Consider the following 72,089-nt stretch of genomic DNA (forward strand, 5'->3'; position numbering starts at 1 on the left):
TTGGATTACTTCGAATGGCCAATTCTTTTAAGGCCTTTTTTAGCTCAGTTTTGAGTTTGTATTTCTTTGCTGGCATCTCCTCGGTATCAATGCTAGCATCTTTCTTCTTTGCCTTGTTCTTTGAGCCTTCACTTTTCTCCAAAGAAAAATCTTGGTCTAGTAGTTCCTCATAGGTTCTAGTTAGATTGACTACTCTGGCTTGCGCATATCAACCTGGGTGCAACCTGTGGTCAACCAGGCTCACATAGACTTGTCATCTAGAACCCTACTCAATTTGTTGATGAGAGCTTGCATTCTAAGCACAAAGTATTGAACAAATTCTCCTTTATTTTTCTTCAAATCACTTAACTTTGTCCAAACATCTTCTTCATTGATATCCTGCTGAAACCTTTGTAGGAATGCTTTGGACATTACATACCAATCGAGGAAATATCCAATTGGAAACTGATTGAACCATCTCTTAGCATTTTTTATTAAGGTACATGGAAAATAATCTTTGTCTATTGCTGCACCATTGATGTGACATCAATGGTTGAACAACATATGATTGGTATGTCATGGTTCATTGCACCATTGATGTGACATACCAAACTTTGCAAATGACTGTAGGACCTTCATCATTGGTGCCTTCGAAATTTCACCTTGATGTTGGAGCCAGACTTAGACTTCTTTGCTCCAAAACCCGAGTAAGCAGGCCTTCCACTCAAAAGGACAGAGTCACTAGCCCTCCATTTGTCACATAACTACCTTCATGCATGTGACATCATTGTAGACTCTCCCTCAGTTGGTTGGTACTATCTTCAGGCCTTAGAGGTACAGTGCGATGTACGCCTTTTTGCCAAGTAAAATTTCTATCTACTATGAGAAAAACTTGGGAAAATTGCCTTAGTTGTTCCAAATTCACCTCGGTTCATTGGGGACATCTCTCTCTATCAGAAGCATGCTTGTCGGTTTGTTCTTTATCCTTTAGTCGTAGTAGCTGGTCTTGTATCTTCATATTTTCTTGATGCAATCCCTCTGGAATGACGGTTGAGTATTGTCGAAGGTACTCTCTTCATTTTCCAAGTTGGTCTTCTCATTCATTCTATTGTTCTATTGAGGAAATGGCCATCCACTTGAAATCCCAGCTCTCTGTAGATGTCAAACTCCACTTGCCCCATGATGGGACCTTCATCCACCAATCTTTTGGATCACCTCAGCCCAACACCATCGTTCCATCCTTCTGGCTCCATGTAGTAGTCAACTTCCACCCCTGGGGTAGCATAGCAAAGTCTCTCTCCTCATGCTCACATCACTCCTGTTGGCTTGTGCCTGCTGAGATATGGTGCCATGAGCATATAATTAGAGGCTAAGGTATGGTATAGGAAAGAATTAAAGTAGCCACCCTAGGATGTGGACCACAAGATGTGGAGATGTGGATCAATAATATCCACAAGGAGAGATGTGGATTAGAGGATCCCACAAGTGTTGACTATTCAAAGGGAAATCTCTATATAAGAGGCCTATCATGTACACACATTGGAATAGATTGAGTGTTCCATACTTTTTGTCTCTCTCCCCATGGTTTTTCATATTTCTTTATGCTCATTGAGTGATAGATTAGGCTAGTACGATCCGCACTTTGACAACGCCATCCTCCTTTGGGTGTTGAATTTTGGTTCTAAGACCACTCCATTTCTCATGGTTAGATGTAACCAATTCCTTTGGCTCAGGTACTCTTCATGCATGGCTACGTAGCTTCTCCATTTTTTCAAGTGTGTTAGCCAATTAAGGCAAAAAGTATCCAAGTAGTAATCTGAATACTCTCTGTATCCCATACGCTGGTCTTTGAGCACACTACCAAATGATGCCACTCATTTGGAGTCACTTGGAGGAATTTCCTGTTGTATCCCACGATTACCAGTAGCTGTCTTACTTCATCATTGGTTAACATTAACCCTTGGGGCGCCAACTCTATATGTAATATGTTACTACCCTCGTCCAAAATCCAGGGTATGGGGGGACAAGGTCCATATATAATATGCATGGATTTCCTTTAAAATTTTCAAATATGCAAGGGAAAAATATCTAAATTTCATGTCCCGCCTCCCACAAAATATAAGGTATATACCTTGAAAAATATGCAAGATTTTAAAATTTGTATATATTTTTCATAATATGTGAGGCCCAACCGGGGGGGGGGGTCTTTTGGATGAGGGGGGGTAAAACAAAAAATACACTAAAATATGAAAACCCATCTCCTTTCAAATTAATGTAACTTTTTCATGTGTCACCTAAATTTGAAGGTGTAAAGACATATTGTAAGCTCTTTTAGTGTAGAACACAACCATATTAATTTGAATAATTTCTACTCATGGCATATTGTTAAATTCATCTCATACTCAAGATTTTGATAGGCTTTCTTACTAAAGGGAGTTGGCGCCCTAGGCATGAACCTTTCTAGCCTCAACACTGACCTTACTAACTCCAATCTCTAAATCTCCTAATCGACAGCTTATCAACTCGTAATTCAATCGACACTTCCCTAGTAGGATCGTCAAAAAGGCTATCTCAAAAAAGGTGCTTGGTGTCAACCCAACCGGTGCTGTGCTCAATGAAGATGCCTTCTCTTGCACTCCTTAAGATGGCATGCTCGGGTGCATAACATATGACAACAATTACACTCAAAGGTCAGGGTTAACTATTGTAGGAGAACCATATGATGACAGGAGAATACCGGGTCTTACATGCACACTCAAGAACACTTAAAGGAATACATAGCGCAACACAACAATAGAGTTGAGTACATAGGCAAACAACAACTTGTATTAAATCACTCAAACTATCTTGAGTACAACCAAGCCACCTTGGCTTGCAATGAACACCCCCTATCCTAGCAAGCTTAGGTCAAAGGAATGGAACTTGGCACATTGCTCTCTTGTTCTCTTCTCTTCCTGTTACAACCATATCAATCTACCTTTAAAAATCACCTTCTAAATGAATATGTGTCTAGTGCGCCAACCCGCATCTATTGATTGGTGTAATGTCGCAATCTCTTGCACCTTCACTCAAAAACTAGTGCTCAGTTGAGATTCCACCACTTCCTTCCAAGGTCGGCACTTAGTGACCACAATCGTGCTCCATGTTAGACTAACCTGTGGGCTAACACATCGTTAAAGTGAAGGATTCATGTAGACCTCAAGGATTCATTGTTAAAGTGAAGGTTCTACAGATTAGCACTTCCATGAGGAGATGATGTATGAGCTAAGATAGAAGCAATGTTGTCTAAAAATGCAATTGAGCATACCAAGTATAGAGTCAAAACATGCTTTTAATTGAGAGTGGCATGAAGGATTAGATGATCAAAGAAAAAGTCCTAAGTCAGACCACACATCAAAATAACAAGGCTAGACAAAGAATGGCAAGGCTTAGAGTTAAGGCACACACCTAACCACAAGTGCAGCCATGCATGATAGGAACCACTGTGTAGTCCAGAGTGGAGGATTGCCCCAAATCAAGAACATAGATGTGGAAAACCAAGAAGCCTTAGACATGGGAGTCTTTGATCAAGAAGCCCATGAGTCTAGTGGGCATAGCCCCAAGGATCTCAATCCATAAAGATTAATCTTCAAGACTTCAAAGAGCATAAGGCAAAGAACCCTATAGTGACATGCAATATTTTCTTTGAGTGTGCACCATCAATGGGTGTACAACCAAAGGATAGTACATGAAGTAATTCCTGTGCACATTAATGAGAACATCACATAGGTGGTTTAATTAATTGTTCAAGTTTGGCATCACATGACAAAAGATATCTTGAGGAATATCCACCAAGAAGTCAACAAAGAGGATGTTAGAACCAAGCTCAATGACTTGATGTAGAAAAAGGGAAAAGAAGTTCAAGATTTTGTATTGTGGTTAAAAGACCTAATCAATCAATTGAGTAGATTTTGAGAAGAAAAAATAGTGCATACTTGGCTATTGAAGTGGGACACTAATGGATCTCTATTCATTGGATATAGTGAACCCAATAGAAACCTATGAGGAACTTCTCAACAGAAACCTATCAGGAACTTCTCAATAGGGCCATTGCTCTAAAGAACAATGTCACGATCAAGCCAAAGAAAAAGAAGAAGATCAAGGGAGAAGCCATCTTCTTGTCTCCAACACCAAAGAAAGAAGCATTTGATAGCACAACTCAAGAAAGTTTTGCAAGAGCTAATCTGATGAAGGCTTGAAGTCAACAACAAGAAGTGGTGCAACAAATGTTCGTGTGGTGACCACATAGAAGAAGCAGAGTGCCACACCAAGTATTGTGATACCTATGTAAAGCATAGCCATGATAGCTTAGAAGTGCTAGTATAGTAAGAAGTGGAAAATTTCATGACCAAACGATGATAGACCATGACTTCCCAACCAAGAAAGAGGAATAAGTTTTGGATTGAGAAGCTAGTAAGGAGACCGAGGCGAAGAATCTTACCAACTAAGGCAAAAATACAAATGTTACTTCTATGCAGAAGTGGGCCATGTCAAGAGAAGATGCAATCTATGGAAATAACAAATCAAACTTGTCCACAGTATCTCTAAAAGGAGAGAAGTGGAAAGTAATGTGGATTGCTAAGTAATACTCACAAAAGCTCCTAAGATAGTGGATGCCAATGCAATCACTCATTCCAAGGGAGAAGCAATAGATTAAGAAAAGATCCATAAAGAGAAAGATATCAACTAGAAAGACAAATCAAGGTTAGTGAAACTATCAAGGGAACAAAAGGAAAAAGCACCTATAGTGAAATTCTAAGAGAACAAATCCTGAGCATGCTTCAAAAGTCCAAGGGGAACCAAACTTTGGTTGAGAAACAAGAAATAAACATGTCACCAAGCACTACACATAACCCAGATCTAAGTCAAGGCAAAGAGATGTGACAAAGAATGGGAAAGACCTAAGCTTAATAGTAGAGGATCTATTACAACTACCCCCATACTTTGTCACAAGTTTTTTGCAAGATAATTTGCATCACAGCTTGAGACAAGAAGAACGTACCCATGATTGATTTACTGACTACCATTTTAGTGATTAACACCCTAGTGTTAGATGAGGTGATACTCATCGTCACAATCAAAATAAAGAAGAAAAGAACACAATGCATCATTCGGTTAATGGGGGATCAGGAGCCCACATTATTTTTGAAAGCTTGGTTAAGAACTAAAGTTGAAATATTTGAAGCGATCTCCATTCGGGGTAAGAATGGCAAGTTAATGGCTAGTGGATCCTTGAGGAATTCTCTGGGATATGAAAATCATAGCAGGGTGTACTACATCATGAGCCTAATTGCTATAGCCATAGAAGAAAATGCATATCCACCATTGCTTTTTGGCAAGGCCTTGTCTCAAGAGTGCCAAAGTTTTCCATGGTTGGGGCTCTGAAGTGATGACAATCAAAATTGGGGAGAAAGAGGTGAAGATATAACCAACCCCAATAGGATCTTAAAGAGCTACAGACCTAGGACCTTGAAGTGGAAGACCAATTCCTACAAGACATTAAAAGAAGGATGATGGAGATGATCATATATCTTACCAATGGGTTGGATCAATATCTTCCAAGTGGCAAGCAAAATGGCAAAAGGGCAGAGCAAAATACCTCCAGTTTGAGCACTACTCTGACGATCTAATGACTAAAATAAAATTGGCCAAGCCAAAGGTCACAATAAGTTGACTCTACTACACAAAAAACCTAGTTTCCAAGCCCACAACTTAGGCACAAAGGAAGAATATCAAAATGTAAAAGTGAGTTAGAATATGATAATGGATCAACTCAACAAAGTATTTATTCACAAGGGAGTTAGAAGATGATGCAAAATAAAGTAGTTTTTTCACAAGTTTGCATGGAGCTACACCAATTTAAGAGGTGGATCAACTTAAGAAAATAAAGGCTTAAATCACAATATCTAAAATTAGGCATGAAGGAAGAACCTTGGAATGTAAATTGAGTTAGACCAAGGTTTTATTCAAAAGTTTAAACACATCCTTGCATGGGGCTACACCACCAGCATAAGAGGTGTACCTCCCAAGATCTACCAAATCAAACTTTGATTGTGGTAATTGACACCGAGGTAGTACAACAACAAAGGTACATGATGAAACCTAAGAATGCTAAGAAGCTTAAGGCCAAGCTTCACTAACTAATCATAGTAGGATTGATTATACCAGCAACACATTGATTGATTGGATGTTTCCAATAATGGTGGTCCCAAAGAAGAATGGGAAACTCTGAGTATGTGTGGAGTATAGAAATTTGAATTCCTAGAACATAGCAAACCCATTCCCCATCCCCTTCATGGAAAACATCTTTGACCAAGTAGTGGGCCATGAAATAGTACTCATTCATGGATGGGTATAGTGGTTACAATGCAAGGCAAAAGATTTCTATAATCTTACCAATTGCCAATATCACTGACCAAAATGTTGAAACATGGACATGGACAAGAAGCATATGGACAACTTTCACTTTTTCTTTTGCTCATAGACCCAAAATTTACCATGGGGTCATTAGCACTGTGTCTACAAAATTTTGAAAGAGGAGGTAAGTATGAGTATGGTGCTCTTGTACATTATTATTTAATCTTTCATGTTGGCTTCTCAACTGTGTAACCTCGAGGACAACCCTATAATTTCATCTTCCAACACACAATTTGGTTAGGTGTAGCTGAGTCAGACATTGAAGCTAACATTTTCCTAGAACAACACAATATTTTTAAATTGATATAATATTGGGCACCATCTTCACATAAGAAAAATGAAAATGAGGAGGAAGTGTATGCAAATTGTTGGGAGAAGTTTTGTTTGTGCAATGACAAGGATCCTATGGGTTGTGAGCAAGAAAATTTAATAATTTGAAGTGGGGCACCAAAAGGAGGGAAGAAGACCAAGAAGGTCAAAATTTTACCTATTATGTGAATGAGAAAGTAGAAGAACCTAGTAGGAGTTATTGAAGTAGTTGATAAAATTTAAGATAAAACTATAATTCAATGATGCTAACGTGTTTTTGTGTTTAGTTGGCTAAGTAGTTAAGCTAATTATTTTTTATAATATTGAAACATCTAAGAAAATATCATTACCAAAATTAATGAAACTTTTGACATATTTTCTCAATAGAGTTAAATTAATGACATGGGTAAAGATAATATGCATCCTATGGGTTGCATGAGCATCTACATCCACCTGATGAATATGTCTGCATCTAGTGCCCCAGAGTCGGGCATATTTGATGCCCATGGTTGTGTAGCAGGGGTGAGTGCAGTGAGTGATGAGCACAACCAATTGTTGAGAACGTGGTGCAGGAAGCAGCGGCAAACCATCCAGATGTGGAGCTCATCTTTTTGGATACGACGGGAGCATACTTGCATGTGTTAGAGCATGCCTCTGATTACGGGTTCACTAACGTAAAGGATGCTTGCTTTGATTTGGGTCCTGCTCTCTTACGGAACAGCCACACTGCCCCCGCCTCTGCCACTCCTTCCATCACGCCTTGTTCTGATCCCAGCACTACGTGAGCTGGGACGGCATACACATGACGAACGCCATGTACAGGGCCATGACGGACCTCTTCCTCAACATGGGTTTCTCCTCTCCCTCACCCAATTTCCTCACCACCGCACCCTGCAGGCAGCAGCTCCAGTAGGATCGTCAGCATACTTATGGTAGATGGATCTATTATTCTGTTTTGATTTGAAGTATGATATCTATATAGCTCTATTCTGTTTTGATTTCAAATATTACGGAATCCCCAGTGACTAGTCACTCTCTTCTCAGCACAACTGCATCTCCTTGCTCTAATAGCTTAGGCCGTGGGTGTCCCCCCTTGTAGTGGTCCTTTTTTGAGGATGACCAGCCCTTTAATATATCTGGCATTTAATTTATTTTTGGTCTGCCCTCACAGTAGCCTTAGCAACGATGAGATTTTGGCAAAGCAAAAATTAGGCATTTCTTGAATTTTTGGAAGTGCATTTTTCCTATTGGCCTCTTCTTCATTGGACTTGAATGCACAGTTCTTGAATTTTTGGAAGTGCATTTTTCCTATTGGCCTCTTCTTCATTGGACTTGAATGCAGACTTTAAAGTGGTTGACTTTCTCTCTCTCTCTCTCACCTCTCTTTCTCTCTCTTCCCTTCTTTATCTCCTCAAGTCTTCTTACATACGATCTCCACCTTTTATCCCACACACCCCCTTCTCTCTCTCTCTCTCTCTCTCTCTCTCTCCCCTTTATCTCCTCCTTCTTCACACCATTTTAGTGGATTCCTTTTTGTTTACTTTTTTTATCTTGGGCAGGCCTTATGAATGATTGAATATCATTCACCTTGTTATTTTTTTAAAAAGTTGGGGGAAGCTTGTTTTTGCAATAATACTAGAGACCCATTTTGTTAAAAGTTTTGATTGTGGAATATTTTTGTGGTTAATGGATATGATAGGGTCTTGACTCTTGCGTTCTAGTTTCATTAAGGTAAAGTTCTAAGTCTTGGTCCATATTTCTAGAAATAGTATATTAAATCCCAAGAATAGTTTGATGTTCATTGCTACGTATTCTTCAAAATGTTGTATATATGATTCCATGTCATGAACAACCAAGATAGTCTTTTTTGTGTTATTCCTTGTGCACCATGGATTGTTCTTGCTTCTGTTCATTGTACTAATCCTTGGTAACCACTAAATCAATGCATGCCATGAAGGGAAGGGAAGGAGCCCAAGTACTTGAAGGACCACATTTTACAAAATATTAGAACTCAATTGATAGAAACAAATACAGTTTCAATTGGGCCAATTGAATTATTTAAGCAAGCCTAAGGCATCTTTTAAACCAACAAAGAGGATAAACTTTTCTAAATATAACTATCTAGGAGGATTTAAGTGCATCATCTGGGGAGGGGCATTGAAGAGATTGTGCTAGAGCTAGCTTGCACTTTCACAAAAGAGCATGATGTAGAGCGTCAATGACTATTTTGTAGCAACTTATGATCTTGGTTAGATGGCACCCAACCTAGTTGCTTCTGGTACATTTAATAACTAACTAGCTCAGGTGTTGATGCTCTCGATAAACCCCATGATATGCTCCTGCATGTCTATTTCAATTTTGAAGAGCCTTTAATCCTTCTTTTTTTAGGACAAACTTGCATTTCAAATTAATAGGTCTAACTAGATGAGAGTAAGAGTCTGTATCTATGGCCTTCTTAGATGTCTTCTTATACCAAATACCTCCAACCACTACTTCTTACTTCTCATAAGTTGGGCCCAATGATCCATAAATGCTTCCATCACCTTATGTTTTGCTTGCATCTAACCTATCCATAGGGGCAGAGTTGACATACAATAAATAGAGCCTCAACAACAGCTTAGTGCATAGAGTGATCCATGAGGTGAAGGTGGATTAAGTGGAGAGGACATAGCGATATGACTGTAGCACCATTAAAGGGACACAAAATCTACATAGCATATGAGGCTTTTCAGACAACCACCTTTATCGCAAAACATGATAGCTTTCCTTCTTTTTCAGTGTGTGCATCATGGGAGATTCTAACGAGTGTGAGGCCATTGCAATTGTGAAACAAGGAAGCTATGCCAAGCTTATCCTGGTTCTTGTACATGATGGCTATGTCAAAGAGATAGATAGTGGACTGCAGGTTGGGGAAGAATTCGATGACCTCACTAATGCGCTAGCAGACGGGGGAAACTTTGCAATTAAGGTTACATCTGAGGAGAAAAAGAAAGATGACCCTTACTTTGTGTTGCAGTGTGCATACAATTTTGGTACATCATGGGCATCTTGCAACTTATCTTGAGGGCATGCTAGCTTATGTCAATAAAGAGCTTTCTTAATAACGGTGCCACATCCGTCATGTTCCCCCTTTCCATGGCTAGATCCAAAGAAATAACTTCCCCCTTTCCCTTTCCCTTCCCTACTAGAGATTGGCTTTAGTTATATTGCTATCTCTTGGGGTTAGGATAGGGATACTCAAGGTGTGCTTAAAAGGGGAAAAAAGAAATTGTAGTAAGGCTCTAATCAAAGAATATGGATGCTTTAAATCACAAAATTATAGAACTTGAAGAGAATGAGAGGCTACAGGATGCTCAAGAATGTTGTAACGCACCTTCCTATCATTTCCCTGCAAAATCAATTCTTCAGTATCCCACTTTTGAACAGCCTTCACCTTGCGTAGCCAAGGCCTTCCCAAAATCAATGGATAGGCACGTGCATCTGGCTTGGTAGGGATCACCTGAAAAGTAGTCGGCACAGAAATTCCACATACATCCACTTCTAGATTCTTCACAACTCCCAAGGTCTTAACCCTAGTTTTGTCAACCAATTTGATGCGATAAGGAGAGGTAGTACTAGAGTATTTTAAATCAGCATCTATCATGGTCTTCTCGCTCATGACATTAATCGATGCATCTCCATCAATGTACACACATTAGAAATCACTTGACCATCAATGATAACATCAACCATACGTACATCATCACCAACATCTATATCTACCTTTTGAACAACAGAAATGGCATTTTCTTCTTTTTCTTCTTTAACACTCTTGTGCTTGCTAGCTTTCCCCATTCCTTCCATAGTTTTGGAGACAAAGCAAGTAATTGACCAAAGGTGATATGAGCTTCCTTTTCTTTAAGGTCGAACAACAAGTCGTAGCTTCCAATGCCTTGTCCTGAAGGAAAGTATGGCTGGCTAATTCTCCTTCTAGATGCCTTCTTTTTCTTACTACGCCCTTCCTCTTCCAGATGTTCCTCATCTACTTCTTCCTTGCTTTCTTCTTCTTCTTTTGCTTTACCACGCCCCCGTTTAGCCATCATTACCTCTCTTTCCTCATCCCCTAAAGAAGCTTCTAACAAGGATACTTGTTTTTCTTCTTTCTTTCTCAATCTAGACACTTGGGGCGATAGTGACCTTTTTCATTACATTCATAGCAAGTGACCCCACTCTTATCTCGAGGCCTATCCTCACTCTTTGGTGCTCTAGGTTGTCGTGCATTAACCAAATGCAATTTCAAATTAGCAAACTTTGCCATCAATTGGGAGATATTATTTTATAACTCAGAGGACTTTGGTACCTAAGGAGTGCCCATTACCTTCACCTTAGAAGTTGAAGGTGTTGAAGACACAAAAGAGGATTCGATCTTTAGAGAAGCTTCTTTGTTGGTCACAATGCGAAGTGCCTCCACGTATGTTGTTGGATCTTTACTCATTACTTTTGAGCGAAGAGGAGGCTCCAAAGCCATAACAAATTTGCTCATCTTTAAGTGCTCCATCCTTACGAGACTTTGAGGGACCGATGATGCAAATGCCACAGCTCGCAAAGCTACCCTTTTATACTTTGTCCATAAAGTTTCATATCGGATTGCAACTGCAAAGACCATCTCACCCTCTCCTTGATCGAACCAGCTCAATTGCAACATCAAAACCTTTGGTGACTCCACTGCCCCAAATCTCTACTTCATTGCAGCCACCACTTGGTCCCAATCCTCCTTGATAGAGTCCGGCAAGGCCTCATGCCAACTCAAGGCTACACCTTCAAGAAAATCAGGCAAAATCTCCGCCCGATCCTTCATGGACCATCTAGAAAGCCGGCATCCTCGAACAAAATCCCGAAGATAAGACTCCGGGTCTTCCCCTTGGGTCCCTCGAAATAGTGGAATCTTCACCATGATGAAACACAAAAGGGAAACACCAAGATCCAAATAATATCCCAAACAAGATACCACAGAGCCTTAGTATACCAAGACCAACTTATTATGCATAACCACTTGTTGAAAACCCTCCAGAATGTGATCCTCATCAATAAAGTCTTCAAAAATAAGTGACCAACCAGCACCATGAAAACATTGTGTATACATGCATTCAAGAATCACCCTTGTCACAATTGGAAGTGCACATAACAGCTTCAAGATATTATACTCTTCATCATTTGCATAGCAAAAGAAGTTGAAAGCATTGAGAATCACCACTCCACTGTTAAAGTCAAAAACTACCCAACAGGGATGTTTTTATCGAAGGTATAGAAATATAGTATTATAATATACTGGCGAAATTTTTCATAAATTATTTATAAAAGTTTCAAAGAATTGGCGAATTATATCTTTTGTTAGAATTTTTGTTTCAAAACTTGGCTAAATATTCTAAGGCATTTAAAAAACTTTCTATTTTCACAAATATACTAAAAACTAGTTATATTGAAAACTCTGTCTTTTTCGTTTTACATAATTTCAAAATACATGAAATAGCTAGCATTTAGGATACTGTAGAGTATGCAAAACATAAAATTGTTTAAGGATAATGAATTTCCTTCAAATCCAATGGGAAAAGAAATTTCTCAAAGTCTAGTTTAAGTAGTCCAAAAAAGCTAATTATAGCCTTTTCTTTTACAGCTTGACTTCTAGAGTGCTAATGCTCTATCATACGGAAAGCTACTAACATCATAAGAACAAGAGTATAATCTCAAGCTAAGATCTAAGTTATCATCTAGCTTATTACGAAGCTTATTCTTCAAATAACCGAGAGTACTAAAACGCCTTTTATCCTCGACTGATGAGCCAAGAATAAAGGTTTGACATAAATCAAGCTTGAAGTACTCAGAAATGTTATCTTGTAGGAATGTACTGCGAGAGAGCTCATTCCAAAGCCGAACCATCGAACCTTGCATTTGAATATTTTTCATTGAATTACTTTGCTGGTGCATGACTTCTCCAAAAAGGGAAGACTGTGAATAAAGCTTTCCAAAATCCAACAAATCATTGTACTTTATATTGTCCATGTCAATGTCCCGTCCAAAGTGTTTTTTGAGGGCATCCAAATGATTCTTTAGACCTGCTTTGATACATTCAAAAGATCCATTGACCCAAAAATGTGAAAATATGATGATAAATGCTTCCATTAGGTCATTTCGAGGAAACCTACTTCTAATCTCATCTACCACTACTCTTGCAACTTCACTAAGAGCATTTTTCACTGTTTGTACTTTCTTTAAAAAAGCCTCTATTTTAATGTATTGTAGTCTTTGTGTCATTTGTTTCCTCTCCTCATCCTGAAAACCTGATTGTTTGCACGAAGGCAAACATATCCTTCCTGATCACATGTTAAAAGTGAGGAATCCACATCTAAGTCTATTAAACTTTTCCAATCTTTAAACAATTTCTCGTCTTAAAAACTGGAGCTTGACTTCTGATCGTATGCTGTTGTTATACTCAAATTAGTGAGTTTTATTGCCTTGACATATTCATTGATATAAATATCCTTCGATTACGACATTTTACTCAACATATTCATTTTTTCTAAAAGTAAAACAATTCCACACAATCCTAATATCGGATCTATGTTGATTAGTTTATGATACAAAATATTTACATTTTCAACCTCTTCTTCTGCCTCCATGTGCATTAAATAGACCAAAGTCTTGTATTCATCCCATAATCTTTTCACTGACTGAACCAAAAATATTCATCTAGTATTCACATTCTTCAAAATCTTCCTCCCATTTGAACCCAATGCTTCTACAATAACTCTAAATTGATTGTATCTTTTTGGACTCTTACAAAAGTAAGAGTAGCTTTTTTTAACAGACGTCTCCATTCGTTATATAGATGAAAATGTGGACACAACTTTGTAAGCTAGATTTATGCGATGAGCCATACAATATATCCCAACACAGTAAGGAGCATATTTTATTTCTATTTATACAGAAACCATTCCGACAACCTTACAAGACTGAAGCACCATCACATGCAAAACAAACAAGTTTCTTGACCATCTAAGACTCTATCACGCCTCCATACTCTTTTAAAGCTTGGATCAAAACTTGCACTAAGTTATTAGCATTGGATTCTGAATTAAGTTTGTGTACATGTAAAAAATATGATTCTCTTATTGTTTTCTACCACGTTCAAATGCATTCCCAACCACGATGTTGTGTCCTCATTAATATCATTTGCAAATGTTGGGTTCCTTGCGCATGCTTCATTAAACCGAGCCAAGACATTCCCAATGTTACTCTCTACCCATAGCATAACATCACTGTCCCATTTTGTGATCCCTACAAGATGCTTCTTGTTAGGATCCAAATCTACTTGACGCCTTGTATTCAAAACAACTTTGCTATTTAGAGTATGCAATCTAAAAGTGCTTTCTATGGTCATCCCCATCTCCTTTATACTCATGTTATTTATCTCTACAAGCTCATTTCGAAGGACTTGATTGACATACGTCCATTGTCCTTTAGATAACTCAAAATCAATAGCCTTATGCTTAGATCCTTCCATCCCTAAGCCATATGTAGGATCAAAACAAAAATAGTTCTAAATGTTCACACTTTGATAGCCATATGGACTAGCATGCAGAGTCCTTCACGGACCTCTTCTAGGAGGACTATTTTACTTTGAGTTTGAAGGGGTTCTCCCTTTTTCTCAGAGATTTCTATCGGATTGAGATGGCACTATCAACCTCAATCCTTTCTTTTTGGCTCTTGAGCTTTTCGTGCATTGCATGATGTATCCCGTATGGAGCTTGCTCTAACGGTTTTTCTTTAATACTTAATAGAAGTCTCTTTTTACACCAAAAAAAAAAAAAGGTTCTAAATCTAAGAAATGAAACAACTTTATCATAGCCCAACATACATGAAATTGATATCAACTTATTAAAAAAAGAAGGATCACATCACATCATGCATACCAAACAATAATGCATATGCATATTCACAACATAAACTTTAAAAAAATAAATAAGCATATATTTCTGCAAGTTGTCAACTAGAACTAAGGAACTTGGTCCTAAGTCGTGGTGCCTCTTAGCCCCCTGCCTTGTGAGCGCAGGAACCAGACACCACTTCCTGAACCAATCCCTTCTTTCATGTTTGAAATCATAATGCTACACTACATAAAGCATGCCAAACCAATTTTAACTTGCTCTATACAATGCAACAATAAATACATTAAAAAAGAAAGAGCACATCATAGACAATGATGCATATGCATATTCACAACAGAAACTTTTAAAAAATAAATAAACGTACATTTCTTCAGCTTGTCAACTAGATCTAAGAAACTTGATCCTAGGTCGTGGTGCCTCTTAGCCCCTTGCCTTGTGAGCGCAGGAACCAGACACCACTACCTGAACCAAGTCCTTATTTCATGTTTGAAATCATAATACTACACTACATAAAGCATGCCAAACCAATTTCAGCTTACTCTATACAATGCACCAATAAATACATTAAAAAAGAAAGAGCACATCACAAACAATGATGCATATGCATATTCACAACAGAAACTTTTAAAAAATAAATAAGCATACATTTCTTTAGCTTGTCAACTAGATCTAAGAAACTTGGTCCTAGGTCGTGGTGCCTCTTAGTCAACCTGTCTTGTGAGCACAGGAACCAGACACCACTTTCTGAACCAAGCCCTTATTTCATGTTTGAAATCATAATACTACACTACATAAAGCATGCCAAACCAATTTCAACTTACTCTATACAATGCACCAATAAATACATTAAAAAAGACTTGCTACCCATGTGACAGCAGATCTGTTGCCTACATGTCAGCCTTAATTCTATAGTCAATCCTCTACAGCTACTGGCTATGGTGTATGAAAGACCAGATAGAGATTACACATACCAATTTTTAGTAGCACCCAAGCTTTAAGGCATCTCCTTCTAAAGCATGCCAAAACAATTTAACTTGCTCTATACAATGCAACAATAAATACATTAAAAAAGAAAGAGCACATCACAGACAATGATGCATATGCATATTCACAACAGAAAATTTTAAAAAATAAATAAACGTACATTTCTTCAGCTTGTCAACTAGATCTAAGAAACTTGATCCTAGGTCGTGGTGCCTCTTAGCCCCCTGCCTTATGAGGACAGGAACCAGACACCACTTCCTGAACCAAGCTCTTCTTTCATGTAATGCTACACTACATAAAGCATGCCAAACCAATTTTAACTTACTCTATACAATGCACCAATAAATACATTAAAAAAGAAAGAGCACATCACAGACAATTATGCATATGCATATTCACAACAGAAACTTTTAAAAAATAAATAAGCATACATTTCTTCAACTTGTCAACTAGATCTAAGAAACTTGATCCTAGGTCGTGGTGCCTCTTAGCCCCCTGCCTTGTGAGCGATGGTTATGGAATTAGTTCACCTTGCTTCCCTATTCCTTGGCTAGATTGAGAATGTTATGGTTATGTGTTGTGTTTGCCTCCATGGTACCTCTTGCAGACATTAGAAACTAGGTCCACACAAAGGCCTAAGATTAATCCTTATACATGCAAGGGAGATAACCATTTGGGAGGGTCTACCCTATTTTTTGTAAACCTCGACCCTTAGGCACTCTTGCTAGCATGTGATCCTAGCCATAGATTTATCCTTGACCACCATGAGATGGCATGTGAAACTATGTGACTAGATGTATCCTTGACATAGCATGAGGCAAACCCTTAAGGGGGGGTATGTTAGGAGCTTGGGGAATCGTGTTAGGAGCTTGGAGATTCAGTGCTACAGACGAATCTGCAAGGTCGGTGAAAGCTTTGGACAGATGGCAATGCAGCAACCTCCATCTCGAAGCACGACCACTTGCACACATAAACACACACCATTATGCACGCACGCACGTGCACACGTACATAGACATGCACGTGTGCATGCATATGCATGCACTCTCGCAGGTGTACATGCACACCCGCACATTAAAGATGCATTCAGTTTTCTTCAATTGACTTGCATACAGAGAAAACTTGAATGTGCATCCACAGTGCTCCTCTCAATAATTCACAATTATGCCATGCCAAATCGTTTTTAATCCCCAAGCATGACCAAATGAACAAGATTAAAGAAAAGCATACATTTTTATCAATGAAAAGTCAAACATAGAAAGTAGAAAAAAGAAGTTAGTGCGTGTACCTCTTTGCAGTCTTCGTTTTGCTTTTGATCATACAAAAGAGGAAGAACGAGAAGAAATGTTTATGGCAACAATCAATCGCTTAATACATGCACACACATGCACACACATACACACACATACCTTACATGTATATTCATAGTTCTTATATATGCAGAGATGCTAATGAAGAAACAATTCCATACCCTGCAGCACCGTTGCCCACTCTCGTTTTGTGGCACTCCGTTCTTCTGGACATCCAAAGCAAGATTGAGTGTGCCATTAATTAAAGAAGTACATTTTGATTGCAAAGACTTTGTCTCTAGATTAACTGTTTGAGCACCATCTTCTACAATCTCTCGCATTGTTGCCAAAAACCCAGACATCTGTTGCGTAGGGATTTCTGGCCAAGTTGAGAAAAGGTTTTTCCAATCTTGGTTGTGACCAAATGAGGATTTCTGGTCTATTCCCATTGACACAGAAGCAGGAAAACATGTGACCATTTGAGCAGAATCCAAGAATTGCTCACATTACTGGAAAGATAATATGGAACATGACGACAAAGCAAGTGAATTTCACATTTTTCTGGCAATTGAGATGTTTAACCTGAGATAATCATACCAGTCCCTTGTTTCACTTCCTCTGTAGAATTGGCTGCTGCCGACAAATCCTCACCATCCCAGCTTGGATAGATGTGAAATCTCACATCCCCTTTGCAAGCTTGCTCATTGGTTTCTGTATCAGAAAACAAATGTGGCAATTTGGTCAGAATCCAATGATTGCTCATGATTGCCTTAGATGCTCAACTAATTAGTGATTGAACTTTTGATTTTATCATGCGGTGTACTGATACCTGTGCTTTGGCGTCTGATTGATTTAAATCCGTCTCCAGAATTGTCTGCTAATAGATTCTGACCAGTTAAGCTTGGATATTCCCGGCATCCCATGTTTTCTTTGGAAGGTTGGTTGTCAGCTGCTGTGTCTGACTGCAACAAGTGGTTATGAATATTATCTCCACTCTCCTGCGACTCATTTGAACTTGAGTCAGCTGCACACACTAAACGTGGAAGAAGCTTCTGTGCGGCCAACAGACGCGATGAAGGCTTTTTGAAGACACCCATTTCAGAATCTGATAAATGCTCCAAATCCATGTTTCCTCATTTTGAAACCTAGTAATCTGTGCCCATTGATAGCCTTTACATATCAAAGATTAAATTGTTTCTTTGTTATATGTAAAAGGATCCACTGTGGTCACAGCGGGCACTGGTACAAGGAGAGTAAAAAGGGATTATGAAGAGTAGACTGTGTGCAGGGTCACTAAATGCAGAGCGCAAGAGGATGTATTGAACTGCAAAATGATCAAGTGGCGCTGGTACAATTGGGTATTACCCAAAAACCTATCCAGTTCTAATGTCCTTACCCAAAAAAATCATGTCCTCAAATTCTGACTGTCAGACTAGCAAGAGCTCCAGTAATAGAGAATGAAAACCCCCATGTATTACATAGCTTGAATCTGAGCTTGCACAAGGCCGGATTAAATTTTTTTAATATAGGTAGAACAATCCTAAGTGATCTTCTCGTTTGGAAGGATTCTTATCATCTGGTAAGCCCTTGCATTTGAAAATGTCATCATGTCTAGTCAATGGAGAGTTGAATCTGGGCATGCTGACAAAAGATTGTTGAGCATATGTTGTCTTTCAATTAAATCTATGCTGTCTTTCAATTAAATCCACTCTCAAACCATGCTCTATATTAGTGCCTGCAAAATCACTATCAGCAAAGCCTTGGGATTAATAAAATTATGGGAGCTACTGCTGTCCACCAGTATATGATCAAAGTCTTGCTTTAATATATCTCTGCTTTGAATATAAGCAGTACAATCTCAACAGAGAACGAAGTAGTATGTGCCATCATATCAGTTGTGACTATAGGAAATTACCTGCCTAACTGTCACATCCAAATGACCACCTGCAAACAGAAGTCATTATGTACAGCATCCAAGAATCTTATTGTAAATGTGTATACTTGTTTTCCTTTGTAGGATCTCAAGAAGGCACTTCTATTCAAATCAAATAACAATACCTGTCCATCCCACTATCCAGAAAGAGCCCACTTTTGAATACTAAAAAAAGAGGTTATAAAGCATGTTGTGAAACTTAGCTCAGAGTTGCAGTTTGAATCAATTCCGGTACTAGTATGCATTTCAAGAGAAAAGGAAACACAAGAAGAGCAATACACTCACTTGAAATATAAAGAATTATCGCAATACCAACATGCACACTTGGCAAGAGCATACAGTAATATTTCAACACATTCAAATGGCTTGCGTTGCCTACACCAAAAGGTTCTTTGTCGCAAGAGGTGTGAAAGACTTACCCCTGAAGATTGCCTATAGGGCCAATTGATGTTGCAAACATAAGATTGAAGGGATAAGGGTCGGTTAAGGGTTTCTTCGTGCCAGGAGAAGTGATGTTGTATTGTTTTAGCTTTGCACCCAGTTGTTCTGCATCCAACTCGTCAAGAACTGCAAGCACATGCTTCAACTCCTCCCGCTTCTCTGGTGGCATCAATAAATCTTTCTCCAGATTTTCCTTACAATATTTTTTGAGAAGCTGGTCTGCTCTATAGAACTGACCCGTCTCATCCTTCACCATTAAATCGGTAAATTTATCCACATGCCCAGAAGCCTTAAGAACCACATAGGGAGTGACGCAAGGGCAATCCACTTCCAGCATACCCTCCTCCAAAACGAAATGCTGCAGACAATCCATTTGCAAAACTCGATTTCATCACGGCACATTCATAGCATTAAGGGTGCAGAAATGGGCAAAACACGAGTCGCTCACACAAAGAAGACGGAGGAAAGACCTGGCGCCAGAACGCCAGCACATTTGCTTTGACCGCGCAGCCCGGAGGACCCTAATCGTACAACCTCGTGACACCCCCATAAATCCCAAAAAAAGGAAGGATGAAAAGGCGTCTCTCCAATGTGTTGTTTACATCCTTGCGAAACGATTCCACGCTGCCAACTCCATTCCCCACGCCAGCCTTGGCGGAATACTCCTTGGAAGCATCCTGAAGCTGTAGCTTCAAGTCCTGGAGGAGCTTCTCGGCCTCCTCAATGTCAGCAGGGTCAGCCTTAGAAGGCTTGAGAGATCGCACAAGGCCCCCCTGCTTCTCGATAGCTGCCTGCTGAGCAACCAAAGAGAGACGCAAAGTCTCGAGCTGGTCCGCCGGAGCACCCATGCGAAGGGGTGGGATTAATCAAGCTGCAAGCCAAAAGAATCAACTCCTGCAAATCGAATTAGCGACGCAGAGTTACAAAGGGACGCCAGGAGCAAGCAATGAAGCCGAGAGGGGACTCAAACAGAAACTCTGACGATCTCTTACATGAATTGGGGCCAAATCGCTACGATAATGAGCTCCAAGGAGCAAAATAGCTCCGATAAGCAGCTCGAAAGGAGACTGTGGCAATCTGTAGGGGGGGATGAGGGGAACTTCAAATGATTCTTGCCGGGTAAATTGCTGCAGGAAGATCGATTTGAATGCAAAACTAGCGAGGCGATGCGATGCGATTAGTGCCTCCCTTCCCACAATAGCTCCACCTCCCCTTTTCCGTTGGATCTCACCCTTCAGATCTCGCCGCGTGGACGCTCCAGATAATAGGGTTTCCTCCTTTTTTTTCCCACCTCGCGTAGGATTATCCTCACTCCACATGTGGAAGCTTTATCCTTTTGTTTACGCTCGAGAGGTGGCTAGTGCTGCCCGTCTTCATCACCCACTTGCTCACTCTCATCACCCACACAAGGGTCCATTGGTTTGAAAAATCAATCCTCATCTTGTGCACAATAGCAATGATAATAGAAGCTAGAAAGCTATTGGTTGACCTCATTGGACTAAATTTTATGCTCTTATGGATTATTACATGTATTTCCCTAATCATGCGACCAATCATGTCTTAACATCATAAAATGCTCAATTACATCATTGAAGAAATTAACCAACAGTAGACCATGAGTGAACGGGATTATTTTTATACTAAGTAAATGAATACCAAACAGTACCACTTTTCCTTAACTACAATCTTTGAAAACACACTATTTTAGATTCTTGAGTAAATCACAATAATATGAAACTTGGTGTTGCCCTCTACCATTTTCAGTCTCCATTCAGGTTCTCATTATAAAGCACGTGCACTAGAAATGCATGGTATGCTATGAATTTGGCACTTAACAATATTAAACATAATATTTTTTTAAAAGAATTCAAAATTTTATTGATTAGTAGAAAAGGAGAGAAGGGGGCAGGGGGAGGGGGAGGACACCCCATCCCTCTTATTTATGAGGGTCAAAATTTTAAAGCTCAATTTATTCACAACATCTCAGCCCATTGTGCATCAATGTTGTCAATGTAACCTACTAAAAAATCTATTGAACAAAAACGATGTGCATTGGCGCATTAGCAAAGGCTTCCTCGCCCATCAGCAAAAACGATGTGCATTGGTGCATTAGCAATGACTGATGATCCAAAGGGTTCAAAAGGGTGGCATTTCCATGAAGATTATGGATATAGAGATCAAGAGAGAAAGGCTAATAAAAAGCTAGAGCACACGTCTTGATAGGACAAAATGATGCCCACACGGGGCTGGATGGCTAATGTGGGTATGGGATTGGGTTGGGAACATGGGTGGGCTAATATAGACATGGCAGAAGAGGAGGTTTCTTGATTCTTCCTTTCTTCCACTGTCACCCTTTGCTCATTCATCAATGTGCATCCCTAAAGCGAGCTGGGAGAGAGGGGATTACAACATGTTATGTATCCCCATAGACATTGGATTATATTAGGACAATCTCTAAGGACATATCTTACCTTCCTTAGCACTCCACGAGGACATCTAGAGGTGCAAGTAGCTAGGAAAGGTCTTGCTCATATGGGACTTCAATGCCAAGACCAACAACATGTGTATGTATGTGTAAAAATAGAAAGAGAGTATGTCCCCCTATACATTGATACATACATTTAAGTATTTGCATGTGGCATTTTAGTTTAGTTCATTTCTTCTTATTTGTTGTCATAAATCTATAGAATCTTCCACTATAGAAGATTGTGAGACTGGATAGATGGCTTAAGTGCTTGAGGGGTAGATTTATATTTAAAGCCTCTATTGACTGGCAAGTTCTTTGCATTGTGATAAATTTCTAAATATATAAATGTATAGAAGTACATGATGAAATTTGACTTACTGCGTATTCACTACTCTAGCTCTATTCATTAATTTAGTTTAATTTTTACCTACTTTTCGCGATCATAAACTGAGACTAAAGAAATACTTAAAATATCTAACAAAACGCCTTCTACCAGGCCATTATAGAAAATTTCATTCTTTAATTTTGTGTCATTTTAATCATTTGATTCTTCTTGCTAAGAATCTACTTGTTGTTTATGTTTACCTATGTACGTAGTGTCCTTTCATGTTCTTGTTGAAGATAGAAGCATGAAGAGATATATCCCTACTATATGACTTGATGAGGGGTAGACATACTGCTAATGATGGGCCTACCATAGGCTTAAGTTAGCCAAATGTGCATTGGATATAAGGGCACAAGTCTTCTTTTGGTGCTTAATTGTATAGATCTAGCCAAAATTTTAAATTGTATATATATAATATGTTGGCGAAAGTTTCCAAATATATTTATTTATTATATAAAACTTTGGCGAATTTTCATGGACTTTATTTATAATTTTATAATCTTAAAGGCTAAACCTAGCTCTTTTTTTAATTTTAGTTTCAAATTGTGGCGAATATACTAAGCTTTTATTTTTATAAAAGCATATAAACTTTCACAAGGCATATAAAACTTTCGCTTATTAACGAAACTAACGCGAAAAAATCATCCCTGCTACCCAAAGACTCAACTCTTCTTCACACCAAGCTGCCAGTGCATGAAACAATCCCCAATCTATCATGGTGCCTGCTGCCGGCGTTGTCGATTCACCAACATATTCAAGAGTGCAAACATAAAGGATATGATCATGATGATCGTGCGAATAGCTTGAGCATCACCTTCACAATCTTCTAGTTCTCTTAAACGGGCTGCAATCTCTTCTAACGGAGTTCTTCTAGGCATCTTCTTTATCACATCAAAAAACACATGCCCATACTAGGCACAACATGCAATCCATTACACCCGAGACCATTTAGTAAGGTGGGATGAATCCAATACCAAACGTTCCCGTGATCTCCACCAAAAGATGTGACATGAAGTTGGGGTAATAAACTTCACACACCTCTTCACTTCGTGCTACTTTCAAACTGAGTGATAGAGATAGTTATCACTGGGAAAGGGACATTAAAAAGAAGATTTTATAACAAGAGACCACACCATACTTTCCTCCTTTATATGAGAATGAAGATGGTAACATCCCAAGTGATGTTGTACTCAAGCATCGGGAGAAGGAAAGGATCAGCAGAGGTCATAATCTCAACAAGCCAGTTTGCACCAAAGAGAAGAGTGATACGTTGTTGAAAGAAGATCTTGCAGCTTAACATGCCATGAATTGATATATATTGAGGAGTTTGAAGGGTCTGATTTGGTCGGATGGGTAGGTTCCGAGGAAACATTGCACCTCCTTCATAGACACCTTTACACAGCTCAAAACACTCTCCAAACTGTCATAAGACATAGAGACCCATAGCTTTCAGTAGAGACATGATATCAAATATTCAAACACATATCCAAATGCGTCTTGAAATGGGCTTCGCTCTGATATAAGTTTCGTAAAGAAACAGAGAAGCGGTCGGAAAGATATGGGCAATTTACTGGGCGGGGGTAAAAACTGTCTGAAAAAGAAACAGACACCACACAGAGAGAGTCATAGATTTTTGGATTGACATCTAATGCAATAACTGAAGACATAGGATGATGCTCCTTGAAGAGAGCTTCGCACTAATATAATTTCATCCAAATCGGACCACCGAGAAAAAAGTTATGAGCAAAATACTGACAGGGGGTCAAATTGTCATGAAAAACACCTACTCCTTCTATTGGTGTCGACTTGGGATAATACTACCTCCATGCTTAGACTTCATCAACGATCCAAGTCCCATAGAGGTCTCCTAGGAGGAAAGGAAGGGCTCCCTTTGTGGCTTGGGAAATAAATAAACCATGTATGCGCAATGAGCAGCTGAATAGACAAGATGTTTGAGCACTTTGGAAGAGACAGCAATTGAGAAAAAAAGGGAAGAGACACTCAAGAGAGAGAACATGAAGTGACCTTCGTTACCAATAGAGTGAGACTCCACTCCAATGCAACTCAAAATACTACAAACACAAGGGAGAAGAATCATACATACAAGAGGGAGCAGAAGCTCCAAGACTACTCATAGAGAGAGACTACTCATGTGTCCCATCAAAAGATGCTCAATACTCTTAAAATATTGAGAAAGTCAAGAGTCTCCCCACATGGAGCCCATAGGGACCCTCTCTTTTCCATATGCCCACATCTTCCTTATTCCACATAGGAGTTCTAGAAGGATTCCTCTTGACTCCACACTCCTCCACATGCCTTCCACACGCTTGGCATGTGATCTCTCTTATATTATTGGAACACATGGACATGAGCCCACCTCTTTATATGACTCACTCTTCCTATTTTCTAAAAACCCCATAATATCCCATACACAAATAACTCTCACCCCATACCAAGGTATTTATTATTCATACACATGGTATTTACAATGAACCATTCCACTCATCCTCTCAATCCCATGCAATATCTTAGAAAATAGAAATAAGTTAGAGCCGCTAGGCTATCACTTGATACTCAAACTCTTATCAAACATAGAAGAAAACAATACCAATGCCAAATAAAAAATATCAATTTTTGGCGTCACACCACCATGAGGCGGTTGATGAGGCACCACTTCAGGAGTGGCATAGCTACTGACTAGCGGTACCAAGATGACCAAAAGAAGTAGCCAGTCATCGATGAATTGAAAAGACAATATCCTATCTCCCGAAATTGGGAGTTCAATTCGGATTACATGAAAGAGCACATGGGGGTCCTCTTCAAGCATCATAGGTCAACCTTGCGTACTTCCATCGCAAATAATAAGGCTAAACCCAGCTGGGTAGACAAAGCTGACTGGAAATTTTTCAAGAAGTAGTACAGGGACCACCATCCCGAACTGTTCGAGGGTCAGAGGAGGGCTGGGAGGAGACGGCTGGACTCTGTAGGTAGTTCGCACTTTGGTGCAGGCAGACGGTTGGTGTTCGAGGCAAGCATGGTAAGTCTACTTCTTCTCATTTAATGTATTGTTCTATTTGTTTTACTACATATTGCATGCACTTTATCTAACTCTCATAAATTGGGCCCACAGCAAGCTGCGATGGGTTGCCTTCCCACAGACACAGAGACGAGATGCTGCATAGGAACATAGGAACAAAGCCGTGGTCGATTGCGGGTTCTGCATAGGAACAAAGGAGCGAAGGTCGATTGGGCTGAGGTGGCTGCTCGCACGGTATAAGTCTACTCCTACTTGTAATCTCACATTTTAAACTGTTTTATTCTTTAAGTTCCAATCTAATTTCCAATTAATATGGTTTCATTCTTAGAATCAAAGCTCAAACGTCCCATCAGTAGAGGTGAGTGGTGATGACGAGGGATTAGGCTTACACGGCTTCGACGAGAGCCAGGGATCAAGCGCAGCTCATGAGGGCCAAGGATTAGGCACAGCTCACGAGGGCTAGGGATTAGGCCAGTGTGATGAGGACGAGGATAAGGACGAGGACGAGGATGATGATTCGGATGAGCAGTAGTAGTAGTAGTAGTAGTTTGCATATGCTTCGCCATGTATATGCTTCTGTATGTCGGCTCGTTTGAGCGATTTTATATCACCCTTTTTGAAAGGGTAATTTTGTAACAAACAATGTTGTATATCTTCGACATGTATATGCTTCTGTCGCTCGGCTCGGTTGAGCGATTTTGTATCACCCTTCTCAGAAGGGAAATTTTGTAACAAAAAAATTTCTTTTGTAATTACTAAAAAAAAAACATTAGTGGGGCAAAACAGGGCTTGCTGTGGCCCTGTTTAGCCCCACTAATGTTTTTTTAAGCTTTTGTTAATTGTCGCTATATAGCGACATTTACCAGTGTCGCTATATAGCGACACTAATATAGCGACCATTATTTTTTGACGCTAATAGCGATGTAAATACCGACCTTTGCACCCGTTTAAAAAAAAATTTTGCTATAAAAAAGACTTTTTGGTATAAAAAAGGTCGGTATTTTCGTCAAAAAAGGGCCTGTGCCTTGTAGTGCATGCATTGCTTGAAAGGACAATACAAATTATAATAAGCTTAGTAGTCTCAACTCTCATGATTAGCACAATTTCTTACATGTATTCTACATGTTTTAAATCTATATTGATTCTTGAACGCTCTTAGGGGTATGGTGTATTACTATAGCTACGATTGTGATTCATTGCTATAACATCTTTATTGCTTATCCTCCCAATCACTTACCAGGAGATGTTTGAGAAGCTATCTACAAGAAAAGGTGGCATTGTGAGGTGCTTACTATTATATCACCTTATATTCTATTTAATTTTAAATGACTAGAAAACTTTGAATCTTATGTGGGCACATGAAATAGATGGATCTCTCAAAAATATATTTCTTTATAGAGCATCAAGGAGGCTGGGGTTGACTCCATCAAAGTTGTGCACTTGTTTAAGAGAAGCACTTTTCCTCAAGGATGATGACTCAGGTGCACTTGTTGTACACATAGTAGAAGAGGTTTCCATTGCAAGAATCATTCATAGTCATTGGATGTTCTTGCTCGAACGGTTTATGAGAACTTTGAAGGGATTTGTAAGGCAAAAAGCAAGACCCAAAGGAAGCGTTTGGCTTGTGCAAGAGTCATTAGTATATACAACATACTTTCTTACATCTATGTGATTTTGATATACTACACACTTGTAATAAAACAAGGATGATGATCATATCACTGCTGAGGTTGCTCAAGGGAAAGGGGTTTAATAAAAGATGGGCGAAGAGCTGAAAGAGAAATTCAACATGTTTTGAATCCTCAATAGTGAGGACATGCAAAAGTGGATTTAGAGATATATCGGACATTGGAGAGGCCAAAACAGAAAGAGAAAACGAGAGAAGGAGATTTAGAGCCTTGCATCTAGGAGAATGCAACCATATCCATAGACCTTACTCTTCTCCCAAAAGTGTCACATGATTGACTACAAAAGGCTTCTTGTAAACCTAAAGATAACTGAGAGATATAACCAAGTGATGGGAGTGTGAATGAGGATGTAATCTACATGTAAGTTTCTTAGTTTTTGATTTACATAAGGTAATCATATTGCTCATATTTTCTATAAAATACACCCTCATTATTCTATGTTTTTCCTTTCATAGTACAAAAAGTACAATGCGTTATGATCATATGGATGACATTTTCTTGTGGAACGCATCGATCCGAAGAGAGCCACATTTGATTATGGAGTCATGGCTAGCATATGCATCTAATAATAATCTCTTGGCCTCATAGTTAGATTATTGTGGGACCATACACAAACTCTATGAAATTGGATTTAGACTCTTTAGTATTTGTATTTTTGATGTAAAATGGTTAATTAGGACTATCTACAATAGTCCCAATGCTACAGTTAGGAAATATAGTAGTGGTTTTTTTCCCCATAGACTCCACCAAACTCTAGACCAATGAAAGTCATACTTTTGTTCTTCTCGAACAATTTGAAGAGGTACGTACAAATGAATTAAACTAATCCCTTCTCATCTTTAAACAATTGTAACATGTTTATACTTAAGCATAAATTAATGGTCTTTCATGCGGAACGCATGGATAGCAATGGATAAGATTCATCTTTACATTAGTAACGCATCCAAATCTCTCAAAGAGACACTTGAGCTGGGAAGAGGATGGTGGTTGGTGGTCCAACTTGCTTCTTGAAGTAAACTGACTTTTAAAGATAGAATGCACATACATAGATGTCAATGGATTCAATTAATTCTAATGGATTTAGGAAAGAAGATGAAGATCACGATACGGATGAAGAAGAAGGTGGAAATAATAACATTGTAATAGAGAAAGGTGGAGATTATGACACTGGGAAAGATGATGGGGATCATGCATCACCTAATATTATGGCAGAGGATGAATTGGAGGACTAAGTCTTAGGTAGTATAGACCATGATGATATAGGTGAGTTGAGCATAGAACTAGAGATAGACTTATTTGGCATGATGGACTTAACTGAAGATAGAGCTTCTGATCATTGATGTAAATGCTGCTACTTGATTCTTTTGCCATTGCGAAGGCTTTTTGTCCTTGGCCATTTTACTGTTATACTTGCATTATGTCCATTTGTATATATTAAGTTCATCATGAATATCTGATTATTTTGATCTCAAACTTGGTGTACATACTCTTAAATTTTTAATATTTAAAATGATCAAACTTGCAAGTCAAAATAATTTTGTTCTTATTGCAAACTACTTTCTATAATTTTATCGAGGAATGACAAAATCGGTATAGGTGTTGGTATCTGAAATGCCAAAGTCAGTATGGCTGGTGGTATAGGCATCAATTCTTGATGCATATATCGTCGGCTACATCAATGCCTATACTGATACTCATACGGACGGATTCCCCGCCCAAAAATCAGACCAACAAATTCCATGAATTGGCACAAAAAATGTTCTAAGGCATGCAAAATTTCAGGGGATGAGTGTCAAAAATGGAAGATTGTGTAATAGTGAGTATTATGAAAAGATCTTTTTTGTGAATGTTGAATAGCACAACTTCATAAGTCATCTTTCTATTTGCAAATTGCATGTCACATCTAATATAGCTTCCAATATGTATATCTCTAAATTATAAGAGTATCTAAATGGAGAGAATTCTTGTGAACAGTCATACTCTCTTATTTATAGCTCAAGATGACTAAGCATATGCAAACCCTTTAGCCTAATGCAAGGCCAATGCTCGGAAGAAATCATTTTGAAGTATATTTTGCATTGGCCCAAGCCTCCACCTATCTTATGAAAAAGTAGCTAGGATTTGAGATAGTTTCATTCTCGTTTCATTACTTGAGAGACTTCATGAAATTAATTGTGTAGGCAACAATGAAGTAACTTGTTTTATTGGCCAAAGGGGACAAAAGGTCTAGCAACATGCAAAGTAGTTGCCAGACCTAGTCTCATGTTGAGGGCTTATTGTTTATGCTTGGTCATGAGGAGGAGACCCGCACGAGATAATCCTACTTGTTTGCGGGCAAATCCATGCTGCGCATTTCACGAGCAAGTTCCAAGGTAAAAATCTCAAAAGTAATAAGGAAATATACAACACTGCCACAATGATGAACAGCCCCCAAAAACCCTCTAATGGCAATCGAATCGGGCCGATGACTTGACTGCATTGACTCACTTTTAACCAATTGTCTTGCATTCTCAGAAGCGAGCCGTCTTGCTGTAAGGATAGTATTGCCGTCGACATCTCATCAGTAAGGGAGGAGTTCTTTGCAAATGCCTGCTCCAAGGTAAGCGAGCAAGTGTTAGTACACTAGTCCTTCTATGTTGCCAAGCTTGCATTGTAGACTCTTTCACATGATCACGATTGACAAGTGGGAGGGCATCAATTTAAACTTACAAAGCCAAAACCACCGAAGTCGGTGATTTGATCGTCCCCAATGGCATAATTGCATTGGGATGCTGCTACAAACATTTGTACATAGGGAAGCTCATCCACAATCGCTCCAACTCCACCAGCCGCTGTGGTGCCTAATTTGAGAGCTTTTGCATAATCCTGTTCGGAAGCAAGCGGCTTAAGTCTGCTTGGGCGCACACCCAGATTTGTCAAATAGGTCTTTACAAACGATCCCTGTTGGTAGCCGACTGCTACATTGCTCTTCACCAAAGCATCGAACCCTTGGATAGCGGGAGAAAGTTGTTGAGATGAAAGATATGAGACTAGACTTGCTGTGTAGCTTTGAGTGCAGATGATTACTACCAGCAACCAAGCAAGAGTCGCATGCGTTTGGATTGAGTCCTCCTCTGCATGAGAGTCCTCTGTACATCAAATTGTGTTTCCACATTCCAATTCCAGATATAATAAAAGCATGCATTTGGATTGAGTCCTCCATGAGAGTCCTCGGTACATCAAATTGTGTTTCCAAATTCCAATTCCAGATATAATAAAAGCAGACACGAATAGCGTACAACGACGTCGCGAGGACAATGTTTGCGAGCCTACCGTGTTTTAGGAACACCATGAGAGCCGTAGACCTGCATCAAGCGAAGCCATGCGTATAAAGTTTAAAGCACAAAATGGAGAATTGCTTGCCAATACATGGTAATATTTGGCGGGCTGGGGACGTACACCCTGAGTCTTGAGGTGTGTTTAGAGGTGCTAAGAGACTCTTTTTTAAATTTCAGCATTAGCGACGTAAAAGACGAATATAAGGAACGTCGATGGAGCTTTGCACACAACCTTAGAGGAAAATGCGAAAGAGTACATGGAATTCATAGGACGGGGAAACCAACCAGAAAGCCTCGCCAAGTCGCGTGATAGCCTTGGAAGCCATGGTACGGGGATGTACAGGACGTTCATCTGCTCGCGCGTTGGCATCTACAGGATGTTCATGTGTTTGCTCGTTGGGATGTACCTGATCTGCATCTGTTTGCGCGTTCGGATCTACAGGATGTTCATCTGTTTGCCCGTCGCGATTTACGTGATGCTGGGTATCTGGACTGGCTTCCTTGTTGTCTTTCCTTTTGCCTCCCAGAAAGAAAACGGCAAAGCCAGTGGAAAAGAAAGCTGCCAGAATAACGATCCACAACTCGACCGAGAAAGGTTTCATGAAGTTCCACATAATTTCGTCACTATCGTAGTTAGACGTGAACGGCGTAACCATCGCTAGTGTCGATTGTGTATACGGTTGGGTGAAGTCCACCTTCCGCATTCGTTCAGTGGTGATTGTGAGATCAGCCACAATGGCGTCAGCTTCCTGCGAATCACACACACAAATTGGAAGGATGTTATCCCGGGGAAAAGCGGAAACAAGATTTACGACGACCCCTTTGGAAAGGCCAAATATGCCACGAAAACGAGAAAAACTGGGCAAGTGAAATTTCGGACGACGTCCCTGGCGCTCTGTGTGTGTGTATATGTGGGGGGTGTGTCTCTCTGTGTTTGTGTGTCACAGTCAGGCCTCTGAAGTCCGCACGCTCACTCTGTCCGTGCTTTTTGTGCTTAGAGTACTAGAAAGATGGATCTCTGTCTCTGTGTCTCTCGCTCGCTTTATTTCCTGCACAACTCGCTTCTGTGTGTGTGAGAGAGAAAGAGAGAGAGAGTGTGCGTGCGTGTGTGTATGAGAGAGAGAGAGAGAGAGAGAGAGAGAGAGAATGTATGTGTGTGTGTATGAGAGTGAGAGAGTGAGAGAGAGAGAGAGAGAGAGAGAGAGACCCCCTGTTCGATTTTCTGCACCATGTCATCGTAGTTTGGAGTCGTATGGCCATCTCCGAAGGGGACCAGTTTGTAAGCAGGTGGATTGGAGAGTAGCAGCAGAGAAGCAAGGAAGACTTGGACGCAGAAGCCATCGAAGGTGGGTTCGAGGGGAGAGCCGGACCACGAAACAAACTCAGTGAAGCCAACTTTGAGGGGCACGAGAACTCTGAGGGTGGAGGAAGTGGACTGTTGAGTGGAGGTGGAGGAGGAGGAAGGCGAGGGGGCAGGGGCTGCATAGGACCATGAGCTTATCATCAACAAGAAGAAGAAGAAGAAAAAGGAGAAGTGAAGGTGGGTGTCCATGAGTGGAAATTGGGCACAAATCTAGAACGCACGGCATTTTATGTTGTCTTTTGGAAGCTCCACCCTTCGTGGACTTGACTAGTTCAATGATTCAATCAAACTCGTTGGAAGATCCTCCCTGTGACGCAATCGCTTATGGAATTCATCCAGCTTCATAGCTTTATATTCCATTGGTTGCACTAATCCCAAAAGGAACACCAATCCCATTGGTCGCACTAATCCCACAAGGAACACCAACTTTGGTTGAAACTGCGATTGGACTTCCAACTGTATAGGGAGAAGGATGGAGCGCTGTTTCGAAATTGGAGATCAAATTGAGAGAGAGAAACACCAAAATCACAATTTCTGCTGGGAATAACCTTGTGGCTTCTGCTCCTCCATCATTGTAGAAATGTTGGGAATAGTGAGTAGATTTTCTATTGCATCCCCGTTGTTTGTGAGCTTGTGTGATGTTTGGTTTGAGTGATGAAAGGCTATACAGTGCATTTTTGTGAAACTCCCACAAGCTTCTCTACCCTCTCAGCCAATTCTAATTGGTAGAGCCGGTAGACTAGCCTAACACAGGAGCTTGAGGTGCAGAAGTCCAGACACTGGGATACAATCATCCTTGGAAGTAGGCATGTACGCAGCCGTGAAGTTCGCATGAGGACTACGTGGCCGCGGGAATGTGCTCTTTGCCTCCAACTTGTCTAGAAAAGACAAATGCTTTAGTGCTTTCCTCCGTAGATACTTTACAAAATTAGAGAAAGAATAAAATATTTATGATCTAGTTCATGCTTTGGACAATGAATGATAAGCCTTGTACGCCTATCCTGATCAACAACGGTGGATATATAGGCAAAGCAATCAAATAGTATAGAGTAGGTCACTCAATACAATATAATATTGTGTGCATGGAAAAACAATTTAAGGAGTGGTCAATATGTAGTGGACTATTGGCTAACCCATACTACAAGAAAGCATTCATGGCTAGGGAGGTCACAAATCTTTTATTCCATTAATCATGATATCATGATGTATCTTTTTTCTTCCTATACTAAAATTTTTCCCATGATGTCCTCTCGATGTCTGGTAATGCAGTTCGAACATCGTGAAGGGAATTATCAAATTAACAATTTCAAGAGGCAATGGTTATTCCATTTGAACCTCTATCTCTAGATGAGATGGGGGGACTATTTAAACATAGAAGTCAAGATGAATACCATATCACAAATAAAAGAGTACATGCATATTTGCATCTAAGGATATTTGGAAGCTTGTCATTTTTACAAAATTCATTGGTTGTTGGGTAGGCTATTGATTAGATATGGCCCAACTTGTGGATGTCATGTCAAGCTCACATGTGTTCATGTTGACTTATTTGGCCAACGATGCCTCGTTGCTAGATTAACCCTTGAAAATAAGGGTGAAGAGAAGCACAATTCATGAGAATAGAGAATTTTAAATAAGTTCTCTTCTAAGAAGTTGGGATTACTATAGGAGGGCTACTAGTGGAGCAAACTTGCTTGACATTAAACATGGTTTCTGGGGTCCCATGCGGACCTGTACCATGTGGAGAATATACTTTTAGCCTATTAGTCTGATGTGGACTTTGTATTAAAGGAAGAGGAGGCATGCACACTTTTGCCTCACGTTCCAAATATTTTAGAAGGGGCACAACTCAATGAGGCTCTAATTTTCTAGGATTGACTTTAGAACGACGTTCAACTTTGAATATCCTCACGCGCTGCTTTTTGTAAATTATTAGAATTGCAAAAATGCCAAAAGACTTGGCGCTGAGACAACACAAAGTTTAATAAGCCAAATTAAAAACAAAGTCAAGATGAGGTCAAGATGAACAACTTGTGAGCATAGGTTGTTGGAAGCAAATGCCATTGTGCAACAGACTGGCCTCAAGAGCTGGGAGATGCTTGCTATAGAGAGGTTGATAAGATAGTTGGGAGTCTGGAATTTCCTTGAAAAAGCAAAATGTCGTTATGTTTTGAAATAGGAGTTTTCCCATGATGGGGAGTCCACCCAGGCGTAGTCCTAGGGGTAGTCCCAGCCCTAAGGAGTCAGGTGAGTGGAATCGAAGTCCTTTGGAGAGTACAGCCCATGACGTCTCCTCCTACAATGGGTCCCATGAACACAAGGTCTGTTCTCTTTGGATGTGCAATGTGATGACATGCCTAATTTGGTGGGATTGGAAAAACACAAACACAAACAAGAAAATAAACACAAACATAAGAGCAGGTAAGAAGTGAAAAAAGCAATAAATACTTACACTTTTTAGAAAATACAATTTACTACTTAAAACTCAAGTTCAATTTACTAAAACTATGAAAAGACAATTTACTTAAAGACTTCATCGTACATTATCATATATATCCATAAAATTAATTACCATATGTATCCAAGGAGTATTCATATACAAAATTTGGGTCCAAAAGAGTGTTCATATAGAAAATTTATCTCCAAAAGAGTGTTCATATACAAAAAAATTTGCAAAATGAGTATACCTAAACAAAATTTGTCTCCAAAAGAGACATTATTATGCTCCAGTTGCTCCCATACTATGATCATATGTACCACAGTCAATCCTGTTTTCTTGGTCAAACAGGAGGGTGCACATGCCTATCCATGCAAGGATTGATAGATTTTATGTGGATGGTTGGGCTCTGGACAGAGGTGGGTCAGTATGCATTAGCATTGGGGTGTCCACTTCAAACCATTTTTTTGTTGTTTTTATGGAAGGAGAGGCTCAGATGAGAGGACACTCTGCTAGTATCAGGATTCTAGATGCCTTTTATGCAAAGGAGGCCTCATAGAGGTGGTTTTGCAGATTTGGTGTTCTCACATACTTGGATGGGCAACCTTACCCATCACATGTGGCTTCAGCCCTCACTGATATTAGTGGTTTTTATCACTCAGTTGCTCGCACTAGGAGATGTGAAATTCTTAGGTGAGAGGTTGGCCTCAGAAACTATAAGTTCAGAGATCAGAGCTCAGGGGGGTCACTCACAAATATGTAACTATAGAACATGGGTTCAACATAAGGGATTAAAAAAAAACATTTTTTAACACAATTTTTACATACAAAAGGGTACCATATAAAGGGGGTATTCATAGATTGAATAGAAAATTGGTGTGTTTTATTCATGAAAAATCCACATAAGAGACTTTTTAATTAGGCCTTGAATGCACATGATATAGAGGATTTTACATATAGTGAACCCCTTGAGGATAAAAGTATGCCTTTCATTCCAGAGAGTCTTTCTGGACTCAGATAAGAGGAAGAGTCAGTAAGAATTTTTTCTCTACTCTTGGTCCCAGACATTGTATAGAAAGTGTCTCTCAGCTTATTGACTCAGACGCCATTCTACAGATAGATCTTGATGCTGTCATGCATATTGCTACTACTGCTCCACATTACTATCACTTGTACTATCCTCCTCCTCATGGCTAGGTGGGTCACTTGGGACCTCATCTTGCACGTCTTATAATATATATTGAAACTCTTCTTGGACGATGTCCCCGTGGTCCAAGAAGATGTCTACAAAAACCATGATGTCTTTGATAGTCTCCTCCTTCTTAATTTGTGGCTTGAAGCAATCTCTCCAAAACTTGTAGGGATCCCATAGGTTGGTTCAGGCGACCCTCAGGTAATGATGCTCCTCTGATGATCGGTATGGACCCCACCCACGTTCGTGCACTTTGATATTAAACTTTATCCAATTTGCATCATGAAGCGAGTTGGGGTTTACGGAAGACTATCGAGAAGGAGGGCCTTCCATTTATAATCTGTTTGAGAAAAACAACCAAATACAGGCATATAAAACACATTACAAATCATATCAAGGCACTCATTCAAGATTTGTAAAAATATTCAGGGTACAAACAAGCCACATTCACATTCACCTCTATTCAAAAAATTAAGGATACCAACAAGCCAATATATATCACAAAAGCCAATATATTCCAAAATGATAATTCTAGAAATCTTTACTACATCCTTTCTCCATTATTCCACAATCTTCGCCAATCACATCCCCTATCACCCTATCTGCTTTATCCTCCTCAGCTTTTGTACATTTTATTATTTGTTAGAAAGCATAGCCTCCTTGGTTGTTTGTTACTAAACATGAGACATAGATGTAATGACAAGCTTCTTTTAACGTTTAGAGGGTAAGAAAATCTTCATCCCCTGGCCTTAACATGAATGCTGATATGTCCATTTCATTCATAATTGGTCACCTTGTCCAATAATTTACAAGATTTTTTCCTTTTAGATGCTTCTCTAATATGAAGATGCCTATTTCTTCTAGCATGGTGTTGGTGGTAAGCATGTTTTTAAGTACAATTTCTTTCTTCAACGGACTCTGAACTAGAAGAGATGGAGCTATGTCAAGCTGATTTGTGCCCAATTCTGGGAGTCCCTTTGACCGACATGAGAATTCTGGTGATTTTCACAAAGGCACAAGGTCGGACTTTTGCTCAGGTGCTGGTAGATGGCAGTTTGGGGGTCAATATTGTCACTTTAAAGACCTGCCAAGAAATGGGCTAGATGTCTTGGGAGCCGGTGCCATTCTTAGTCTGCATGGCTAATCAACGTCTGGTTCGCACAACAGTGTATCTTCTATGGAGGTTTCATCGTGCTCTTTAGAAACATGTATGTCCTTGCAATGTTTTCATTGCCATTAGCATGGGCCAAGAGAGCCCTGGAGCAATACTACTCTATAGCAAGCAAGTTATTTGTTATAGTGAGAGAATCATGAGCCTATGGGGAGATCTAGGAAGAGGAACATGTGCAAGTCCAATAAAATGGACAAAATCGAGAAATTGTAGGGGTTTATATAGGTGATGGTGTGATGGATTCTAAGTCTACCAAGAAGAGTAGGCCAAAAGGAAAGAAGGATGTGCTATGAAAGGTGTTCGTCAATCACATTTAGTATTGTGGGGATGTAGAATTCCTTTCTCTCTATCATGAAGTTTTTGCGAGACCAAGGGAGGTAGCAAGCTAAGGGTGTCGACTTCCGAACCACCCGCGAGGGAGTGTGACACCCCCTTGAGTGAAAATACAAAGGTTTTGCTTTGGTGTGCAATACCTCGATCGAGGTATTGTGTCCAATGAAATTGGCACACGTGGACATCCGAACCGAGCTAATACCTCAATCGAGGTCTTGCATTTTTATCAACCAAACCGAGCCTATACCTCGATCGTGGTGTCGTGGCTCCACAACTATACCTCGATCGAGGTATCGTGGCGTGTCCACATACCTCGATCGTGGTATGTTGGATTGATGACATGGAGGCGTGTCAAATACCACGATTGAGGTATTTGACACACCTCCATGTCATCGTGGTGTCGTGGCACCACAAGTAAACCTCGATCAAGGTATCATGGCAAATCCACATACCTCGATCTTGGTATGCTAGACTGATGACATGGAGGCGTGTCAAATACCACGATCGAGGTATGTGGCATCCAACATGGTATTCAGCGTAGTGTGCTGGCAGCTGACATACCACGATCGAGGTATGTGGAACTATTGACACGTACGCATGGCAATACCACGATCGAGGTCTTTCACATCCTACGTGGCTAGTGGCTTGACTTGATGTGGAATGATTTCCTTACGTGGAGAAACATCCATGATTATACGTGGCACAAATACCACGATCGTTGGTAATGCACGTGGACAGCCATGTATGCATGTATAGACTTAGTATGCATGGCATGATATGTTCGTGTGAAATACCACAATCGTGGTATTGTGAAACCCTAAAATTTCCTATATAAAGAGAGGGACCTCGATCCAGCCCCTCATTGTTGAAACCTCGATCGAGCTCCTCCTCATCAAAATCAACGGAATTGCTGGAGCGACGGAGAACGATGGACGGAGATCGACGGAATTGCTGGAGCGACGGAGATCGACGAATGGAGATGGAGAGCGGGAGATTCTAGGTAAGGTTTTTTTAAGTGTAGCATTTTTTTTTGTGAAAATTTATTTAAATTTTAATTTATAGGAAAATGTAATTTAATTATATAATATTTAAAATTTTAAAATGTATTTTAAAGTTTTTTTAAATTATTTTTTAATTACTGAAGTTTTTATTTTATTATCAAAAATTGTTTTTTAAAATCATCTATTGAAAAAAAAAGATTAAAGTAGTTTTTATGTTATTTTTCAAATTAACGAAGTTTTTATTTAAATATAAAAATGTTTAAATTTTGTTTTTAAAAATCATCTTTCAAAAAAAAGAAAACACGAGTTTAAAGTAGTTTTTATATTATTTTTCAAATTAGTGAAGTTTTTATTTAAAATGTCAAAACGTATATATTTTATTTTTTAAAATCATCTATTTGAAAAAAGAGAGATTAAAGTAGTTTTTATGTTATTTTTCAGATTAGTGAAGTTTTTATTTAAAAATAAAAACGTTTAAATTTTATTTTTAAATATCATCTTTAAAAAAAAAGAAAACAAGAGTTTAAAGTAGTTTTTATATTATTTTTCAAGTTTGTGAAGTTTTTATTTAAATGTCAAAAGGTATATATTTTGTTTTTAAAAATCATCTATTAAAAAAGAGAGAGATTAAAGTAGTTTTTATGTTATTTTTTAAATTAGTGAAGTTTTTAATTAAATATAAAAGCGTTTAAATTTTATTTTTAAAAATCATCTATAAAAAAAAAAGAAAACAAGAGTTTAAAGTAGTTTTTATATTATTTTTCACGTTAGTGAAGTTTTAAATTAAATGTCAAAACGTATATGTTTTGTATTTTAAAATTATCTTCTTTTTTAATAAAGAGATTAAAGTAGTTTTTATGTTATTTTTCAAATTAGTGAAGTTTTTATTTAGATATATAAACGTTTAAATTTTATTTTTAAAAATCATCTATTAAGAAAAAAGAAAACTAGAGTTTAAACTAGTTTTTATATTAATTTTCAAATTAGTGAAATTTTTATTTAAATGTCCAAACGTATATATTTTGTTTTTTAAAATCATCTATTAAAAAAAAAAGAGATTAAAGTAGTTTTTATGTTATTTTTTAAATTAGTGATGTTTTTATTTAAATATAAAAACGTTTAAATTTTGTTTTTAAAATCATCTATAAAGAAAAAAGAAAACAAGAGTTGAAAGTAGTTTTTATATTATTTTTCAAGTTAGTGAAGTTTTAAATTAAATGTCAAAACATATATATTTTGTATTTTTAAATCATCTATTTTTTAATTTAAAAAAAGAGATTAAAGTAGTTTTTATATTATTTTTCAAATTAGGGAAGTTTTCATCTAATTGTAAAAACATATATAGTTTGTTTTAAAAATCATATATTAAAAAAAAAGAGAAAACAAGAGTTTAATGTAGTTTTTATATTATTTTTCAAAGGGTGATGTTTAGACTCTATACTTAAAAGATATAGTCTACAACCACCATGCGATCGATCATATAGAAATTCATCGCATGTAGTCTACAACCATCATGCGAGCAATCGATCGATGTGTAGGGTTGTAAGAGAACCAAGCAATAGGTGATTGAAATTCATATAGAAGTCGTACCTTAAACGGCTATTACAAAGCCATGGAACTTTAAATATATTGATGGGAAACTCAATGTGTAATAATTATTGAGTTGCCAGCAAATGCATCACTTGTGTTCTTTTTGTGTCAATAAAACCAAAATTGTAGATGAAGTGCTCAACTTCAGAGAACATAGCTCTACTAAACTTGTCCTTCTAGTGTATTTGCCAAAATGGTTGTTCTCTTAGCATATATTATCACCATGTACGTGACCACTAACTATACAATAGAAAGTGTAGCATCTTTAACACAAAGTTTGAAATTTCTTTGAAAATGAAATAAGACCAAGGATGTACATCTAAATCCCTTTGTCAATAACACCATTCAATAACTATCGTGTGTGCATCTTCCATTGAAGAGTGGAGCAACTTGGAGCATGCAAGAGTGCATGTGTTACATTTGCAACATAGCACTGTTGTAGGCATAGCCACACATTTGGCCCATCTACCGTTAGGTGCATAGGATGATCCCAACGACATCCTACCTCATCAAGGAGTACTTGACTAAGTGTAATCAATCAAACAAATAGGATGATTTGAACAACACATTCGCCTACACATCATTTTCAAATCATATGGTGTGAGAGGTTGATGCAAGGAGAGGGTAGATCATGTGGCTAGCAATCCCTTTAGGTGGCACGTGAAACTATAGAAATAGGGAACTAGGGAATATAGTTACATGGACAAATACAAAGACTTATGTGATTCCATGAAACCTTGTCATGAGCTTTTGTAAAAATTCAATCAAAATTGGCTAGCTAAAAGTTTTCATTACCCAAATAGAATATTAAGTCCCATTGAATAGAATATTAATTTTCATTACCCAAATAGAATATTAATTTCCATGTGTTTTTTTGTGCATGCGCCAGCCAGCGCGCAGGTTCTGGCACCACTGTTCATATGCAGATAGCGATTTTGAGAGCTGAGATGAGGGCACTGCAGGATGCTGGGGCACCCCCTCACTTGGTCGCAAGTCTCAATTTAGTCATCGATGCTCTAGGTCGATTAGACACATTTGAGGACGTTTTGGATATCTTTCAAGCACAGGCTGAGGCAGAGATCGGTGGTCATGGCTTGGGTTGGAGAGCCATTCGACACTTGTTTGAGTGCGAGTCACCTCACAGGCAGGCCTTAAAGGATATGTTTTGGGATGGTCACACTGAGGCGATGCAACCACGATCAAGGCAGCCCTTTTATATTTTATGTTGTAGGCACCCCGTCATGGCAGCGCACATTTATCCGAGATATCTCGTTGCGAATGGTGGTCGATTGCTTCACAACCGTCAGATAGCCAGGTCATTTACCATGCAGCTATATGCCGAGTTTGTGTTTGGTCATCGAGTAGACTACCTTAGTACCCGTCCAGGACCAGGAGCGGGAGATCGTAGGATGGGGCGTCAGGAGCGTCAGACTGCAGGTGTCGGCGTCGACACGAGGCACCACAACTACACACTATCCCTGCACCGGCATTGTGAGCTGTTGGAGGATGGATTAGAGGGGATGTTCATTCAGTGGCCTCATCCTTGCACGACATGGTCTCTGCCCTATCGAGATCACTTTCGATTCCATCTCCCCCACCTCTCACATCTACACTGCCTCAGCATGAGTTGGATACTCGAGATGCACGGATTGCAGAGTTGGAGGCATTGTTGGCTGAGTTTGGGATCGAGGTTAGTTATTCTGATTATTTTAGTTTATTTTTTTGTTGCATGTTTTGAACTGAAGTTTTTTGGTTCATTCTCACCATGTACGTGACATGTTTCCTTGGCAGGCACATCTATTGCGACAAGATATGGAGTCTTATGTATGACAGCTGGAGGCGGATATGGAGTCTCATGTATGACAGTTGGAGGCGGATATGAAGTCTCGTGTACGATAGTTGGAGGCGGATTTGGAGGACTAGAGGATTCGAACACGCATAGCCTACCATTGAGCGGAGCACTATATTTTATAGTTGAGACATATAAGTCATGATCCATCTCGCCATAGGATCCACCCCAGTGTGGCCCTGTACCCCGTCCCTCCTGTAGATGTGCCCACTAGGACACCCATAGACGCAGTAGTCATAGCCAGGCTTCCGACGGCCACTTGCGTCCTTTGCCCATGAGGATTTTGACATTGTAGGGTGGTTTGGACTAGGGTGCGGCCACATCGCACATCTCCATTGCATGACCCGTCACATGTTGGCACGATCAGTGTGCCCTGTATGCTTTGCTGACATTGATGTGGCCACATACAGAGGACTAGGCATGGATGATCTATATCCTGGTCATCGTCATGCCACTGATCCATTTGCCCGCGTGGTCTTGACAGAGCACTACAGGGAGGAGGCACAGAGAGCTTTGCTGCAGCAGGAGGGTGTTGATACTTCAGTGGTTGCAGCGTGTGTTCCGCGACGCTTCTCGTATGGTGATTTCATGCCAGGTGACGAGGCACGAGCAGAGGAGGCACGTTGTATTGAGCGACAGGTAGAGCTTCAGATATCATTGCAGCAGTGGGTGGAGCAGCAGCTTGGGCGGGGTCGAGACCAACGTCTTCTACATGTAGAGATGATTACTCGAGCTAGATTTGAGGCACGGATATTTGCAGATGTACGACTTTGGGAGCTGAGGCGTGCATACATAAAGGAGGCGAGGGAGGCAGAGATGACAGTGGTGGCTCGTGCAGCATGCCCTCCTCGTCATCAGGATGAGGCTGGCCCATCTGATCCAGGAGATGAGGCTTTGCCCGAGGGTACACAACAGACAGTTGGATAGCGGGTCGTACAGGAGCCCCGTCAGAGGACGACCAGAAAATCATATGTGCAGTTATCAGATTTTGATTCAGGATGATTGTTCATGCTTCACACATATCTTGTTTAGGGATGCACTTTTGCACAATGATGATGATGATGTACACATTCATTTTGGTACTTTCATGATGTTGTTCTTACTTTTATGATGTATGAGCATTTTGGTACTTTCATGATGTTGTTCTTACTTTGTTTATCTCAGTTTATAGTTTGTTCAAATCTAACATAAACATTTAAAATTAGGAGTATCATTTTGAATTTCAGATATCTCAATTCACACATCTAATATATAAGGTATTTAAAAATAATGCCGCGTGAAGTAATTCTGAACATTAAGCATTGAAAAGGTGTTCAAGTATAGGGTCTCTCTCTCTCTCTCTCTCTCTCTCTCTCTCTTTCTCTCTCTTTCTCTCTTGTGCTATGAACTTTATCATTTTGAATATCATATTGAATTTCGTATATATCAATGCTTGCAATTATTACACTAATATTGTCACTAATTTTTGTAAATTGTAGATTAAGAAAAAAATGTCAATGTTTAGCATGGAATCAGTTGGAGACCAAATCTTGCAGGTATGTATATCTAGGGTAGCCTAAGGGCCGTGCAAAGTTTCATCCCCAACAGATAACTCCACATGCGTATTTGGTTAGTACGTGCACCATTTTTCATACGTAGTCACTAGTAGGGATTGCAAAAATGTACGCATTATACCTTCCACACGACACATACCAAATCAGTTGGAGACCAAATCTTGTAGGGATTTATATCTAGGGTATACTAAGGGCTGTGCAAAGTTTCATCCCCAACAGATAAGTCCACATGCCTATTTCGTTAGTACGTGCGCCATTTTTTCATACGTAGTCACTAGTAGGGAGTGCATGCAAAAATGTACGCATTATACCTTCCACGTGGCACATACCAAATCGGTTGGAGACCAAATCTTGTAGGGATTTATATCTAGGGTAGCCTAAGGGCCGCAAAGTTTCATCCCCAACAGATAATTCCACATGCCTATTTGGTTAATATGTGCGCCATTTTTCATACGTACTCACTATTAGGGAGTGCATGCAAAAATGTACGCATTATACCTTCCACATGGCACATACCAAATCAGTTGGAGACCAAATCTTTCAAGGATGTATATCTAGGGTAGCCTAAGGGTCGTGCAAAGTTTCATCCCCAACAGATAACTCCACATGAATATTTGGTTAGTATGTGCGCCATTTTTCATACGTAGTCACTAGTAGGGATTGCAAAAATGTACGCATTATACCTTCCACACGGCACATACCAAATCAGTTGGAGATAAAATCTTTCAAGGATGTATATGTAGTGTAGCCTAAGAGCCATGCAAAGTTTCATCCGCAACAGATAACTCCACATGTGTATTTGGTTAGTACACGCGCCATTTTTCATACGTAGTCACTAGTAGTGAGTGCTTGCAAAAATGTACGCATTATACCTTCCACATGGCACATACCAAATCAGATGGAGACCAAATCTTGCATGGATGTAGTTCTAGGGTATCCTAAGGGCCGTGCAAAGTTTCATCCCCAACAGATAAGTCCACATGCCTATTTGGTTAGTACGTGTGCCATTTTTCATATGTAGTCACTAGTAGGGAGTGCATGCAAAAATGTACGCATTATACCTTCCATGTGGCATATAACAAATCTACTAGCAACCAATATTGCATGGATGTAGGTCTAAGGTAGCCTAAGAGCCGTGCAAAGTTTCATCCCCAACAGATAAGTCCACATGCATATTTGGTTAGTACGTGCGCCACTTTTAATACGTAGTCACTAGTAGTGAGTGCTTGCAAAAATGTACGCATTATACCTTCCACGCGGCACATACAAAATCATTTGGCAATGAAATCTTGCATGGATGTATATCTAGGGTAGCCTAAGGGCCGTGCAAAGTTTCATCCCCAACAGATAAGTCCACATGCGTATTTGGTTAGTACGTGCACAAATTTTCTTAGTCACATTTTTAAAATGTCCTAAAGCACAAAACACAATTACAACATAACTACTAATAAACAATTTTTTGTTTTACAGAAACAACAAATCCCATTGAGAAGACAACAGACATCATGTATAAAATAGAATCTAATACAATGATATTTTGTATTTCACTATGATGGTTTTATACACGTTCATACAATGATCTGTATGAACGTGTATAAAACCATCATAGTGAAATACAAAATATGAGTCCATGAAAATTACAATGGTACGTTCACACAGTGAGCCTATACATATCGAATACAAAAATATGTAATCTAGTGATACCCAATAAACTGATCAACTAAGGTGAAGCGGTATGCACATGGCATATCATCTGAGGTCTACTAATTGCAGCCACAATAGCACGACGTGCTGCCAAGGCATCAGTGGAGTTCCTATGCTTAATAGAGGCATAAGAACATCGAACACTACTAAGGACCTCGCTACATACAACCCTATCTCTATGTGCACCAAGACCAACAAGCCTCCTACACTCTACCAAGTCAGGGTGATCCATCCGGGACGTGAGAAGAGCAGACTGCGAAGCTGGCGTAAGGTCACTAAAAAAGGACTACACAATCTTGCTAGTACGACGATAGATAATGGACTTCGGCAAGTCGCGTCATGAAGCAACACTGCTACTGCAAGGTGGGGCAAGGGGATCAATGGGAGATGGTAGGGTGGAGGGGGGAAGGGAGGCGCCAAAGGGGAAGGGGGGGAGGGGGAGGGGGGAGGGTGGAGGGGGAAGAGGTAGAGGTGGAGGGCAAAATGTCAGTGGCTAGGGGAAGGGCAGAGGCTAGAGGTAGGGGAGCGGATGAGGATGTGGAGGGGGGGACAATGGAGGTGGGGGATGGGGTGGGGGTGGAGGTGGTGGATCGGTGGTGGCAGCGCAAGCTCTAGCTCTAGAGGCTCTCTTGCGCTCGTGAGCCTTCCGCTTGCGCTCCTCGTCAACGAGATTTGGGGGGGGTTCGTACATCTTTCACGTCTACTAGCTCTACGGCTTTGAGAACCCATTCTCAATCAAAGTAGGATGGAAGGTGTGACAAAGTGATGGGGAGGCAAGAATGGCTAAGAATGGGTGAAATGAACCAAAACGTGGTGTCTTATAGAAAGCCTGAACTCATCCACTAGATTGCTGTTGATTATTATTGGTGGAGAAGGTGCTAAGATTGAAAATAATTGGCTACTAAAATTCCATTTGATTTTGTTTTGAAACTAATTTTTGTGGTCTACTCAAATAAGTTGATTTTAATCATATTATACATACATGGAATCTAATGTTAATTTTGAATATTTTCATCGTTTTATTTTATTTCAGTTTAATATTCACATAACATATGTGCCTATCTTGATTAATATTTTCGTTAATGCAATTTGAGAATAACCTACATGATAAACCATGATAATTTGATTATTTTGCCACTTCCAAATACCTCGATCGTGGTCATAAACCATGACAATTTGATTATTTGATAAACCATGATAATTTTCCACTTTCAAATACCTCGATAGTGGTATTTGCCATGCCTCTATGTTAAAAATTCAAGCGTTGATTATTTGATAAACCATGATAATTTGCCACTTTCAAATACCTCTATTGTGGTATTTGCCATGTCTCTATGTTTAAAATTCAAGCGTTGATTATTTGATAAACCATAATAATATTACACTTCCTGAAACCTCGATCGTGGTATTCTATCTTTAAAATAGAAGTGTTGATTACTTGATAAACCATGATAATTTGCCACTTCCAAAAACCTCGATCATGGTATTTGCTATGTTTAAAATTCAAGCGTTCCAAATACCTCTATCGTGGTATTCGCCATGCCCCCATGTTTAAATTTCAAAAAAGATTCACGCACTCAAATCACATGCATGTATAACTTCACCATGCATGTTGATGATGTGTATACATGTGGCTGATGTGGCACCATGCATGTTGATGATGTTTTACAACTCCATCTGACTTGAGAGCAATCGTGCCTTTTCCTTTTGCTGGACATTTTGCATCATTGCCAACTGCTACCAGGATGTCATTCCCTACCGGATGTAGAGAGGTATACCAATCCTTACGACTGGCCATGTGGCACGATGCACCACTATCAATAATCCAAATTTCATCCGCAGGTACATGAACTACCTCCGTGCAAATCTCCTCAATTGCTACAAACAGCTCTACTAGTACTGCCTGCGCGCTGTTGTTGGACTCTTTCTTTACTCCGTTCTTCTCATCTGCAATCTTCTTCCGGCACTCATTCTGCTTGTGCCCTGCCTTGTTGCAATAGAAGCACTTGATCTTCTTCTTTCTCTTTTTATCATCAGAAGAAGATGGGTTACCAGAGTCCTAACCCTTACCTTTCTTTGATCCAGCCGAGAACGCCGAATCTTCTCCAGTCCTCGTCTTTTGACGCATCTCCTCCTCCAGAAGCATTGCGCTGAAATCCTCAAAGTTGAGGGGCGGATTTTTGTTTTGCGTATTCTATGCCGTAATAAGACTGTCGTACTTTGGTGGGAGAATCCGTATGCACCTTCGTGCTAGATTCTTGCTGGTGATGGTGATGCCAATCGCAGTCATCTCATCGCGTAGATTCTTCACCCTGGTGATGAACTTCTCTGCCATTTCAGACTCAGACAGTTTCTTGTTCATGAGTTGAGTCTCTAGATTCTGAATCTGTGTCTAATTCATGGTCTCGTACTAATTTTTCAAGACCGTCCATGCCTCCTCCGCTGTGGTGACATGTTGAATTAACGCCATGACAGAATCACTTACACTGCAGACAATAGAACACACCGCATCTGCATTTCTTCTTGTCCACGCGAGAATCTGATCCGTAGTTGGTACTATCTGTTGTCCTGCATTGGCTGGATTCGGTCTCGCAACCGGCTTCACGTCCACCCCAGTAGCAATATCCCAAAGCTCGTATGCGCTTAGGATGGTCTTCATCTTAAACTTCCAGAGTGGATAGTTAGTGCCGTCCAACTTTCCGCTTTCGCTGAATGGTGGGATTTGTAGTCAGCTTGCAGGCTACGCCATCTCTCACAATTTGCTCGCAAACAGAAACACACTACCAAATCTTCTTGCTAGAGCCCAAGCTCTGATACCATGTAAGAAAACAATACAACGTCTGTGCTCAACAGATAACAGGATCTCGTATGCAAGAGAGAAAAGTAGATAGTATGGAGAATCAAAAATTTGATTACTGTAAAACTGATACAATAGATGGTGCTGCCTCTTAGCCGTGCACTCCTGTGTGAGAAGCTTCGATGGCATGCTGGAAACAGTAGAGGACGGAGGCTAGATGCTAAGGAATCAGGGTTGCTATAGCCAGTGATTAATATGGGCTTCACGGGCTTGCTCTTATATAGCCACCAGTCGTAGTCGGTTAGACCCAATTGGGAGACCGACCCAGTCGGCCCAAAACGGTCGACTAGAGGCCACTGACCACACATTAGAATCGTGGCGCAAAATAGAGCAACTGACCTACGGACTCCGTTCATCCGGGATCATCTGGGGCTCCAAACGGGCCCCGTAGCCCGAGAGTGGGCTACCTCGGGAAATCCTCCGTCTACGCTCAGTGCGGTCAGTCATGGGATGCCTTCCCACACTTGCATGTAGCCTAGCTGGCAGTGTGCCAACTCTATCTGAAGCCGTCCAGCCATCAGGCCACACATGGCCCCCATCTGGTGTCCAAGGACCTACCGGATAACCGAGCCACTCAAATGCCTTCTCCTCATATGGGGAGCATATGGGGGGCTTACAAGTAGAGTTAGCTAGTTCCCGCGTAGTTACACGAGAGTGGAGCATTGATATCTAACAAGTTAGTATATGCTTTGGTATACATTTTAGTGCAAATCCCCCTAAAATGCGATTTGGGTAGTTGGCACAGTGCCAACTGGCCAAATCGCGTTTTAGTGCAAATCCCCCATTCTGGGCATTTTTGCCCTTTTTCGGGCCTTTGGGCATCAGTTTTCGGTGTCTCGAGGGCTGATTTGGAGGTTTTGGCCCGCTTTGGACGTGTTGGCAATGTCAGAATCATCATATTCTGCATAGAAAATCAAGGATCCTATACATGAATTTAATGTGAAGCTTGAGTACTAGACTGGCATTGTTGCAGTCAGTATCCGTATTTTATGGGATTTTCCAGATTTTGAGTGCAACAAAAATAGGTAAATAGTGAATTTCTTAGAGGGCCCCACTGTATGCATGATTAGGTGGTACACTAGCTACCACTTTTTGTGGGGGTTTGCAAGGATGGCTTGCTATCACACTTAGTGACTGGTAGTTCGTCTTAATTTGAACATCATGATACTCTAATTTGAAAACTACTCTAGGATTCAATGCTGGTTTCCAGTTTTAGTCTTATTCGCTACTGAACATCCTTTTGTGGGGGCTGGCAGAAGCTGCACACAGCCAAGATAGAATGAAGACGCACGGGAAGGAGGTTTCCTCCCCCATCCACTCTGCCTCTCCAAAGAAAGCAAGGAGAGGAAAACAGAAGGCAGCAACTCCCTCTTCATCTTCAGCTTCACCGTCACCTTCTCCTTTGCAGAAAAAAAGAAAGGAAAACCATCGAGGTTGCCCAAGGTTGGTAGTCTAGCGTTAGCTTCTACTCCGCACAACAAAAAGAAAGTAACACCATCGAAGTGCCTGAGGTTGACAGTCCAGTGACTCCGGTGAGGTTTCAAATTTGTGTTACAAGTTTATCGATTTTCCTCATGCAAGTTCATCGATTTTCTTTCAGATAAAATGCATGCACCTTGTCATAGCATGCCTTCTTCTCCCACTATGTATTTGAGCAGATGAATCGGTGGCATCCTTCGTACATGGCATTCAAGAGGAAAAAAGTATTCTGCATGACTAAAACCCAAGCACATGAGGTATACAACCTCTGCAATGATGGCCAAGATGCACGACACCTTGGCGAGGATGAAATTTTCACTGCGCAAGATTGGTTGGTTTGTTTCAATGTTGTGCCCAAGAGAGGTGCCAAGGTTTAAGTGCAAGACCATGAGGGCAGAGTTTTGGTCAAAATTCTATACTTTATTTATGTTTGTGTACCAAGAACCTCTTGGAAATTATGGTTTGGAGGTCACAAAATAATTTGCAAGGGGGTTTCTATTTGAACATCTAAAGGGGCCAGTTGATTGGGCATCTTTCTCTAACAGCATACTTGCAAATATGGAGCCCGGAAAGCTCATGCTGAAGCGATAGAGGTGGGCAAATTTCCACTCTATCGAGGCTCCTAACTCTCGTCGCGAATGAAGGGTATGCCAGTTGTGGTAGGGGATACACCGACCTCGTCAGATTTCCAAAGGTCGACGAAGAAAATTTTTGTTGCCCTGCCTCTTACAGACTTGGATAGTGTGCTGGTCCAAGTTTCCAAAATGAATTCCTCAGCACTATTAGAATGAAATGAGGCGGCGAAGGCACTTGAGGCACACAAGGTGGATATGTGTCGTGATGAGGGTGCGAGAGTATTGGTAGATACCTTTATGGCAAACTGGAGACTACTTACACTGCCTTGCAAGCGGAGGAGAGTGCTATGACAGCTGATGCACTCAAGATGGAGGAATTGAAGCACACAATTGGGTGGTTGACATTGACCATTGAGACACTTGATGGTTCTTTGGTAGACACAAAATTTGTTGATGTTGTGGCCAAGGAGTTCGACCTAAAAGACATAACAGTAATGTGTGCAGAAGCCTCTAGATGGAGTTTGTAAAAACATGGAGGGGAACAAAAGTCATGTTTTGTTGAGTGTTCCACCACCTAAGGTGCCATCACGTGATGCTTACACATCTGATTCATGTTATATTTGTACAGCTTGTGGGCTGCTGATGTATGATGTCGAAGCATTAGGCATGTTCTTGCTTCCATGCAAGCATGCATACCACATGTACTGTTTTGCACACCTTGTTGCCAGCTCAAACCAATGTATGAACAAACAATGCAGCCAGACAAACAGTACTTATCTACCTATGAGGTGTAAGGTGCATTCCTGTGAAGTTGTAGCTATCTAATTATCTGGCATGCACTACCTAATAGGCCTTTCCATTTTTATAGTAGCTGCCAAGCACTAGTGGGTCGCTACCTTCCCACAAAATGATCCTTACCAGGACATACCACAAATGTTGAATTCCACATACTAGGTGGCAGGTACTTAGCCATCTGCTGCTGTTGGCAGTTGTTGCCAGACACAAATTGGTAGCTACAACATAGCTACCACTAGAACATGGTGCATATACAACTACAAACACTTATTTCAGTAATTTTGGACTCATATGTCTACTTTTGGACTATTCCTTTAAATCCTTCCCAAATGAAAAGTTTACTTTATGAAAATGTCATTCGAGAATCAAAAGTTTACTTTATGGCACTATCATTTCCACATAATACATTTCAAAATATCTCTCTACAATGTTGTACTAATAATGCAAAAACTACTATTAAATCCTAAATTTGTATTTGTTGTTTATAAGAATCGTATTCTTAAATTAAAAAATCCGAGTTATTAGTTTAAATCCATGAAAAACCATGCTATTGAGGATTGACAACATTTTAAAAATGTATACATAAGAGACCTGCAAGACTCTTTTTACTTTCAATGCAGAAAACTATAACACTCTTGAATATTCAAGAAATTAAAAGGTTTATATAGACATGAGACATGATGGAAGCCTCTTTTGTACTCCAAAAAATAGCAATAGCTATGCTTGCAATTTTACATTATCATATCATAAGTTTTACAACAAATATTGCTCTGGATGAGTCTTTGTACAAAGGATCTCCTGTGGCCTTTTCAATAATTTAATTTTTCCTTTACAATGAGTTTAGTACAAATGGGTGATCCAAACATTTGCTTGTTTGAATGTCCTTTTCTATCATCACAGAAAGGAGCGATCCAAACATTTGCTTGTTAAGAATGTCCTTTCTGTCATCACTTGTCGCTTGGGTGCCATCTTCATTCACTCTCATCTGACTACCACCACCACCTTCACTCTTTCTCGATATTTGAATGGTGTTATCATGGGCATTCTTCATTTGCGCTATCTCCTTCTACTTCCTCCTGGGCGAGCATCTTTATGAACTCTGTAATGTGCGAAATAATTGGTTGCGGTAATTTTATTTTGTCTTCTACATCATACCCCATGTGCTTCTTTGTTTTCTTTGACCTTGATTTCTAGGATACTACGATTGTCTATGTGGAAAGTCTTGAAATTGCATCATGGTTTGGGATCCATTCCTTTTTCAGACAACTACTATACAATGTATTGTTATCTTGGTTCTCCTTCCTACCCCTTGGCTCATACCATACCGCTGTAAATGTTGTAGCTCTCCCCCAGTCATCCATGCTCACATCAACTACTTTCGCAACCCAAAACTTCACGTTCTCATGTTCATCATCCGATGGTCGAACTGCAACAAAACAATGGACGTCTATGTCTATTTGTGGCATAAAATCTCTCTTCTTGGGTCCACAATATGGACGTGGGAGCAGCAATTCAAACTCATTTTCAAAGAGACCACATGCTGGACGCAAGTCATTACCAACATTTGGCCAAAATAAAGGCCGTTCTGCCTTAATATCATCTTCTCACATTTTTGCAAGTTCCTTTATCAATTGGTAGGTCTTGCTAATTACAACAGTAGTGTGTTCCTTCCAAGAGGGCTTCCAATTAGGAAATCTCCGGAGCATTTCCTCTTTGTATGTAATAAAAGCTTTTAAGCCTTCTATTTCACCTTTGGATTTCTCACTGAACTCTTTTATAGGAGCCCATGTTGGATGCATTTCTTTGCTTGGGATTGAAGTTAAGAGAGAGTAAGGTTCTTTAGGTTCCCATTTTGTATCAAGAGAATAGTGTTGCCATTGCATCACTGGTTTTTCATCCTTTAAGAAAAAGCAAAAATAGTGTGGAGTGCTATGACCTATCAGGGCATCACCACCTTTTTGTATGAAAGGTAGAATAAAGCTCTTCCAATCATACATCCTCTCAACCATTGAGCATATTGTTCCTTCCTTATGGCCACCAACTTGCCTCCCACATTTTCTTATCAAGTCATCCATCGTCTCCATGTCCTTGTGTTTTAGTTCTCTTGAAACCGTGCTAAATACCTGATCGATATCCTCATGTGTGTGCCCAACCAACAAAAACCCAACTTCAATCTCATTGAAGATTCTATGAGCAATTAGCATTGAGTAGAATGCAAAGAAGAGTACATTCTTATTCTCTCGGCCGCAATTGTCTGCTTGTACTCTCAAAGTTGCTGGTAGGCGACCTTTTTCTGCATGTACATTGTGAATTGCCTTCATAACGGATGTTACAACTTGATTGCTATCATGTAGATGCAAGGAATCAATCCATATGTCTACAAAAAACTTAAATCCGTGCACTAACACTCCACATAGATGTGTCTTTAAAAAGTATTTTCCTTGTAGCTTAGGTGGAGTGTTAACGAATTGAGGTAATCTTGTTGTATTTTGATCCATACCATCTACAATAACCCACATGTACTCATTTGGGTGAGAAATAGCTTACTCCTTCCAAAATGCATATTTTATTCTAGAATGTCGAACAAGTCCATGATGAAATTCTCTCTTTTTTTTGTAAGCTTCTTTTTGTTCTGGAGATGTTGCACTCTCAAGTGCTCGCTTTAGATCATCACAGTCGTTGCACTTTGACATTTTTTGCCTCTTTGGGATTTTAACATGTCCAAAGCTTTTTTTCCAAAGAGTATACAAAGTATGAAAAGATGCCGGTGCATGCCCTCTTTGCCTCTGTGTTTCTCCAATAGAGTTAAATACTTCTTTTTTAGTCAAACCTATCGGAAGATGCATTTCTGATAGATGGGGTTGTGGTAAAGCATTTTCATAAATGTAATCTTTCAAAATTGCTGTTGCCGCAACCGTTGAGGCTCTTGTTTTGGGCCTTCCTATGTTTCCATGAATGTTAAATTTAACTCCATACTTTGCTTTATTACCCAAATTCCAATATGTGCCATGTGATAATCCTATAATAATGCGATATGCATTATTGCAAACACTTTTTCCATTTATAAGAGGCCTTATCTGTTATCCTGAACTTCGCCTTCTCTTATCATTTACAAGAAAGCAAGACAGTCTCGTGAGTAGGTATTCATTTCTTCTGCTCCCTTTCCTTTGCTAGACATGTTCTCTACAGCCCTTGATGTCATGTAAGTTAATGGATCGCATACATCTACACTTACAGTATGTAGATCGCATTGCTTTTAGCATAACATCTTCATTCATTACTCTTATTCTCTTTGGTTGCTTTTCTGGATCTGCCTGGACTCGTTGTCGTTTCATGCATCTATATGTCCGTTTTGGGACCTTCTATACATTCTTATTTCGATTTGTGTAGTTCTCCTTGTAAGATTTATTTGTCATGTTGTTTTCATGAGATGTTGCATCCTTGATCTTATCACTCTGACAGTCAAATACTGAATAATCCTTTGTTGATGTCATCCTTGCTTTTGATACATTCGTCAAACCATTTGTAACATTAACTGTTTCACAATCAAAGTCAAATACCGAATAGTACTTTGTTGATCTCATCCCTACTTTTGATACAATCGTAGAACCACTTGTCACAATGGCATTAGAGTGTCCAGAATGATCTTCAAACTCATCTATTCCTGAGAGAACATCACTCATTGATGCACTTTCTATGGATTTCATAACTCCATAGTCAGTGGTGATAGAGTGTCCAGAATGGTCTTCAAACTCATCTATTCCTGAGAGAGCATCACTCATTGATGCACTTTCTATGGATTTCATAACTCCATAGTCTTGAAACTCCTCTACTCCAGAGAGAACATCACTCATTATACTATCGTGCATGATTTCCATAATTCCATAGTTACTTGGTTTGACTCCAAGAACTTTATCAGTATCCATGAAGCCATCCATGCTTGAAAAGATATCACTTTTGACATCTTTGCCCAAGTTCTCAATGTGCATGAACTCATCCATCCCGGATAAGGCATCACTTGTGAAATCTTTTTCTTTCTCGGTACCAATGAACTCATCGACTTATGATAAGACATCAGTGCTATAGTTGAGTGCATTGGAATCATCCATCTCTGAAGGAATAGATCTTGGTACATTGGCATATTCTTTCAATTCTTTGATGTTGTAGTATACATTATGTTTATCATTAAAAACCGCATGTCGAGTCTTTCCAATCTTTAAAAATTGCATGCTCCATCTCAAATCCTTACCTACCTCATAGTAGGGACCATCTAATGAGATTGAGTTATTATCCATACCATCATCAATAACTTTTTGAATTCTCATCTGCGCAAATGTCCGGTGTTCCACTTGTTCAAATCCCAAGACTTGACCTTCTGCTACATTCTTATTTGCAAATGATAACATTTGTAAAATATCTCCCACTCTAAAATCCAAAGATATGCACTTTGTATTCCTGATGATATGTGTTGGATAAGTCTCATCTCTGTCCCATGCAATAAATGCTTTGTTGGAAGTATTATAGGGCATAACATCTCCAAGGATTTCCATATCCCCACACTTATGCTTTAGCTCAACATGTGCACTAAGAATCCTTGATACGATAACCGCCACCTTATCTTCGCCAAGTCTTCTAAAGTGACAAATAGAATTTGGATCACTTTTATGGATTGTAGCAAATGCAACTACTTCTCTTTTGCAACATAGAATCACCTCCATCCCTGGAATAAATTTTGTAGCCATCTCCTTTGTGAGTTTCCTTTGCAAACAAGCTGTAACAACCATTATAAAGAACATTAGTCTCTTCTCAATAATCTACTTTATTAATTATTTAAAAATCTAGATCTTGTTTAAAAAATTAATCAAACCCTAAATCCTAACCCCCAATCCCCAAACCCTAATTCAGACCCTTGAAACCATAAACCCTAATTCCTAAACCCTAAATCCTAAATCTTGAACCCTAACCGCTAATTTCTAAACCCTAAATTCTATACCCTAATTTCTAAACCCTAACCCTTAAACCCGAAGCCCTAAATCCTAAACCCTAATCCCTAAACCTAAATCCTAAACCCCTAAATCCTAATCCGTAAACCCTAACCCCTAATCCCTAATCCCAAAATCCTAATCCCAAAGCCCTAATCCTAAACCCTAACCCTTAAACCCTAAATCCTAATACCTAAACCTAAATCCTAAATCCCTAAATCCTAATCCGTAAACCCTAACCCCTAATCCCTAATCTCAAAACCCTAAACCTAAACCCTAACCCCTAATTCCTAAACCCTCAGTCCTAATCCTAGACCCCTAAACCCTAAACCCTAAACCCTAAATCCTAAATCCTAAACCCTAACCTCAAAACCCTAAACCTAAACCCTAACCCCTAATTCCTAATCCTAGACCTCTAACCCCTAAACCTTAAACCCTAAACCCTAAATCCTACACTGTAAACCCTAACCTATAAACCCTAATTTCCAAACCCTAACCCGTAAACCCTAATCCCTAATCCCTAATCCCTGATCCCTAAACCCTAAACCCTAACCCCTAATCCCAAAACAGTAAATGTTAATCTTGACTCTCTAAACCCTCAACCCTAACAAATAAAAACTAACCCCTAATCTCTAAACCCTAAACCCTAACTCCCAAACCCTAAACCCTAAACCCTAACCCTCAAACCCGAATCCCCAAACCCTAAATCCTAAACCCTAACCCCCAAACCCTAAATCCTAAAGCCTACCACCCAAACCCTAAACCCAAACCACCAAACCCTAAACCCTAACCCCCAAACCCTGAACCCTAAATCTTAACCCCCAAACCCTGAACCCTAAACCCTACGTAGCCCCGAAACCCTAAATCCAAACCAACAAACCCTAAAACCCTAAACCCTCAAATCACTATAAAAGGCTAGCAAAAAGTGCTGATCTTTTAATTAGTATGATGGAATTTTTGCTTTGTCTGGATGGGAAGTCACATTTTGTCGAATGGGACATTTGTTTGAAGCTCTTATCAGAAAAGGACACCATGTAAATATTATTGAGAGCCCTGCTTGCTTGGAATACCTTGATACCATGGCTTCTCTCACAATAAAGTATGATAAGAAAGGTCCGATCTCACATGAAGAGGATGCTGACATAGAGATGCCCATGTATGATGAGAGCAAGAAAGATGATGAAAATGCTAAAAGCTGTGGATATGATAGTGAGGACACCAGCGATAGTAAGGAAGCTGAAGGAGATGGATATGACACTGACCTTGCCTCAGAAGGTTACATAAAAAGACCACGAAGATATCTAGAGGTATGAAAACTTATCTTTAATTTTCTTTATTCATTTAAAAGCCTTTTTAATTTTATAATTAATTTAAAATTTTGAATCTCATAATTATTTTATCCTTTTATAGGAGGAGGAAAAGGAGGAGGATGAGGAGGACATAGCTGGAGTAGAGAATATAGGAAGCTCATCTCAAGAAAGCAAAGCTGCTCTGGCTATCCATCGGATGACTCTAGAAAATAATAATACCTTGCAACAAATGGAGAAGTCATTTCAAGTTAGGTTTCAAGCTCGAGAACAACCTCTTACTTTTCTATTCGATGAAGAGGACATTTCAATCCTTTTAAACTTCAAGAAAGAGGTTAATGACAAGGTCATAATAGCCATCCTCAGGTTTGACACAAAATTTTTCTTAACTTTATGCTTTTGTATTTCCATTGGATCAAATGAACTAATATTCTTTTCTTTTTATTGCAGTATGGTTTTAGAATAGCTTCCCCTATATATACAGAGATGTGCATATATGGTCGATCCTCTTTTTTCGAATGTACTTAGCAATAAGCAGAAGACCATAGATGATGTTTTTAAGTGGTTGCAACCTGTTGATTTGACTGCGGTGCGAGTTATCTTTACTGCATATCACGAGGAGTGAGTATCAATCCCTACTTAGCTTATCTCTTACATTGTGGAGGATTATATCAAATAATAATTATTCTTAATTGATAATGCAGCTCGCATTGGAGCTTGGTGACTGTGGACATGTTAGCCAAGCAATGTTTCTTTGTCAATTCAATAGCATCTATCCATGGCAGTGTGTCAGAGTAAGTGTAACCTACTTGTGTCACAATTACGTCAATGAGATGCATCCTATGCAATGCGCACATTCATTTATGTTATCTATTTTGATGTGTAGATCGGCTCAAAAGTTGGTAGGTGCTATAGATGCACTTATGCAAATGGAAGGTGACTCAGAAGATCAAATAGAGTATGTAACATGCCCTGCATCAAAGCAGAATGTTGACCACAGTTGTGGGTGGAGAGTCGGATATAACTGCTTTTTGCTCCTTGCTCAAATTTTTAATTTGAGCGGCGATGAAACCTCATTGTCGACATATACAGACTTGCATCTATATGCATTTATGTCATCTATCATTAAGGCATTTATTGATAACGTGGTGGAGCATCCAGAGGAAACATTGGTTGCTACGCCCATAAGTTGTCCTAATGTAACCGCTGTATTGGACGAAATGGGGAGCTCTTTTGAGGTTAGGATTATCATTAGCAAGCGACCTCATGTTTTGAAATTTGGTAGCGAGGAAGTTACAATCCTCTCTGACCCTTTGAAAGAGGCTAATGACAAAGTCATGATGGCCATCCTCAGGTTTGATATGAACATCTCTTGGCTTGATACTTCAATCATTTGATTCAATCTGCTTCTAACATTTGTTTATTTATTGCTGCAGTACGATTATATCTCACTTTCCTAGATCAGTACAGAATCACGTGTGTATGCTCGATTCTCTCCTTTCAGTTGTACTTAGTGATACCAAGAAGACGGTAGATGATGTTTGTTCAATGCTACAACCTTTAGACTTGGATGGCATGCTAGTCATCTTTATGCCATATTATGAGAAGTAAGTATCGTCTCAATCTTTCTTTTACTCTTTTATTTGTAATATTGTGTCAATTAATACTTAATATTGTGATAAATCTCATCGCTCTTTATTGGTGATGTAGCTCACATTGGAGCCTGATAGTATGGGATCTTGATGACAACCATTGTTGGTTTGTCAATTCATTTACAAGCTTTCACGGGGTGTTCAAGTAAGTGTTCTTTTATCATATCATTATGAACATGCATCTTACTATTTACTACACAAATTCACTTTGTCATATGTCATGATGGACAGGTCTGCAAACAAGTTAGTATCTGCGATTATGAAAATCAGGGAGCATCAAGACCAACCAAATTTCCAGACACGCCTCGCAGTGGAGTAGAAAGACAAGTTTAGTAGTGGGTGGAGAATTGCCTACAACTTCATGTTGTTCCTCAATGAAAATTTTGAACATGTCTCAATAGAAGCATATACAAAGCTCGACCTACAAGATTTTATGGCTAAGACTGTTCACTACCTAACTGCTACCATTGGGAAACAACATGATGGACTCAACGAAGAACCTGAGGGAGCCAAAGAAAAACAAGAGACAATTCAGTCTCCTTCTGCATCACAGCCTCAAGTAGAAGCATTACAGTCTCCACTTGAATCAGAGAGACTCAATGCATTCTTCCTACACAAGAAGTAGAGACTCAATGTGCATCTACAACATCACATCTTGCAAAGGAGGAAGAGATTGAGTCTATCCCGATTGCACCAGAAGTAGAATCTCAATGTACATCATCCACACAAGAAGTAGAGACTCAATGTACTCTTGGAGCATCACAGCCTCAAGAGGACTCATCAGACTCTATTCAGTTGTAAAGCATGTAGAAAGAAACATGAGTCCTTGAATATTTTTATCTTGTTTGTGTTGACTAATGATAGTGTTTTTTAAACTTATGTTAAATGTTACAATACATTAGGATATTTACTTATGATATTTATTCAATTTGTATTATTATTGTATTAGAAATTCTAAAAAAATAAATTGTATTAGCAATTCTAATATGATCTGCTCAGCCCTACCAGACTTATTGCAGAGAATACAAAACTATTACAAGCCATAGAAGCCAAGATCACACTAGAAGATCTCATAATTAGTATCTCTTATCTTCTCAACAATCCAATCTTCCATAGACTCCACGTCCATATCCTCAACATAATTACAATGAAGGAAGAAATTCAAGCAATCATGATGGACAGGCCACAGAGGCCGAGATCACACTAGAAGATCTCATCATTAGTATCTCTTATCTTCTCAACAATCCAATCTTCCATGAACTCCACTTTCGTATTGTCAACATAATTACAATGAAGGAAGAAATTCAAACATTCATAGATTGTTTCTTTATAATCTCTTTGGGAGGCCTTTATTGTTCTTTTAGCATCTCGATCAAATCGACCATACCGAGTGCTTCGATAACGTAGGTTGCTTAAGAAGTCCAAGAGATCTTGTCGTGCTTTTATAATACATTGTATAAGTCTTTTGCTCTCTGCTATCTTCTGAGTCTCCTCCCTCTCTGTCTGCCTCTGTGCATCAAATTCCTCTCTCTCCATCCGTGTCAGTGGAGAGCCTTGTCAAATTCTTGCGTCTCTCCTTGCTCCTTGGTCAGCAACCCATTGTTTGAGATTGTCGATTCCAGACTCCACGTCTCCAACGATGCCAAGGAAATCCATGGTGGGTGGAGAGATGATAAATTAAGAGTGATAAACGAAGAATGTGCTTGTAGAAGGACTAGGATGGACGAAAGAAGGGAGTCTAATTATATTATTCTTGTCTTCAATCACTTTATTTCATAGATTTAAACCGATTCAAAATCTATCATCTCATGTGTCTCTCACATTTATGATCTTTTATTTTTTACTTCACTCAATGGACAACTCACCTCTCTAAATTTATTAAATCGGTTTTACTTTTTTTGAAGTCTAACTTATTATATACAATAAATATCTTATGATGAGAATCTAATAATTATATCATTCTTGTGTTCCATCACTTTATTTTATAGATTTCAATGTACTCAAAATCTATCATCTCACATGTCTCGCATTACGGTCTTGCATCAGCAAGTCTAACTTATTATATTAAAAAAATATCTCATGATGAGATTCTAATAATTATATCATTCTTGTGTTCCATCATTTTATTTTATAGATTTCAATGTACTGATCACTGTCTTACATGTCTCACATGTCTCGCATTACGGTCTTACATCCCATCATTTTATTTTATAGATTTCAATGTACTCACTGTCTTACATGTCTCACATGTCTCGCATTACGGTCTTGCATCTGTTACTTCAGATAATCTAGTCATCTCAGCCTCTACCAATTCTTTATTCTAAATCTTTCATCTCACATTATGAGTCTGTAGTAAACACTTCTTCCACTTTGCTCTTCTTACCTTACTCCTCTCCTCAAACTTACTCCCTTCATCTCACATTATGAGTCTGCACTTCTATAAACCCCTTAGTAGTCATTAGTCTTCTATATCTCACCCGCAACAAACACTTCTTCCACTTTCTCTTCTTACCTTATTCCTCTCCTCAAGCTTACTCCTTCCATCTTGGTTGCCCGCAGCCTTACCTCCTCTCCTCAAGCATACTCCTTAGTTACCTTCCTCGCTCTCGTTACCTTCCTCCTCTCATTTCCATGGATCTTTTTGAAGTAATCGATTCCATCGAGGAAGCCATTGGTAGCACCAAACTATGGATTGCCGAGAACCAGGGAAAGAGAGAGGAGAGAAAGCGAAATCCAGCTCCGTTAACCCAGTACGAGAATGATGACTTTGCTTGTCAGAAGGACTTAGAGAAGGAGGAGAAAAGAAAAATAAGTATGGCTACTAGTGAAATAGATAAATTGCAGTCATATAGGAGAGAGCTGACAGACTTTCAAAGTGAGATATCTTCACGTGTGGCTCGTTATGGAAGATTTTCACCCCAGGAAGCGCAAGCCATTCGGAATAAACAAAGTGTTATGAAGGAGAAAATTCATCAATCCTTACTTCTCTTCTATAATTTTAACTACATCGATGAGGATGAGATGAGCTCAGCTCTTGAATGGGTAGAATTTAGGATAGAGAGAGAAAATAGATTTGCCTTCCAGTGAGAGGCTTATTGTAACTTTTGGTGTTTTTAAACACCTTTATAAAAATTGTGAGAGTTTGCTACTTCCACTTGTAACTTTTGAAAGTGCTTCCTAAACACTATTATAAATATTAAGAGAGTTTACAATTGCTTAATCTTATTTTTTTGTGTAACTTATCTCAGGCTTATTGTAACTTTTGGTGTTTGTTAACACCTTTATAAATATGGTGAGAGTTTCCTTAATACTATAACTTTTGATGGTGTCTATTAACACCATTAAATATCAAGAGAGTTTGTAACTTTTGAAGGTGTCTATTAACACCATTAAATATTTAGAGAGTTTACAACTGCTGAATCTTATTTTTTCTTGTAACTTATCTAGGCTGCGTTAAATTTTATAATTTGAGTTTCATCTTCTTTAAAAATATATTTAAAAATGCTTGTTTTTATGTTTTTATATGTGCTTTGAAGATTGGGTTTTTCTTAAATTTTATCCGAAAACTAGTCCAAAAGTATATGTAAAAATGAATTTGTACATTGACAAGTCCAAAATTAATGAAATAAGTATTTACAACACAGTGTATAGTAGTAGCAAAGATCTAGGGGTTGGCTACCTGCCAACCAAATGCTACCTCTACTAGGCCCTCCCACAAGTGCTAGCTGACACACACCATATGGCTACAACACGGTGGTAGCTACCTCATGCTCGATACATAGGTGTGACTTGACATCTGGTAACTTCCACATGGTGCATAGATAGCTATGACTTAACAAGTAGTGGTCACCATGGTAGATACATCATGGTGGCTACAACACTATGGTAGGTACTTCATGGTGGATACATAGCTATGATAGTGGATAGCTACTCCATGGAATAGGTAGCTACCTGTTGTCCACCACACAACACAGTTGTAGATACCTCATGGTGGATACATAGCTATGACTTGATGTCTGGTATCTTCCACATGGTGCATAGATAGGTACAACTTAAGGAGTAGTGGTCACCATCGTAGCTACCTCATGGTGGCTGCAACACCATGGTAGGTACTACATGGTGGATAGATAGCTATGTCATAGTGGTAGCTACTCTATGGAATAGGTAGCTACCTACTATCCACCACATGGTGGATAGATGGCTACAACACCGTGGTAGCTACCTCATTGTGCATAAAAATCTATGACTTGATGTTTGGTACCTTCCAGATGGTGCATAGATAGCTACAACTTAAGGAGTAATGGTCACCATGGGAGCTACCTCATGGTGGCTACAACACCATGGTAGGTACTACATGCTGGATACATATCTACAACACAGTGGTAGCTACTCCATGGAATAGGGAGCTATCTGCTATCCACCACATGGTGGATAGATGGCTACAACTCAGTGGTAGCTACCTCATGGTGGATACATTTTTATACTTTCTCGCATCCACGAAACGCAGGGTCTAGGTATGAGCGACACGTTCTTTTGTCGGGCGCAACGTCCTTTTCGACTTTTTAGTATTCTCGCCTGTCGGACCGCGTCTATATGCACGTTTGAGAACGCGTCTAAACGCGCGTCTAAACGCGCGTCTAAAAGCGCGTCTATCCACGCGTCTGGCTTGTTGCAGACACACACAGACGCGTCTGTAGACGCTCAGGCAAACGCTCTGTTAAACGGACTTTTAAACGCACTGTTAGACGCGCTTTTAGACGCACTGTTAGACGTATGGTTAGACGGACTGTTAGACGGACTGATAGACGCGCTTTTAAACGCACTGTTAGATGGACTGTTAGACGCGCTTTTACTTGAATTGTTAAACGCTCTGTTAGACGCGTCTATAGACGCGCAGATCAGACGGGTCTATAGACGCGCTCTGACAGAGCCTGTTTTTTTTTTCCCCTTTCTTCTCAGCTCCCAAAGTAATAGATTTGTTTCCTATTTTCCAGTTCAAGATGTGGCCAGGAAGTGCTTCTAGCTCACCTGATCCGCGAGAATCGATTGGGAAGGATTTATATAATCTTTTAGGGCACCCTCCTAGCCCTGCGGAGTTATACGGGTATATGACGGGTACCCTTAACACTCCCCAGGAGTCGGCACTACAGACTTCGAGCCACCCCACACCGCTTGAGATCACCCCAGCGGAGTCCGCACAGCCGTCTTATGCCCCTTCCCCCGTAGCGTCTTATGCCCCTTCCCCCATGCCGTCTTATGTCCCTTCTGCCATCCCGTCTTATGCCCCTTCCCCCATGCCGTCAGGAGGTCCTTCTATCTCGGTGAGCCGTCGACGTACTCCCCAGCCGTCGAGACTCAGTTCTCCAGCTACGAGTGGTCAGCGTAGTCCCGTGCAGTCCCCAGCTACGAGTGGCCAGCGTACGAGCTCGACACGACAGGGTAGCAGGCATAGTAGCAGGGAGAGCGGTGGCGGATGCTGCTTTGGGCCATGTGGCAGTGAGGAGGAGGATGATTCAGATGATTTAGACGTGCCTCTGGGTGATGGTACGATTTATTATGACATCACTCAGATAGGAGGCATCTTGATGGATGCGCGGGGGAAGGACATCATGGCCTTCATGCGCTCTGTAATTGCTAACAATTACAGAGATTGCTTTATCCACTATAAAGACCACCCAAAGAGGTTGGCTGAGGAGACCCTCGCTGCTGTTCGCTCTAGGTATCCTAACCCCCCCAATCGCCAGTTCACAGATAAATGGGGGAAGTCAAAGATTGTTACGATACTTAGCAATAAAAGATCTTCCCTTAAAAGGCAAGCACTAGCGGAGCTTGCTAGGCTTGAGGCAGGTCAACCTCCAAGGGGCCCGCCCCACACCGCTCACAAGCGTGAGTGGAAGAAGGCAATGAAGTCAGCGAGGGAGGAGCCCAGTCTGCACCACGTGGAGGCACAGAGGATCCAGATGGAGGAATATGGAAGCGCGCATTTTGGAGCAGGGGGTGTTGAATCATGGGAGGCCCAATTTGTAAGTATCGATCTCAAATTATATTGCTTATGTAGTTTATTAGGAGGTTGGTTGTTTCTTTGTACTAATCCCTCCACAAAGTGTATCACCGTCATGCAGCTTGAGATCGTGGGCAGATACCCTACTCCAGTGGAGACAGCCTACCACCGCCACCATCGCAGAGGAGATACATGGAGGCACTTCTATGATGACGGGTTGATTACTGAGGAGCAGTATACCCGAGCTACTGGACAGGCCCCCCAGGTATTTGAAAGTAATTAAATAATGCCAAAATTATAAGTAAATATTTGATTTTTCATACATTGATATATGTTGTCCCTTGTTTACAGCCCCACGCACAAGACGACGAGGAAGACGAGGAAGGAGGTGCAGAAGGGAGCGCAGAAGGGAGCGTGGAAGGCAGCGAGGATTAGTCGTAGAAGTAGTGCTACTATTCTTTTTTGTACTTAAAGCCACTGGCTTGGCTTCGTGCCTCTTGTATATAGACTCCTCTTATTTTTTGTACTTGAAGCCACATGACATGGCTTAGCTTCGTGCTATATGTATATACAAGCACTTTTTGAGCTTTCAATTTTATTGCGTTTTGGAGTTGTAATATTTTATTTGGAATTGTAATTAAAATGCGGTTGGCTATAAGAATTGAATTACAGAATGTGGATATGGGATTCTTGTAACTATATAGCATACACAACATACACAGTACTATTCTGTAAATTTTTTTTTTAAAAAAAAGGCACGTCTATCAGTGCGTTTAAAAACGCGTTTATATCCGCGTCTGTCTGTTCGACTTGCGTCTATACGCGCGTTTATAAAAGCGTTTACAAGCGCGTTTATTTATGCGTCTCTGGGCACGTCTATACGTGCGTAAGTCGGATATATAGATGCGCAATTAGACGCGGGTCTCCAGACGTGCAAATAGACGCGCAAATAGACGCGCCCGTAAGTTTTTTATTTAGTTCATAAAACGCGTCTATGCGCGCGTCTATGGGTGCTTTGTCTTGTTGTGTTCGTCACAAAACACGCTCCTAGGTGTATTATAGGAACAAGCACTTATCGGATGGGCGCACCACTTTGCATGAAATTCAATACCAACTAGGTTGAGGCATGTGCAATGTATTGTACTCATTGGATATGCTGTGGGTAGTTGATCAAGCATTAATACAACGTTTTTTCCCTAATCTTATGCACCACCATCAACAAACGCGCCCTCATGTGTGTTATTCAAACAAGTACGTATTAGATGGGGATGCCACTTTGCATGCAAGTCAATATCACCTAGGTTGAGGTGTTTGTAAAGTATTGTGCCCATTGGATATTGTTTGCATTGCCGATAAAGCATTAAACACAGTTTTTCCCTCAGTGTGATGCACATCTACCATCAAAAAACACACTCCTAGATATATTATCCAATTTACAAGTACTTATGGGATGGGCGCGCCACTTTGCATGAAAGTCAATAACACCTATGTTGAGGTGTGTGCAAAGTATTGTGCTCATCGGATATGCTTTGCATTATCAATCAAACATTAAGCACCGTTTTTGATTAAGTGTGATGCACATCCGTAAAAAAACAGGCTCTTAGGTGTGTTATCCAAACAAGTACTTATCTGATGGGCACGCCACTTTGCATGACACTAAATACCACCTAGGTTGACGCAAGTACACAGTATTATTCCCATTGGGTATGCTCTGCATGGTTGATCAAGCATTAAACACCATTTGTGCCCCACTGTCATGCACAACCATAAAAAAACATGATTCCTAGGTGTGTTATTCAAAGACGTACTTATCGGATGGGATCCCCACTTTGTACACAAGTCAAGTTCATCTAGGTTAAGGTGTGTGCAAATTATTTTTCCCATCGGATATGCCACATTGCATGCAATTCAATACCACCAAGATTGAGGCGCATGCAAAGTATTGTGACTATCGGTTATTCTTTGCATGGTCGATCGAGCATTAAATACCATTTTTGCCTTAGTGTCATGCACAACCATAAAAAAACACGTTCCTAGGTGTGTTATTCAAACAAATACTTATCGGATGGGGATGCCACTTTGCACACAAGTCAATACTACCTAGGTTGAGGCGTGTGCAAAGTATTGTGTCCATCGGATATGCTTTGAATAGTTGCTCACGCATTGTACACAGTTTTCCTCCTAGTATTATGCACAATCGTAAAAAAATGTGCTCCTAGGTGTGTTATTCGAACAAGTACTTATGGGATGGGTGCGCCACTTTGCATGCAAGCCAATACCAACTAGATTGAGGCGTGTGCAAAGTATTGTGCCCATGGGCTATGCTTTGCATTCTTCAACAAGCATTAAATACCGTTTTTCGCTCAATGTGATGCACATCCGTAAAAAACCACACTCTTAGGTGTGTTATTCAAAAAATTACTTATCGGATGGGTGTGTAACTTTTCATGCAACTCAATACCACCTAGGTTGAGGTGTGTGCAAAGTATTGTGTCCATCGAATATGCTTTGCATGGTCGATGATGCATTATATACCATTTTCCCCCTAGTGTTAGCATGTCTTATACTAACACATTCATGCAGGCGTGCAGGACTTGTAACAACTGGGTACCATGCTTGTCTTGTTTATGGACCGGGTTTGAAACCACTTGCACAATACTTCAAACATATGAGGAAAAATGTTTATGAAGGTCATGCTCGATACCTTCCGCTGGACCATCTCGCGCGTAGAGGTCAGCTTGATCCACTACCACCATATTTGAAGGCAAGTCTTGGAGGGCGAATGGAGAGGAGCCTCCTCGTGGTATGAAGAGGCTATCCATGTTTCACAAGCTTTCTTATTGGGGTCACTTACAAATCAATCATCTCTTGGATCCCATGCATATTTTCAAGAATGTGGGGGCTACTATTTGGGCACACTTGGTTGGTTCCAAAGACTCGAGAGGAGTGCGAGAAGACTTCCGCGCTATGAATAGGATACCAAACTTTGGATCGATGAAAATGATACTTTTGTTCTTCTCGAGCATTGTGAGCTGGTGCATACTAATGATTTAATTAATCAAATCTTTTGTTTTTAAAGATCAATTGGTACATGTTCTTAAACATAATTTCATATAATTGATGTCATTTGGCACCCATCTTCAATATAGGTGTTTTTTCATCCGGATCGTTCTAATCCAGGATGGTTGTACGTGATCCAAGTTGCACCACGAAGTAAGTAAATTTTTGAAGATAGAGATGTGGATATGGAGATGCCACTACCAATGCCGGATCTAATTGATCCAAATGGATCTAGCGAAGAAGATGAAGATCACAATATGAGCCAAGAGGAAGATGTGCATAATGACATCGTACGGGAGGAAGATGGAGATCATGATATTGAGGAAGAAGATGACGATTTTCAAGAATCACCCGACTTTATTGAAAAAGATGATCAAGTCTTAGGTGAACATACAATGCCAGAGTACGATGAGGATATAGGAGATCAACTCGGTATAGAGTTGGAGATAGACTTATTTTACGCGCTAGACTTGGCTCAGGATGAAGCCGTTTGATGTAAATGCTCTTCATTGATTTTTTCATCTCAAACTTGGACATGAATATATGAGCTTCAAACTTACATGCTCTTGTACTTTTATTCTTTCAAAGGATCAAACATGTATGAAAAGAAAAAAAAATTGTCATTGGGAAAAACTATCTTTAAAGGTCGGTATGGGAAAAAACACTCTCCATAAAACGTCGCTATAGGAAAGTGTCTCAGAGTCACAATATAACGACCTTTTACTGGCAAGTGTCACTATCCAGCAACGTTTTATAAACGTCGCTATATAGCGACGTTTATATAGTCGCTATATAGTGAAACTTTTTTAAACCCGCTTTGCATACCGACGATTAGCGCCCTGTGCATGCTAAACATCGATGCTTAACCGTCAGAATAAGACCCGTGTGTAGTAGTATTTTTTATGGTTGTGAATAACACAACAAAAAACGGGGTTATGGAGACTTAGAGCATACAAAACATATCTGATTGTGGGCCCAATACTTTGTACATGCCTTAGAGTAAATCGTTTTGACGTGAGGGAGAAATATCATGCCCATTGGGTATGTGCACATAAGAATAAGACACCTTAGAGCGTGTTTTTGGACAATTGTGCATAACACTCAGTGGAAAACGGGAGTTGTGGAGTCTTAACCCATCCAAAGAATATCCGACGGTCACAATACTTTGCATGCATCTCGATGTAGGTGGGAACGACATGGTTGCGAAGTATTGTGCCTATAGGCTATGAATAGGATGCCTCATTTGTGGCCCCAAGTGCATGCTCGCGAAGTTGTCCTCCCAAAAGCAACATGGATCCTCTCCAAGAGAGAGGAGGTAGAGGTCAAGGTGGACATTGCCTCTTTTCGAACACCCACAGTGTACATGCGTTGCTTGAAAGGAGCATTTTCAAAGGACAATAAGCTTACTGGGCTCAAGTCCCATTATTGGCACAAGGTCTTATAGGTATTCTAAGCTCTAGGATTAGTGTATCAATAATCGTGATGCGTTAGTGTAATTGTGATTATGTTATATTATTGACATGACTTCTTTGTTGCTTTGATAGTTCATCCTCCCAATTACAGAGAAAGGGTGCTTACAAGAAGATGTTAGAAATGCTATATTCAAGATTAGTGGTATTGTGAGGTATGCTTACTATCAAATCACATTGATTGTAGTTTCTTCAATTTAAGTTGAATAATTTGTACACTGATTATGAAAATATCTTACATGGGCATGTGAAATAGGTAGACATCTCAAAAAGATATCTCCATATCGAGCATAGAGAAGGCTAGGGTGGACTCCATCGAAGCCGTATGCTTTCTTGAGAAGCACTTTCCCTCGAGCATTATGACAACTCAAGTGCACTTGCTTGTGCACATAGTTGATGAGGTGGCCATTGCAGGTACCGTTCATAGTCGGTGGATGTTTTTTCTTGAGCGGTTTATGAAAACTTTGAAGGGATTTGTAAGGCAAAGAGAAAGACCAGAAGCAAGCATGGTAGAGGGATGGCTTGTGCAAGAGTTATTAGTATATATCGCGGAGTTTTTTGCATCCATGGATCCAGATATGCCGCAAGCTTGGCATAACAAGGATGATGATCCCATCATTGGTGAGATTCCCCAAGGAAAAGGGATTGAAAGAAAGAGGAGCGAAGAGCAAATGGAGACATTCAATAAGTTTTGTATGATGCATGTAAGTTTCTTAACTCTTGACGTAATTAAGTAATTATTTGTGGCAATATACGCTATAAAATAGATGCATCCTCATTGTCTTAATGATGCTCTTTTGCTAGACAAAAAGTACAGTGCATTATGGTCATATGGATGACATTTTTGCGTGGAATGCATCGATTCAAAGAGAGTCACATATGATTGTGGAGTCATGGCTAACTTCACACAAGATAGCCGAGCAAGTGATTCAGATACCAATCTTCTCTCCTCGCAGTTGGATTATTGTGGGACTATACACGAAACCTATGAAATTTATTTCAGACGATTTAGTATTTTCATTCTTGATGTAAAATGGTTTAGAACTATTTACAACGGTCCCCATGTGACAGTGAGGAAAGAGAGTAGCGATTTCTTTGCAATAGACTCCACCAAACTTTGGACCGATGAAAGTGATACTTTTGTTCTTCCCTAGCATTGTGAGGAGGTGCATACTAAATAATGATTTAATTAATCGAAGCTTTCATTTTTAAAGATCCATTGGTACATGTACTTAAGCATAATTTCATATATATATAATTGATGGCATTTGGCACCCATCTTCAATATAGGTGGTTTTTCATCTGGATCGTTCTGACCCAAGATGGTGGTACGTGATGCAAGTTGCACCATGAAGTAAGAAAATTTTTGAAGATAGAGAGATGGATATGGAGATGCCACTACCAATGCCAGATCCAATTAATCCAAATGGATCTAGCGACAAAGAAGATGAAGATCACAATATGAGCCAAGAGGAAGATGCACATAATGACATCGTATGGGAGGAAGATGGAGATCATGATATTGAGGAAGAAGATGACGATCATCAAGAGTCACCACACTTTATTGAAGAAGATGATCAAATCTTAGGTGAATGTAGGATGCCAGAGTACGATGATGATATAGGAGATCAACTCGGTATAGAGTTGGAGATAGACTTGCACTACTACACACAAACCCTATTGCGACGCTTAAGTACCGACGTTTAGCGTGCGCGGGGTGCTAATCGTCGATATTAGAGCGGGATTTGTTAAGGGTCACTATATAGAGACTTTAGGAAAACGTCGCTATATAGCGACGTTTGCCTAAAGTCGCTATATAGCAACCCTTATCAGATTGGTAATGGTCGTTATATAGCGACACTGAGACAGTTTCCTATAGCGATGTTTTATAGAGAGTTTTTTTTTCCCATACCGACCTTAAAAGATAGTTTTTCCCAATGACAATTTTTTTTTACTTTTCATACATGTTTGATCCTTTGAGAGAATAAAAGTACAAGAGCATGTACATCAAGCCTTTGAAGCTCATATATTCATGTCCAAGTTTGAGATGAAAAAAATCAATGAAAAGCATTTACATCAACGGCTGAGCCAAGTCTAACGTGCCAAACAAGTCTATCTCTAACTCTATACCGAGTTGATCTCCTATATCATCATCGTACTCTAGCATCGTACGTTCACCTAAGAGTACTTGATTATCTTCTTCAATAAAGTGTGGTGATTCTTGATGATCGTCATCTTCTTCCTCAATATCGTGATCTCCATCTTCCTCCCGTATGATGTCATTATGCGCATCTTCCTCTTGGCTCATATTGTGATCTTCATCTTCTTCGCTAGATCCATCTGGATCAATTGGATCTGGCATTGGTAGTGGCATCTCCATATCCACATCTCTATCTTCAAAAATTTGCTTACTTCGTGGTGCAACTTGGATCACGTACCACCATCTTGGATTAGAACGATCCGGATGAAAAACCACCTATATTGAAGATGGGTGCCAAATGCCATCAATTATATGTATGAAATTATGCTTAAGTACATGTATCAATGGATCTTTAGAAACGAAAGCTTTGATTAATTAAATCATTAGTATGCACCTGCTCACAGTGCTCGAGAAGAACAAAAGTATCACTTTCATCGATCCAAAGTTTGGTGGAGTCTATTGCAAAGAAACCGCTACTGTCTTTTCTCACTGTCGCATGGGGACCATTATAAATAGTTCTAAACCATTTTACATCAAGAATGAAAATACTAGATCTTCTGAAATCAACTTCATAGATTTCGCGTATGGTTCCACAATAATCCAATTGTGAGGAGAGAAGATTGGTATTCGAAGCACTTGCTCGGCTATCTTGTGTGAAGTTAGCCATGACTCCACAATCATACGTGACTCTCTTTGAATCGATGCGTTCCACGTGAAAATGTCATCCATATGACCATAATGCACTGTACTTTTTATACTGTAAAAGAGCATCATTAAAACAATGAAGATGCATCTATTTTATAGCGTGTATTGCCACAAATAATTACTTAATTACGTCAAGAGGTAAGAAACTTACATGCATCATACATATGTCTAGATGATAACTCTTGCTCGCGCTCATTTATTGTCTCTCCATCGTGTTCGGCTTTATGTAGAGCCAGTTGTAGCCAATCAAGTGTTGTAGCCAATCAAGTGACATATTGTGAGTGGGGAGAAGGGCAAGATCCCGTGGATATGGTTGCGATCACCTGTACATTACTCTGAATGTCATCCGAAATATTCGAGGGTCAGAGGAGGGCTGCGAGGAGACGGATGGACGCCGTAGGTACTTCGCACTTTGGTGCAAGCGGATGGTTGGCTTCGAGGCAACCGTGGTAAGTCTACTTCTTCTCATTTAATGTATTGTTCTATTTGTTTTACTACATATTGCATGCACTTTATCTAACTCTCGTAAATTGGGTCCATAGCAAGCTGCGATGGATCACCTTCCTACAGACGCAGAGACGAGATGCGCGTTTTGCGTAGGAAC

At 39.8% G+C, this 72,089-nt stretch overlaps 2 protein-coding genes and 1 pseudogene across 5 annotated transcripts; all 3 read right to left on the minus strand.

The window, feature by feature from the left end:
• Window positions 1-16,946: 16,946 nt before the first annotated feature.
• Window positions 16,947-18,430, minus strand: LOC147896620 (uncharacterized). The gene is made up of 2 exons (XM_087381677.1): window positions 17,772-18,430; window positions 16,947-17,653 (listed from the first exon to the last, which is right to left on the minus strand). Exons 1-2 carry the CDS (start codon window positions 18,067-18,069, stop codon window positions 17,520-17,522), a joined length of 432 nt encoding a protein of 143 aa, XP_087237803.1. The 5' UTR covers window positions 18,070-18,430; the 3' UTR covers window positions 16,947-17,519.
• Window positions 18,431-18,602: 172 nt separating this feature from the next.
• On the minus strand, window positions 18,603-20,339 carry LOC147896621 (glycine--tRNA ligase, mitochondrial 1 pseudogene; annotated as a pseudogene). 3 transcript variants are annotated; one of them, XR_015541776.1, is made up of 3 exons: window positions 20,309-20,339; window positions 19,787-20,210; window positions 18,603-19,674 (listed from the first exon to the last, which is right to left on the minus strand). The product of XR_015541776.1 is annotated as a glycine--tRNA ligase, mitochondrial 1 pseudogene, transcript variant X3 (transcript). The 3 variants fall into 3 exon arrangements; XR_015541775.1 differs by having other exon boundaries at window positions 18,603-20,210; XR_015541774.1 differs by having other exon boundaries at window positions 18,603-20,210; window positions 20,309-20,329.
• Window positions 20,340-28,858: 8,519 nt separating this feature from the next.
• Window positions 28,859-31,764, minus strand: LOC147896622 (glutamate receptor 3.1-like). Its single transcript, XM_087381707.1, has 5 exons — window positions 31,418-31,764; window positions 30,496-30,959; window positions 30,206-30,237; window positions 29,603-30,006; window positions 28,859-29,482 (listed from the first exon to the last, which is right to left on the minus strand). The coding sequence occupies exons 1-5, from the start codon at window positions 31,760-31,762 to the stop codon at window positions 29,174-29,176; spliced, it is 1,554 nt and encodes a 517-aa protein (XP_087237833.1). The 5' UTR covers window positions 31,763-31,764; the 3' UTR covers window positions 28,859-29,173.
• Window positions 31,765-72,089: the final 40,325 nt, after the last annotated feature.

Source organism: Dipteris shenzhenensis, chromosome 11 (assembly GCF_047967505.1).
Source record: "Dipteris shenzhenensis isolate YYH24624 ecotype China chromosome 11, Dip_SZ_1.0, whole genome shotgun sequence".
Lineage (NCBI taxonomy): Eukaryota > Viridiplantae > Streptophyta > Polypodiopsida > Gleicheniales > Dipteridaceae > Dipteris > Dipteris shenzhenensis.

What these genes read in the sequence shown, in the direction of transcription:
- LOC147896620 (XM_087381677.1), bottom strand. Translation starts at nt 18,069, where the DNA reads ATGGATTTGGAGCATTTATCAGATTCTGAAATGGGTGTCTTCAAAAAG. An exon ending in AATCAGACGCCAAAGCACAG is followed by an intron (nt 17,654 to 17,771) that starts GTATCAGTACAC and finishes TTTCTGATACAG; the next exon opens with AAACCAATGAGCAAGCTTGC.
- LOC147896622 (XM_087381707.1), bottom strand. Translation starts at nt 31,762, where the DNA reads ATGGACACCCACCTTCACTTCTCCTTTTTCTTCTTCTTCTTCTTGTTG. An exon ending in CATGGTGTTCCTAAAACACG is followed by an intron (nt 30,007 to 30,205) that starts GTAGGCTCGCAA and finishes ACTCTCATGCAG; the next exon opens with AGGAGGACTCAATCCAAACG. An exon ending in ACTTCGGTGGTTTTGGCTTT is followed by an intron (nt 29,483 to 29,602) that starts GTAAGTTTAAAT and finishes ACCTTGGAGCAG; the next exon opens with GCATTTGCAAAGAACTCCTC.